The sequence below is a fragment of the Lactuca serriola genome, chromosome 4, assembly GCF_051521515.1.
Source record: "Lactuca serriola cultivar US96UC23 chromosome 4, Lser_US96UC23_V15, whole genome shotgun sequence".
Lineage (NCBI taxonomy): Eukaryota > Viridiplantae > Streptophyta > Magnoliopsida > Asterales > Asteraceae > Lactuca > Lactuca serriola.
In genome coordinates, this window is record NC_136411.1 from 21,235,757 (window position 1) to 21,307,845 (window position 72,089).

Consider the following 72,089-nt stretch of genomic DNA (forward strand, 5'->3'; position numbering starts at 1 on the left):
TTGACATTTTGTCATCGTAGTCATCTAGGATAAGGGCTTCCCACAACTTGGGCCATGATTTTCGGATTAATGCTTCTTTGGCCCACTTTATTTATCTAAACACAAATACAAATCAATAGTTGATTATTGTTTTGATCCAGAACATAAACATGACACAGGATGAAACCTGAAAACATTTACCCATGCTTCGTAGATGCGAAGCCGCTTTCTGACAACTGATCCAATGTCATCAACACAGGTAACGAGCTTCGATGTTGAAGAAGCAGAGCCGTGGTGATATTTGGATGACCGTTAGGATCTTAGAAACCTTGGGATCATTTATGAGAGGCGATGGAGAATAAGAAGAATCGGGACATTAATCATCACAATCACAATGATCTGTCATAAAGTTATAAATGCAAAACTACCACAAAGAAAACCAACGCGATAAATGACGATGGTGTTGGATTTGTCAATGCTCATAACTAAATTGGTATATTCTTATAATTAAAATCAAATTCCTTTTTGAATTGTCTTCATAACCAGAAATATCTAGAAATAACATTAGGAGATAAGGATAATTTATTAGATTATTATATGATTAATAAACTAATCGTAAATCATGGAAAATAATTTGTTAATATATTATATGATTAATATAATAATTGAAATATATAACTGGTTTGTTAATTTATTATGTGATTAATAAATTAATAGCACATCAATGGTTAAATAATTGATTTGTTAATTTATATAGTTAATAAATTAATAAGAAATCAATAAGAATTAATTAATTATTAATAATATATAATTTGGGATTAATTGAAATTAATTAAAGGTGCAAGAGGTAAATTGTAATTGTTCAATAGTTGAACAAAATAAGCAATTGTAGAAACCTCCATGGTATGGATGGTTTTGGAGGGATTCCTAACTACATGTAAGAAAATGATTTGAACTTAGATTAAATCTATTACATAATCAATTCAAATATGGTTTTTCCTGCAATTTATCTAAACTATAAATAGGACCTATGGGGAACCAAAATTCATACACAACCTTTCTAAGAGGCTTATAAGAAATTACCTCTACTCCCTATCTTTCCTTTTCATTCTAGAGTTTCTAGGTTTTTAGGTGTGAGCCATTAGAGACATCATACTTTCGGTGCTAGCTTTTTCAAGAACAAAAGAAATGAATCCATAGAATTATTTTCCATAATAATTCTAAGGTATGTAAACTCTAAATCTTGTATTTTTTATTATACTAGGGTTTCAATATGGTTCTTGACATTCATAGTATGTTGCTTTTAATTGTGAAGACATAGATTCATATAAGTTGCATGTGCCCTTAAGTGTTAAGTGATTTTTTCGTATTCACATGCAGTTTTATAAACTATAAAACTCATCAATGGTATTAGAGCCTTGGTCTCATAATTAATTGTACATGAGGTGAATTGCTCTAGCTAGGGTTTATCAGAAATAAACCCTTGCCTCTTGCAAATTTCGATAATTGTTAAGGTTTCTTGACACCATAACTTCTTTCCCTATTTTCAAAAATACCTATAGTTTTCTTAGGGTTTCTAGTTCCTTATTTGTTATTTTAAATGTCTCTAACCCTAATTTCGAAATTTAGAGGGATTATGATTAAATTTGAATTATTAATGATAATTATTTAATTCCTAAATGATTTAATTTATTTAATTAGTTTATTACTTAAAAGAAAATATGAAATCATATTAGGTTTAAATTTATTAATTAATTATATGATTAATTTAGATAACTAATGTTTAAACCTTGTGTTTTAAACAGTTTTAAAAATCACCTTATATATATAAACGTTTAATACTATATGTATAAGAAAAGTCATTCGAATCAATAGTAGGCCTCGTTCATGAAGTCATACTATAAGAAGGGTATAAGGAAATGACATATAAAATGATCGTTGAATATGTGTCCTTTTCACCCATCTCTCATTTGTGTGGTGGAGGGTCATTAGCCAAACGGGTTTGATAGTACATAATCTCATTACAAGTATAATGATATAAATTACTAGAACCTTATTTTAAAATCCCACTCTAGTTACTTTAGGAAAACTGTGAAATGTATGTTAATCCATGAAAACGGACATCATTTCTTCAAAACGTCGTTATTGGAGCATGTGTGGTTAACCGACATACTAATTTGAAATTGAAATGATGGAACAACTCGAAAATTATCATTGTTAATGGAGCGTGTGTGGTTTACCGACACATCAATTTGAAATGATAAATGACATCGAGGTTGTCAAGTGGGTTTGCATGGTTATTCACATCTTAATTGAGATTCTCGACATCCCAATCACAATTGGTAAGAGCATAATTCGTGATTAAACATGTCCTTGATGTTTCAATGAAAATCTTAAAAAGATATAAGAGTTTCATGTGACTGAAATTGGTGAAATATTTTTGCCTACCTAAAATAGTTTCGTGATATGACTATGACATCCCTCTTCATAGTACAAAATGAAAATATGGGTCCTAGCCTTAATTTAATTGTTGGGGTAATAACTAAGGATTAAAATCAACTAACTTGAATTCTATTTTTCCCCACTTTTGGATGTCTAATGAAGTTACAAATGGTCTTCCTCGTTCTTTTGGAAATGTTTTTCCTCGTTCTTCTGGAGATGGTCTTCCATATTTTGATCAAGGTAAAAATGTCTTCCATTCTTTAGTTAATGGTGGAACTAGACATTGTCTCTCCTCACCTCTTCCACACCCTCCGCTTATGACTCTCCCAACGTCACGTTTACCTCAAGTTGAAAGATATGAAACTACACAAGTCTTATTGACATGTAACACAAAGATGGAGACTCTATATGTACGCATGTTATGAAAATGAAATCATACATTGACAAGCTGATGGATGTCATATTCCCGAAGGAGCAAGCCAATGATTTGGTTCTTATGTCGCTTCCAAAGTTATATGGTCAGTTTGTTGAGAACTTTCATATGAGGAATCCCGATGTGACCCTAATGGATCTGAATCAATGTTGATATTTGTTGAAGCATAAATGCTTAAGAACTCACTAAAGCAAAAATAAGTATAGGGTCTAATACCAAGAGTTTCATGGACATTAACAGTGGTAACATTGGTGATCAACAAAAGATTTCTCTTCCCAATCGAACGAGATTGGCCAAGGTCAAATTGTTTTATCATATGGTAAAGAAAAAGGCTCATTCTAAGATCATTCCATATGTTTAACCTAATGAGCCGATCTATTTCTATTGCCAATTGAAGGGACATTGGAAGCGAAGCTGCCCAAAATATCAGAAGGATCTTAAAGATAGTAAAGTTAAGTCGTGTGACTCTACTTCAGCTACATCCATTATCTAATTCCATAAATTCATATTTGTAGACACTTAATAAATAATGTGATGATCACATTTTTATGGTATTTTTGGATCTAAAAGAAAGAAGGAAGCTTGAGCAAAGTGAGTTGACTCTGATTGTAGGAAATAGACTTTAGTCGCATAGTTCGACGGTTAGAATTTGGAGCTACTACTAAGGAGTGAGGATAATTTTAATAGATTGTTGTTACTCTTTGGAGATGTCTAGAAATATAGTTTCTCATTTTATGCATCGGAAGGACAAGTTCCAATTTTATCTTTAGTCAATAAAATTGAAGTTTTGGTTTATCTGGTTTCCTTATTTTATATTTCATTGTAGTGACATCAATGAGTGTGTTTCTAATAATAGCAATATTAATTGTGGATTTGATGCTTATAATAACGCGCTTGTGGTATAGTCATAACTTACCAGGTGAAAAAATCACATCACCAATTAGACATATACTTGGAGTCGTACAATCCAAATTATATGTGAGACTCTTGTTTATTGAAAACTTTTGACTGAGTCATTGTTCACATGTTTATGTGAGGCATGTGAAGGACTAATGGATATAGTACATGTTAATATGGACTCTTCATATCCACTACAAAGGAAGATAACTATATTTGTCATGATCTACTGATGCTTCAGTGAATATGATTGTGTTTGTAAGATTAAACATAATTCTAAAGGATTCAAAGACTAGTACAAAGAAGAAAATCATCTATTAGTATAACATCCTGATGAGGATGTATTTTCAATTCTAACCCTATGTATGAATGAATATTGCATTTTGACCCTTGAGCTTGAGAAAGATTGCAAAAATGGCCTATAGTGGCATTTTGGTCATTTTGGCCAAAGTCTTAGTAAGTTGGGTGTATGTTTTGTACGCTGAGCGTACTTGGGCGGAACTTAGTACGCTAAGCGTTAACCACATATGTCGGGCATATGTGAAGGATCCTCAAACCCTAATTTTTAGGGTTTGGTCCATATATAAGCATCATTATCACCCCATTTCTCATTCCATCATCATCCTCCACCTACGAAAACGTCCCTCTAGCTAACCCTAAGTGAGAAGAGTGCATCTTGAGCTCATCTTTGTGTTTTGGTGATATTATTGAAGGAGAAGAAGGTCGTGGGAAGACCTTGGAGCTTGGAAGCAACTTAGATATGAGATTGTCTCCTTGCTAGCGACCTCCATGAGGTAAAAAGATCCTTGCTTGATCATCTTATCTTGTACATCTAGCCATTTCTTCATTTAGGGCATTTTTGGTCCCAACTATGATGATTATTGAGCATGGCATGCTCTTAATCGAATAAGTCATCCTTTCAGACCTAGTGAGTGGTCTTGATTCATAAAAATGTGGTCTTGATGCTTCGTTTTTCACCATGCAGGCTCTAGAAGGTCTTAAGGTGTTAAGAAGTTAGGATTTTGTGTATTAAGAGCTTATTAGGCATGCAAAGTCATAAAGTTAAAAACTTTATGTCTCTTAGTGGTATTTTGGCCTTGGATCTGAAATTGGGACATAACAGCTTAATGCTCTTATTGAGGAAAATAGGATACTGTACGTATGTCGTGTGTAACCTAGAATACGCCGCATGTACGAAGTCAACCGCCCGATTCTGGTCAAAACCAGAGTATACCCCGCGTACTCAACTGAGTGGACCAAGTTGACCCGTTGACCTTGACTTTGACCAGGGTTGACCAAGTTTGACTTAAATGTGTTTTGGGTAAACATCCCTCTAGCTAATCCTAATTAAGAAGAGTGCATCTTGAGCTCATATTTGTGTTTTGGTGATATTCTTGAAGGAGAAGAAGGTGGTAGGAAGACCTTGGACCTTGGAAGCAATTTATATACGGGATTGTCTCCTTGCTAGCGACCTCTAGGAGGTAAAAAGCTCCTTGCTTGATCATCTTATCTTGTAGATCTAGCTATTTCTTCATTTACGACATTTTTGGTCCAAAATATGATGATTCTTGATCATGGCATGCTCTTAATCGAATAAGTCATCCTTTCAGACCTACTGAGGGGTCTTGAGTCATAAAAATGTGGTCTTGATGCTTAGTTTTCCCCCATGCATGCTCTAGAAGGTCTTAAGGTGTTAAGAAGTTGGGATGTTGTGTATTAAGCACTTCTTAGGCATGAAAAGTCATAAAGTTGGAAAATTAATGACTCTTAGTGGTATTTTGGCCTTGGAACTGAAATTGGGATGTAAGAGCTTAATGCATTAAGCTCTTATTGAGGAAAATGGGATACTATGTGTACGCCATGTGTAACCTAGCGTACGTTGCGCGTACAAAGTCAACCGCCCGAATACGGTCAAAGCCAGAGTACGCCCAACGTAGGAGCTGAGTATGCCTTGTGTACTCAGCTAAGTGGACCGAGTTGACCTGTTGACCTTGATCGTTGACTTTGAATTTGACCAGGCTTGACCAAGTTTGACTTAAGGGTGTGTTGGGTATTTTAAGCTATAGTTAAGCCTTGGTCTCTATCTATTGAATTGGTGACCTGTAGAGCCGGTATTTGGAGCAGTGTATTGTTCAACTATTGTCAAACTGTGAGGTGAGTTTCTTCTCATTGTACCGTGGGTCAAAAGCACCAATGTCAGCCCACTAGATTATTTATCCAGTTAGGATAGTATTATGCTAGTTTGTGGTTGATTAGTATATCTACATGATTATCTGTATTTGCTGGTTCTATGCGTATGTTTATCTGTTACATATGTCGACATATTAGGTTAGGTTGAGGTTGTACTGCTTTGTGATGTTACCAAAAAACCCGTGAGCATTACAGATATGAGCCGAGGGCCCGAATGGCATTCCAGACTCATATTGAGGGCTCAAGAGCATTCCAGATATGAGCTGAGGGCCTGAATGGAAAGCTAAACTCATACCGAGGGCTCGAGGGTAATCTAATCTTTCTAGCTGTGGACCCACTATATGCTGTTATATGTGTGTGTGTGTGTGCTGGTACTTTCGGGGAACTCACTAAGCTTTGGCTTACAGTTTTTAGTTTATCGTTTCAGGTACTTCAGAGGATCGTGGAAAGGAAAAGGCGTGATCGTACACAACTTCCTGTTTATATCACTATGTCTTGGGGAAAACTCTAAATTGGAATAATATTTTTGAAACAATGACTATTTTAGTAAACAGTGATGATGAATGTATGATTTTGAAAAATTTAAATTATTGTGAGTTTTGAGTGTTACAAGTTGGTATCAAAGTCTTGGTTTGAGAGAATTGGATGTGCATTTGTGTGAATCTAATCAAATTAGGGAACTACAAGATTTTTTAAACCGATTTTCAAAAATTGTGTTTAAAAGTAAACAAGGAAGGATGTGATGTGTACGATAAACTGGTGCAAGAAAGTTTACCCCAAGTTACCCACACTGTTATTCAATATTATGTTTATGTTAGAATGACATGCTAGTGATTGGTCAAGGATCTTCAAGAATCGCATCATATAATTGCCTGATAGCCTAGGGTTTCTTTCTTTTATGGAATTGACATCATCACTATAGTTGCTTAGTGTATGCATCATAGTTGTACATAACTAAGATTCTATAGCCTGAGAATGTTTGGTTTAGCCTTATTTCCTGTTCTTGTTTGATGAATGGATTATGTTAGAATCAAGTATTCGACTGTCTACAGGATCTAGTGTTATGTATGATTAGCATATGTGAGTGCTGCAAGGTTGGTGGAAGTTTCATGGATGGGTTATGTGACAATATTCGGCTAGTTAAGGAATGTATAGCCTTTCTCTAGGAAGCGAGAATACGATGTATACGTATTCTAGTGTGTGCTGTTAGGGGTGTTGTGATGATCTTCTGAGACAAATACGGGTAGGTGTAGAAGGTAGTATGGGCCCGTACTACTGGAAGCACAAGATCTGTACGCATAACAGGGAAGTCACAAACCCCAAGGGTTTTGTTGTTTAGAATATCTCATATGGTATGAAAATGTGCCTCATATGATATTTTCTTGTTTATTTTCAGTATGATGGTTATGAGGAGATTCGATTCAGGAGTTGGATCTAGTGGCCAAGATAGGCCATGGTTGACTGAGGAGGAGATTAGGACATTGAGTTCTTTGGAGGTGTTGACTGTTGTCCGTGTACAGATACCGGAGCTATTTGGGTTTATAAAGACCGCCATGATTGAGTACTTTGATAACCATTATGCTTCTCTCATTGAGGTTGCCACTGTTTAGCTACCGTAGCCGTTGTTGTTGCAGGGATTGGCGGGGGAGAGCCTCCCAGTACCGGAACTTCAACAATACGAAGCCCCCCGTGTTTGATGGTGTTCAGGATTTGATCATTTCTATGAAATGGTTATCAGATGTTGAGGGATGTTTCTTTACTTGCATCTGCACTATTGACCAGAAGGTCAAGTGCGCTCTGAACCTTCTTCGGTCTGGAGTGAAGGATTGGTGGAGATTGGCTACTAGCTCTTACACTATGGAGCAGAGGGTTGCTGATTCATGGGAGCAGTTCTCTGAGATGTTCTGAACGAGATGTGTTCCATTGGTTGAGAGGGAGAGACTAGCCCAGGAGTATTTGGATCTGAGGCGGTATTGGTAACTGAGATCACCAATATGTTTACTGAGAGAGCATTGTTTTGCCCTGAGTTTGCTGCTTCTGAGCAAGCTCAGATGACCTGGTACTTGAGCATGCTCAAGACGGAAATTCGCCAGTTTGTGTCTACTCAGCGCTATGGTACACTTGTGGAGTTGCAGGAGGCCTCATGGAGGTGGGAGATTGAGTTGGAGCTCCAGACGAGGGAGCGGATACAAGGCTCCGGTGCAGTCGCAACCTACAACAAAGCGGTTTAAAGCAGCTGATGTGAGATCTGGGAGTCAGAGGGCCCGCACGTGTGGCAAGTGCAACAAGGTTCATGAGGTGCTTTTCGATCTTCGTTTGGGTGCCACAAATGTGGCAATGATGGACATTATGCTAAGGATTATCGCCAGCAGGTTCCCATACCGACACCAGGATATGTTATCACTGTTAGCAGGTTGTCCATGTAAAGGCCAACTATTGCTCACTGCAGGACCGGCGTAGGCTTTAGCACTGGCTACTTTGAGGATCACCGTTAGGCGACAGGGTAGGGCGGAGCCCCTGAGGGCTCGAGGTCGTGCTTTTCAGCTCACGACATAGGAGGCTAGTGCGGAGCCAAACATCATTACTAGTACATTCTTAGTGAATTCTTTTCCTGCTCTTGTGTTATTCAAATCGAGCGTGAGTCGGTCCTTTGTGTCTCTGTCTTTTAGTAGGGATTTTGATCTGACCCTTAGTAAGTTGGAGTGTCCGTTGTGGGTTTCTATCACCAACGAATATGGGATTTCTACATATAGAGTGTATCAGGGTTGTGTATTGGAGAATTTTGGGGTACCTTATCTGATTGATTTGATTTTTATCCCCATGGGGGATGTATTCGTGATAGTGAGGATGGAATGGCTAAGAAGGTTTTGTGTTATGATAGTCTGCGAGGGTCAACGGGTGATAGTTCGAACCCCAAGTGGAGGACAATTGGTCATCTATGGAGAGGGTACCAGGTTTGGGTCAGGGTTTTGTTCGACGTACAGGGATCAACACTACATTTAGCATGGTTGTATGGGTTATCTTGCCTATGTGGTTGATACTCGAGTTGGGGAGCAGGTTTCAGTTTCAGATGTGTCAGTTGGTAGGGAGTTGGCGGATGTATTTCCGGATTGACCTACTACCAGGTATGGATCCGATTGTCAAGGCGTCGTACCGTTTGGCACCGCCCGAGATGTAGGAGTTGTCCTATGAGCTCTAGGAACTGTTAGGAAAGCAGTTCATTAGACCGAGCAGTTCGTTGTGGGGAGCAATGATATTGTTCATCAACAAGAAGGATGGTTCACACCAGATGTGTATTGATTACCGGGAGTTGAACAAGTTGACGGTGAAGAACCGTTATCCCCTTCCGCAGATTGATTAACTCTTTGATCAATTTTAGGGAGCATCTTGGTTCTCCAAGATCGATCTAAGTTCGGGATATCATTAGGTGAGGGTTAGAAAGGAGGACGTGGAGATGACTGCATTTCAGACTCGTTATGGGCACTACGAGTTCGTGGTGATTCCATTTGGGCTTACCAATGCGCCCGCAGTGTTTATGGATTTTATGAATTGAGTGTGCAGGTTGATGCTCGATCGATCAGTTATAGTTTTTATTGATGATATATTGGTGTATTCCAAGACCAGAGAACAACACGATGAGCACCTTCGAGATCTTTTGGGAGTGTTGAGGTGAGAATGGTTGTATGGCAAGTTCTCGAAGTGTGAGTTTTGGTTACGAGAGGTCCAGTTCCTGGGGCATCTCATTAACCATAACAGGATTTTGGCCGATCTGGCCAAGATTGTGGTTGTGATCCAGTGGGAGTTTTCGAAGCCACCCTCAAAGATCAAGAGTTTCTTGGGTTTAACAGGATATTATCAAAGTTTTATCAAGGATTTCTCTAAGATTGTTGTACCCCTCACTCGTCTGAAGAGGAATGATGTGGATATCCGATGGGTCCCTGAGGAGCAAACAGTGTTTGAGACGCTACAACATAGATTATGCGAGGCCCCAGTGTTGACCCTTCCAAAGGGTGTTGAGGATTTTGTTGTATTTTTTGATGCGTCTATCATTGGTTTGGGGGCGGTTCTTATGGACAGGGGCGAGTGATTGTGTATGCTTCTCGACAGTTGAAGCCGCATGAGGTACGATATCCTACTCATGATCTGGAGTTGGGGGGTAGTAGTGTTTGCCCTCAAGATTTGGTGGCACTACTTGTATGGGGTTCGGTGTACTATCTACATGGATCACAAGAGTTTGCGATATCTTATGGACCAACCAAACCTGAACATGAGACAGTGCAGGTGGCTTGACGTGGTCAAGGATTATGACTGCGAGATCCTTTACCATCGGGGTAAAGTGAATGTGGTCATGGATGCTTTGAGCCGCAAGTCGACAGGATATTTGGTTGGGGGTATGTGTATGAGGACATCTATTGATTCTCCACTTTTGGATTTGATCAGAGGGGCCCAGGTAGAAAGATTCAAGAAGGAGAAATGGAAACATGAGAGGATCAAGGGCGAGATTGACATATTTGTCACCGGTAGTCGGGGTTTGTTGACCCGGTATGGTCGAGTATAGGTTATGGTTTCTAGTGGGATCAGACAAATAGTTTTGGAAGACGTACATATATGTTGCTTTTCGATACACCCGAGAGCCACCAAGATGTATCAACATTTGAGATTAAGTTACTTGTGGCCGTGTATGAAGAGGGAGATAGGCTGCTATGTTGAGAGGTGCTTGACATGTGGGATGGTCAAGTTCGAGCATTAGAGGCTGCAACCTTTTGAGGTTCCCATATGGAAGTGGGAACATATCACCATGGATTTTATCACCAAGCTATGAAATATTGTCAAGGGTTGATACTATTTGGGTCATCGTGGATCGTTTGACCAAGAGTGCCCACGTTTTGGCCATTCGGGAGAGCTCCTCAGCTGAGAAATTGGCCGATGTGTATGTTCGGGAGATTGTCACTCGTCATGGGGTTCCGGTTGCCAATGTATCAGACCAAGATGTTCGATTCACTTCCCGATTTTGGCAGAAGTTCCAAAAGGAATTGGGTACGAGGCTACAATTCAACACTGCTTATCATCCGCAGACTGACGACCATAGTGAGCGGACCATCCAGACACCTGAGGATATGTTGTAGGCTTGTGTCATAGATTTTGGTGGGAGTTGGGATTCCTACATACCTCTAGCGGAGTTTTCCTACAACAACAACTATTACTCTAGTATTGGACTATTGGTGTACCTCCCTTCGAGCTTATGTATGGTCGGAGATGGCGTACCCCGGTTTGTTGGGGGGGGGGGAGGTTGGTCAAAGAGTCATGGGGAGGACTGAGGTGGTCTTCCAGACTACAGAGCTTATCTAGCAGACCAGGAAGAGATTGCAGACAACTCAGAGTCGGTAGAAGAGTTATGCCGACTGGCGTCGATCAAATTTGGAGTTCCAGGTCGGTGATATGGTACTATTGAAGGTCTCACCCTGGAAGGTGTGATACACTTCAGGAAGAGGGGAAAATTTGGTCCCTGGTATATTGGATTGTTCCGTGTGACCGCTAGGGTAGGAAAGGTGGCCTACCGTTTGGATTTGCCGAATGAGCTCAGTCAGATCCACAAAACTTCCCATGTTTCACAGTTGCGGAAGTGCGTGTTGGACGATGACCCATTGGTCCATTTGGATGATATTCCGGTCGATAAACGCCTGAATTATATTGAGAGGCTGGTAGCGATACTGGAGAGAAAGATGAGGGTCCTACGCAACAAGGAGATACATTTGGTAAAGGTTTAGTGAAAACATCAGAGAGGCTCCGAGTGGACTTGGGAGTCAGAGGCGGAGATACGGGAGCATTATCCTGAGTTATTCGCAGCAGATGACTTCGAGGACAAAGTCTAGTTCAAGTGGGGGAGAATTCTAACATCTTGATGATGAGGTATTTTCAATTTTAACCCTACATATGAAGGAAAATTGCATTTTGACCCTTGATCTTGAGAAATATTGCAAGAATGGCCCATAATGGCATTTTGGTGATTTTGGCAAAGCCTTAGTTCGCTGGGAATGCGTTGTGTACGTTGATCATACTTCGGCAGACCTTAGTACCCTAAGCGTATGCCGCGTACGCATGGTGTACATGAAGAATCCTCAAACCCTAATTTTTAGGGTTTGGTCCAAATATAAGCATCATTATCACTTCATTTCTCATTCGCTCATCAACCTCCACCTGATAAAACGTGCCTCTAGCTAACCCTAATTGAGAAGGGTGAATCTTGAGCTCATATTTGTGTTTTAGTGATATTCTTGTAGGAGAAGAAGGTGACAGGATAATATTATGCTAGTTTGTGGCTGATTAGTAGACCTTCATGATTATCTGTATTTGTTGGTTCTTTTTTTATGTTTATATGTTACATATGTCGACATATAGGGTTGGGTTGAGATTGTACTACCTTGTGTTGTAGCCAACAAACCCGTGAGCATTCCAGATATGAGTTGAGGGCCCAAATGGAGTGCCAGGCTCATACTGATGGCTCGAGAGCATTCCATATATGAGCTGAGGGCCCGAATGGCATACCAGACTTATATTGAGCGCTTGGGGGTAATCCAATCTTTCTAGTTGTGGAACTAGTATATGTTGTTATAAGTGTGTGTGTGTGTTTGTACTTTAGGGGAACTCTCTAACATTTGGTTTACAGTTTTTAGTTTATTGTTTCAGGTACTTCAGATCGTGGAAAGGCAAAGGCGTGATCGTACAAAGCTTCCTTTTTATGCCACTGGTTCTTGGGGAAAACTCTAAATTGAAATAATACTTTTGAAACAATGACTATTTTGTAAACAATGATGATGAATGGTTGATTTTGAAAATTTTAAATTATTATGAGTTCTGAGTGTTACAATTAGGTAGAAATGTAAAATATTCTCCAATCTAAATGGAAATGATAGTACTTTAGTATCATGTTTTTTTGATCATCTTGGTAATTATGGAATTCTATCACAATAGATCCTCAAAGAACATCTCAGTGCAATTGTATGACTAAGAAGAGGAATCGAACATTGTTGGAGATGGTTCGATAATAGATGAATCATACTTTGTTCTAATCAAGTTTTAGAGTTATGCTCTAGTAACTCTAAATCATGTCTTGAAACTCATTTCAAACTAAGAAGAATGATAACACCTCATAATATATGTGGAGTAATAGTTCTTTCCTTACTCTAGCACATTTTGAATTGGAGTTTTGATGTTTTCATTGACCGAGAAACAAAAGATAAACTGAGTCCAATTATGTGAAGTGCTTTCTTATCAGGAATCTACACAAACTTTTGAATATTTGTTTTAGCTTGTTAAGTAATTTTCCTTGAGAGAAAGCTCATATGTCAAGAAGTCAGTGGGAGTCGTATTGATCTTGAAAATTGCAAGTGTCAAATAACAACAAACCTTTTAGTTATCACTAGCGCACAACCTAAGGTTGAAAAACTGTTGTGTTTCATTTAACACATTCTTATATATGTGCACTTTCAGTTAAGTTGGAAATGCTTTTGATTTATATGTTTTTCATTTAAATGCAAAAGTAAAGCGCATTGGCCAATGAAAGTACACTGATCAATATGGGTGGGCTGCTAACGATACGGAAGCACTGGTAGACCTTGAGTTGCCAGAAAGCAAGAAATTTAGAATAACAAAGTTCACTCCATGAAGGAAAACTAAATTTGAAATTGGTTTGTACTAAACCTAGTCTTATGACTATAGGTTGAAAAGGAAAGATTTACATGGATGGGAACGTATGCACCTTTGAATCTAAGTGGCAAAAGATTTCACTCTAATTCATGAAAATGATTATGAGGAAACACTTTCGCTAATAGATTTTAAAGATATGATAAAGATCAATATGTATATTAGTTGTGTTAATTGCATTCTTAAATTCACAATATGATTATGACATCCCTCCTCATATTTCGAATTGTGAGGAATGATAAGGAATTGTTTGAACTTTCAATAGATATATCTATCAGTCTTGAAGACTTTAAGAAACAAATACATTATCCAACTAATGCGTATAAGCTTGAAAAGTCTAGTTAGATACTTAATGAAGCATCACATAACAAAAATCTGTATTTCCTTATTAGAGTCAAAGGGTATTGATTTCTAGAAGTCCATTTGATTTTTAGGTACATGTTAAAGCTAGTAGGAGCATAATTGTTATGTTGGTATTGTGTGATGACAACATTTTCATGGGAAACATTGCCTATAGGGAAATGTTTTGCTATGGTAAACCTACGAAGAGGGCATTCATACTTTTTTTTTTCGAAACTAAAGGTTTAGATCGTATAATTTAATAGAACTTAGTTAAAAACATATATGAATATCATGTTGAAATGGTTCAACATAGGAGATTACATATATAGAAATATTGTAGCAAGAAAGTTAAACATATATTAAATCCTTTTGATAATGAGTCGAGTCCCATATGCTTCGGATATAGGATCGATCATATATGCTATAATATTCACGTATTCTAATTTTTCAAATTCCTTTGGCAGTGTTAGAAAAGGATTAGAATTTTCTGTGATTAAAGTTGTTAAACAACTGTCAAGAACATTCTGAGGTTTTACCGAAGATTGGTTGCTTGTGGACAATTGGAAGTATGACATTATGTGGGAAGGACCATAATGACATATTTTAGATTAAGATGATTCTTGGTCAGAATTAAGGGTGATATGGGTATATGGAAACGTTTCCATAATTGGATATGGTTATTAAATCTACATGTGATTTGGGAACTTTAATACAAGAGAAGTGTTCAAGGAGTGTACCTTGAATTTAAGACTTCATAACCATGGGATTTTTCTAGGTAACAAGTTCTAGTGGAACATTCTGTAATATCGAAGGCTCAGTTTCTTTGACATTAGAACCTCGACATCAAAGAAGGTCAATGCATGTAAAGATGAAATTCCACCACATTTTCGACAACGATAAAACTTTGGTATTGTGAAATGAGGAACATTAGAGTAATGTCTAATTGATCTATTCACAAAGGAAGGCCCATTGAGAGGCCTAATATGCATGTTTATAACATGGCATGACTGATGTTATTTGATTCAAGTGATTAGTTGATTACTCAAAACAATATACAATGAATAAATTCGTAATTGTTATTGTGATTAAATAATAGGGATTTATTTATATTAAAGGGGTATGATACCATAGTTAAGTAGCTTATTATTGTGTTTCACTTTGCATGTTTACTTCTCTGAGTAATTTAAATATTATTAAAAAATTCCACAATCATTCATACTTTTGGAAGTAAATAGTGAATTAAGACTGTCATGAATTGTTTGTAGATTGTCCATATAGATGGGACATTGCATACTGATTGTTGCAATATTCACGAGTACTTAGAAATAGGAATTTAAGTATTGGATAAACCCACGCATGGAGATTACTTCATGGATTCAATTACAAGTAATTCTAAGACAATAACATCTTTTATTCTTCAAAATGAGATACATAAGTTGTAATTTGCAAGTCAGTTGTGCATATGTATTATGTAAACGCATTAGAAATTTAATGTTATAAAATGTAGTGCGATGTGTGATTTAATGAGTAAACGATGTAATTATATAGTCAAAGTTTATTCGATCATGTTTGCCTAACAGGAAAAGTGATATCATTGGGCCCATCGGTGATTTGAATTGATCTATAAGAACCATGCCTAGTTTAGACTTAATTGATGTGTTCAGTTTTGTAGTGTGAATATGATCATAAAACCGGATACCAAGAAACAAACAAATGTACATGAGGTTGATCATTTAATCCATGACTTTGTTCATACGATATCTTGTAGAATGAATGAACAACTTATCACTTATCTTAGGGACAATATTTGATTTGAATAAGAGTTCTTCAGTGGCTTTGGAAAACATACTTTGTTGTTTGGTTCAGGGTTATACTTGCAATTGTAGTTATAGACATATCTAAGTGGGAGACTGTTAGATTAAGGTGTCTAAGTTTATAACTAAATTTATATATTCTTGTAATTAAAAACAAAATCATTTTTGGGTTTCCCTCATAACCAGAAATAGCTAGAAATATATTAGGAGATAGAATGATAATTTATTAGATTATTATATGATTAATAAACCAATTAATAATTGTGGGAAAATAATTTGATAATATATTGTATGATTAATATATTAAATGGAAATAGACAATTGGTTTGTTAATTTATTATGTGATTAATAACTTAATATGACATCAATGGTTAAATAGTTGATTTGTTAATTTATAAGGTTAATAAAGTAATAAGAAATCAAAAAATTAATTAATTTTTAATTATAATTAATCTAAAATTAATTTGGGATAAACTGGAATTAGTTATAGGTATAAAGGGTGAATTGTAATTGTTCAATAGTTGAACAAAAAAAAAACACTTCTAGAACCCTCCATGGTATGTACAGTTTTGGAGGTATTCCTAGGGTTTCTGGAAGCCTCATTGTTTCTTATAAGGAAATGACTTGATCTTGGATTAAATCTAATATTTAATCAATTCAAATCTAACTTTGCCTGCAAGTTACCTAAACTATAAATAGGACCCCTTAGGATCCAAACTTCATGCACAACATTTCTAAGAGGCTTATAAACGAAAATTACCTCTACTCCCTCTCTCTCCTCTTCGTTCTATATTTTCCTGGTTTTTAGGTGTAAGCCATTACAGATGTCATACTTTTGGTGCTAGCTTTTTGAAGAACAAAAAAAATGAATCAATAGAATTATTTGCTATAATAATTCTAAGGTATGTAAACCGTAACTCTTGTATTTTTTTTTATTATACTAGGGTTTCAATATGGTTCTTGATATTCATAGTATGTTGCTATTAATTGTGAAGACATGGATCCCTATATGTTGCATGTGCCCTTAACTGTTAAATGATTTTTACGTATTCACATGTAATTTTATAACATATAAAACCCATCAGATGCTTGGAATGCAAAAAATGAACACAACGAACAATGTAACACCACGATATAAAATGGAAACAAAAAAAACACACTATAAAACGGCCACTACTTATTGAACGATTACATTGCTGATAAAATTCCAAGGAAAAGGAGGAGAAAGAAGATGTATAAAAGAATAAAACAAGGCATCCAAATGGCTTTATATAATAGCCTTACAAAGTGTTTTGAAACAATACGTCTAGATGACTTTATATAATAGTCTTATAAGGTTTTAATGGGCAGTACCCCTGACGACGAGGTCTAAGGGTAGCGATCCTAGCAAGGCCCAAGGGGGCATAGTTTTTATAAATGAAATAAACCCATAAAAGGATTTTCCTTATAACTACCATCAACCACTATTATTAGTTGGCGACAATTTTGTTTTGTAACCACCATCTTCCATATATAAAATGAAGATGGAAGTCGTATGCAAAGGTTAAAAGTTACATTAATCGAAATTTTTTTCTCTGCAACTTTCTGTTTCTCTAAAAAACACAATAATCAAAGTATATTTTGTGTTTCAGATTTGGAAGAAGTCTGAATTCCAAATCGATTATCCCAAATTAGATTATGTGATACCTTAGACAATAGGGTCGAAATCACAGATTTTGGAAAGTGTATATAAAACACGATCCTTGAATTATCTAAGTTATTATTGATATTCTTAAACCCAAAATCTAACAAAAGTCTATAAGGACTAAATTCTTTTAAACTGACATAGATGAGAAAAATGGTGATATAAAATCATTTAAACACCACTGGATACGAACCTTCAAGATCATCGCAAATACTTTAAAAATACATTTAAAGCATTATGCATCAAAAATTTTAACAATGTCAAACCATTTGTGCCAAAATGAACTTTATACCGTAGCATATAACATGCCTATGAATGCACATGCAAAGTAAAACTGGTACTTTGCTTAGATAAGCTCTATCCAAAATTACAAATGAGATATTAAAAAAAATTAAAACTTCAAACCGAATGTCGTGCGATATAAAAGTCTTTCGACCAAAATACCCTTTGGTATCATAATACTTGAAAAAATACTCTTCAGTTATGAGTCTTGAAAATATTTTATGGTATTAAATTCTTGAAAAACATCAAGATATTAAATTCTTGAATAAACGGTCTTCAATTTTCTTTTCTTCAACGATCGATTGATGAGGATCCCAACACCACAAACGCGAAATCCTCTATAAGTCAACAACAAAATTGATAATAACCTGAAACTCCAAAAGAGTTCAAACCACACAAAGAAAATCAAAATTAGTTATGGATGATTCTAAACATATATTTTCTCCAAAATAATTGAACACGTCATCATAATCGGAATCAGGTTGAACCATAAACTCTATCATCTTCACTAGCAAAAAGTATACCATAATGCCACGATCCATAACCATAACTTTATATTTGAATTTAGCTATGAAAAAAGCAATTTTAAATAACCTCTAAAAAGGCTAAAGAAAAATCGATTTATAAGGGGAACAAAAATCAATCGTTAGAAAAATTGATTTAAATGGGTTCCAAAAATCAATTTAAGAGGTTACAGAAGGGAAATTGATTTATGAAGGCCAGGATTTTTTTTTCTTGTATAGCCTAGCTTAAAGAAAACTACTAGAAAACACTTTTGGGCTGATTAAAGGGCTTGAATAATTGATAATGGGCTTTAAAACGTGGCTGAAAATTTCTTTGAAAATATTGATAAATAGGATGATATTAGGCTAAAAAACAACGAATATACAGCGCCTTATTTTGGGTTGCAAATATTGGGCATAATAGAAATGGTTGGTATAACCAGGTTTCAAGAATGTCGAAATCAAGGTTTTAAAAACCGGGTCGAATTATGTATCAAACTGGTTGGATTGGAATTTGGGAAAGAAAATAGTTCCACTTGCACCAATTTTAAGCCTACTTAAGGGCTAGAACAAACCGTCCGATTTTTATAAAAAACGTTATTGAACCGGTTTTGATGAGAAAATAACAATGTTTTTTTTATGAGGATGAAGTTGATAATGAATTTCATTTACTAAACAATCATGAGTTTGGTACATTTAACACTCCAATGTCTCAAAATTCATGGTTTAATTTGATTTTGATAGATTTGTATTCATCTAAAACTATATTTTGTTTTAGTATTATAACTTATGTTTCTTTTTGATGTATTTGGATTGATGTAGTCTTATGATTAGGGCTATTAACTGTTTAGATAAAACCGAATTATCCAATTGGACTATTTGGATTTGACTATTTGGTTCATATATTCAGATTTTTGGATGGATTTCGGATTGATTTTGATTTATAAAATAAGAACCGAATAGTCCAATAACCGAATAATAATTTATTATTTATTTACTTTAATATATATTTTCAATTATTTATTAATTTTTTTAAATAGATTTAAAAAGTTTCACTTAATAATAAAGAACCCTAATATGTATTTTTTTCTCAAAACTTTTTTATCTACAAATATTTAACTTATATAAATTTTTTAGTAGCCACTTACAAAATTTAGATCGCAACCAACACACACACACACACACACACACACACATATATATATATATATATATATATATATATATATATATATATATATATATTATAAAGTTTGGATAATATTCTAATTATGCGTGTTTTAAAATATTCCGATTTTTGAAAACCGCATTATAAAAACTGATTTAACCGAATTGCAATTTGATTGGATCGGATTGGTTTTGAATTTAATTTGAACTATTTTGATCTATGTTTTGAAAACCGAAATCAATTTGGATTCATTTAATTGGATCAGATCAAACCGATCCATCCAAACGAATACCCCTACTTATGATTATGTGTTTTTTTAATGTATTTTGATTTATATACTATTTGTTATTATGTGTATTTTTAATGTTTGAACCTATGACGTTATATACTTGCTTTTACATATGTATATATGATGAAAATTCTGAAAACTGATTAGACTCGACAGTCGATCCGGATACTAGTTATCAGTTACCAGTTACCAGTTACCAGGCCGGTTCAACTAAAAACTTATTTTTACCAACATTGGCTGAAGTGAACTCGATGATATAAGGCTTTTAAAATGTCAATGTTTTGGGCTATCAGCTTTCTCCAAAAAATAATGAAGATAAAACGATAACGGAGAATCAATCAAGCAACATGTTATTTTGGCCTTAAGTGAGGTGATGATGAGCTGGTAGAATGCCGCCAAGAAAGAACCAATAATATGCCCATAGAGAAACAACGCTGATGTTGGCCAAGAAAGGAGAAGTTGCTTATGTTTGCTTCAAGAACGTTGATGATGCAGGTTGGCTTTTAACATTTGAAGAAAGATCGAAACAACCAAAACATCGGCTAACCAATACTTGCCAAGAAATTCGATCCGTAAGGCAAGGATGATTGACCAAGAAACGATCAAGCAACAAACTCTTTTAGGGTTAAAAAAACCGCAAATAGCTATGATCTTCAAATAACTACAGTTCGTAAGAAAACATAAATAACAAATTGTCTTTATGTAACGCCCGCAGATTCGGGCTAGTCAACTTAGAGAGAATGAGCGTTAAAAATGAATTTTTGATAGAAGATTATTTAGAATAAATAATCTTAACCAAAATATAGTATATGTCACAAGGATTCCGTACATATAAAAAATGCTGAAATCCGACTTCTAATGAAGAAGTTATGACCCGTCGAAGTATTGCGACAAAACCGCCAGGCTCTACGTAACGTAAAAAGTGATTTTTTGACAAAATACTTTTTAGCCTTAGCAATCTAAATGAAAGTCGTAGTATATGTTAAACCGGAAGAACGTACATAAAAAGAACGTCTAAATCTAACTTTGTTTGAGAAAATTATGATTTTTCTAAGATTTAGCGTAGCAGTACACAACCCGAAAATCAAATTTTAGATCGATAGATTTTAGCCGACACTACCTAAATGAGAATTGCAGATTTCATTAATAAGAACTCAACGATATAAAGACAGTTGAAATCGGACGTCGGATGACAAAGTTATAAAATTTTAACAGATTTTAACTGTCTAAGTCTGTTAATATATAACTTCAAAAATAAAGTCAAAATTAGCCGACAGAGTCTAAATGAAAGTTGTAGATCCTGTCGATACCTACGCATGGATATAAAGAACGTCAAAAACGAAGCTCGTATGCGAAAGTTACGAATTTTAGAAGATAATTAGTTTTTAGAGTAATATGTGAGTGACATGTGGCGCGATTTGAGCCACTGCTTCCTCACCACGGATTGCCACCAGATGGTGACACGTGGCATGGGAACACCCAACGTTCAACAAGGGAACGCTCATCATTCGTCCATCAGACAACCTATAAATAGAGTCGCAAATCACTTCATTTCTCCACACATTTCTAACCTTTCTCTCCCAAATACCCCCAAACCCTCTATGCTTTTCCCTAGCACCTCCTAGGTGTTAGAAACGAGTCCCGAAGTGCCGGAAATCCCCGAGGAAGAGCTTTTGGCTCAAAAGTTCTGCCCGCATAAAGCCCGACTCCTTGCTAAACTCCCTGTAAGTGAGTTATGCTTACCCTACTTTAAGTATAACTTATGTTTAAGGTCATCATCGTTATTATGAACTTATAAACAAGATTTATTAGTGATTCCAAGTCATTATACTGATTGATCTACTTACGGGGATGATGTCTAGGTTGTGATTTAGTGAGGTGTTTAAAGTGGGATTTCCAAAGAGTATACTTCGTATACCAAACAGATCCTACCTCCAATATGATCCTACCTAGTTGTTCCTTACTTGATAGATCTGAAGGGTTTTGAGCATCCTAACACTCCTAAGGTGTAAATGCAACCCTAGAAACCTTGGATCTATGTTTTACTAACATACATGCAAATTTGATTTTCCAAGGTTCTTAACCAAACTAGCATGACATGGGGAACTTTGAAACATAAAAGCTAGTAGAAGAACGTACATTTCTTGTTGCTTGGATTCCTTGAGAACCTTGTGAGCCTAGCACCTCAAATGTGATGCCTCGAATGTTTCACACAACACCACAACTCTTGGAATAACTTTAAGAGAAGTACACTATCACTCAAAATCGGCTAGCCCTCTTGTTGTACATATAGTCCGATTTTGGTAGCTCATGGGGTCCTTTTATAGTTGTGTCACAAGTAGGGTTACAACATGTAAACCCTAATTGACATGGCTTTTCATATTCCATGATCCATGGGTTTATAACCTCCATGGACTATCCATGATGCACCTTATGGGTTTTTGCCCAATTCAATAAACCATGGATCATTAGCCCACTATAAAAGAATGGATGATTTACACAATCAACCCCATATATTTAATTAGTCTCCTTTTGATCACAAAATTAATTCTAAATTAATTCTTGATCAATACTAATTAAATAATGTTATTAATATATTAGAACTTATAATATATTAATAAACCTTAAGTATCCTTTCTCTCATTTAGTCTATCCAAGTGTTGCAATGCCATGCAACCCAAATGGACCATGCCAAACGGGTCAAGTAAATCCCAGAAATAGTTATGAACTTAGACACCTAATGCAACAGTCTCCCACTTCGATAAGTCTAATAACTATAACTGCAAGAATAACTTCAGGTACCGATCGACAATTGTAGCTCTTTCAAAGTCTTGCGGAACTGAGATGATGATGATACGTTGTTTAAGATAAGTGATCGTATAATCCTCTGTTCTAGATATCAGCCGAACAAAGATAAGTGATCATATAATCCTCTGTTCTAGATATTAGCCGAACAAATACATGGAACAATGTCTTTCTTATTGTCCAACAGTTTGTTTCCTGATTTCCGATTTGTTTGACATAGAACTTAATCGAACACATCAATTTAGTTTTGACCGGGCCCGGTACATAGGTCAAAACAAAATCATTGAGGGGACCAGTTATTGCTTCTAATCCAAGAAGGAACAGATAAACTTCGACTCATATGCTTGTTCTACTACTTGTTGAATCATACACAGAGGCACGTTTTATAACATCGAGTTACTAATGCGTTTTTGTACAATCAATGTATAACCAACTCATAGTCAACAACTCATATATCTAGGTTTGAAGACTTATATGATATTACCATCTCACGATCACTCGAGATAAATTCCATGAAGTGATACAAGTGAGTGTGGGTTGAATCCAATACTCAGAACTTATGAGCACACATGAGTGTTGTAACAACTCTTGCTATGTCCAACACCTTAGACATCTACAAGCCAACTTTATGACAGTCTGGATTCATATCTACTTCCAACATATGACCGACTGTGGAGAATATGAATAATATGATATACCATAACATAATTATTCTGGAAGTCAAAACATGCAAAATGAAATGATAGTAAACGACTGATAGAAGATAGCAACACTTTACTTATAAATAAACAACAACTTTTATTTATCATCAAATGTCAATTACACTTTACAAATTTCAAAGCTATCTAATTTCTAAAACTAATACCATCCTTTAGCCCTCTGTGCCTCGCATGCTGAAGATGCTTAATAGTTAACCCTACCCAGTCCCTTCGTGAGGGGATCTGCTGGGTTCTCATCCGATGATACCCTCTTTGCCACGAGGAGTCCTTTTCTACTCGATGTCTGATGAAATGGTATTTTTTGTCGATGTGTCTGGATCTTCCGTGATCCCTTGGTTCCTTGTCTAAGGCAACTGCACTTTCACTATCATAGAAAATCTCCATAGGCTCCTTTATAGATGGTACAACTCCAAGGTCTCCAATGAATTTCTTTAGCCATATAGCCTCTTTTGCTGCCTCGCTTGCTGCTATATACTCTGATTCGCAAGTTGAATCAGCTACTGTCTCCTGCTTGGAACTTTTCCAAGTAATTGCTCTTTTGTTTAAGGTAAAGACCCAGCCTGACTGAGAGCGAAAATTATCCCTATCAGTCTGGAAGCTAGCATCACTATACCCTACTACTCTCAAGTCATCACTCCCACCGAGGGTAAGGACCCAATCCTTAGTCCTCCGCAGGTACTTGAGAATGTTTTTTACCGCAGTCCAGTGAGCATTGCCAGGATTCCCTTGATATCTGTTGACCATGCTCAACGCAAATGCCACATCAGGACGAGTACAAGTCAAAGCATACATAATCGAGCCTACCAAAGAAACATACGGTACTCGACTCATCTCTGCTATCTCAGCCTCTGTACTCGAGCTCTGAGTCTTACTCAATCTGGCATTACTCAGGATCGGTAATTCTCCTTTCTTGGAATTCTGCATGCTGAACCTATTCAGCACCTTATCCAAGTATGTACTTTAACTAAATCCAATTAGTCTCTTACCCCTGTCTTTCAAAATCCTTATCCTTAGGATATAGGCAGCTTCACAAAGGTCCTTCATAGCGAAACACTTCCCAAGCCAGGACTTCACTTCCTGTAGAGTTGGGATGTCATTTCCTATGAGTAGTATGTCATCCACATACAATTCCAAAAAGCTAACTCTACTCCCACTAGCCTTGACATATACACAAGATTGATCTTCGCTCCTCGAAAAGCCAAATTCTTTGACTTTCTTATCGAAACAAAGATTCCATCTGCGAGGTTCTTGTTTCAATCCATAGATGGATTTCTCAAGCTTACACACTCTATTAGGGTACTCTGTACTGACAAAACCCTATGGCTGACTCATGTAAACATCATCAGCCAACCTTCCATTAAGGAAAGCGGTTTTGACATCCATTTGCCATATTTCATAATCACGAAATACAGCAATGGCTAACATAACCCTAATAGAGTTAATCTTTGCTATTGGTGAAAAGGTCTCATCATAATCAACTCCCAGAGTTTGAGAAAAGCCCTTTACAACCAATCGTGCCTTATAAGTGTGTACATTACCATCCATGTCGGTCTTCTTCTTGAAGATCCATTTGCACCTGACTGTCTTACGACCTTGTACATTATCAACCAAGTTCCAAACTTGATTGTCATACATGAACTGTATCTCGCTGTCCATAGCCTCTTTCCATTTAGCAGACTCAGGGCCTGTCATGGCTTCCGTGTAGCTGTTAGGTTCATCCAAACTTACCAGTGTATTATCACTGATAAGTGTATCACCTTCCGCAATAATATGGAAACCATAGTAATGCTCAGGTGCATTCCTAACTCTTGTGGAATGCCTCAGAGGTACGGACTCGTCGGTCGGATCAACATGAGTTTCCTCCTCAGGTTGATTGCTAGGGTTTGAGGTTCCTTCACCACTTGACTCTTGAATTTCTTCAAGGTCAATGTGCCTCCCACTGTTTCCTTGGCTTATGAACTTTCTCTCTCTCTCTCTCTCTCTCTCAAAAGACTCTTCTCCTTGCTACAAAGAGCACATTATCACTGGGTTTGTAGAAAAGGTAACCAAAGGATTTCTGTGGGTAGCCGATGAAAATACACCTCTCACTTCGATGTTCGAGCTTATTGTTAGTCTTGCACCTCACAAAAGCCTCGCAACCCCAAATCTTGATGTGGTCCAGATTGGGAACTTTTTCAGTCCACATCTCGTGAGGTGTTTTGACAACCTTCTTTTTAGGGACTAGATTAATAATATGGGCGACAGTCTCTAAGGCATACCCCAAAATGATATTGGTAGCGAAGCTTGACTCATCATCGAACGAACCATATCCAACAAGGTTCGATTACGCCTCCCAGCCACACCATTAAGCTGTGGTGTCCTGGGAGGTGTCAATTGTGAGACAATCCCACATTCTTTAAGATAGTCAAGGAACTCTGTACTAAGATACTCACCAATTCAATCGGATTGAAGCATCTTATTTTTCCTGTCCAACTGATTCTCCACTTCCTGTTTAAACTCCTTGAACTTTTCAAAGGTTTCTAACTTATGCTTGATTAAGTAGACATATCCATATCTACTATAACCATTAGTAAAAGTGACATAGAAGCGGTTAGCATCCCCTGTGGCGGTTCTGAAGGGTCTACACACATCAATAGGTATGAGGTCCAACAAACCCTCACCCCTAGCACAAGTACCAATGAATGGTGACTTTGTCATTTTCCCAAGTAAGCAAGATTCACAACTATCATCCAACTTTAGGTCAAATGACTCCAAGACTCCATCCTTTTAGAGTTGGCCTATGCGTTTCTTGCTTACATGTCCAAGACGACAATGCCATAATGATGCTTTATCCAAGTTAGTGGAAGAATCAATACACAACACATTATTTCCTAGGTTATCTACAACTAACACAGTTTCATACACACCATCACAAGGTAATGCTTTAAAATAGAGAACATTATTAAAGAAAACATTAATAACACCACATACATTATCAAAAGAAAAGTAAAACCCTTGTTTGTACAAACCATGAAAGGAAATAATATTTCTCGCCATTTCAGATGAGTAACAACATTTATTCAAATCTAATGTTAACCCACTACAATAAAATCCAATCTTGGTGACAATTGAAGCTTTCCTATTCCCCATGATTAAGTTTATCTTCCCATGCTCCACATTATCATTTCATCTTAGTCCCTGCAAATCAAAACATATGTGAATACCACAACTAGTATCAAGGACCCAAGAATTAGGATGGGGTGAGTTATTAGTCAATATAGTGTAAACACCTGCATGGTTGGGTTTCATCTTCCCATCCTTAACATGTTGCAGGTACTTTGGGAAGTTGCGCTTCTAGTGCAACTTTTCATGGAAATAGAAGCATTCAACCTCTTTAGGGTTGGCAGAAGGAGTGACAGAACCTCTTTTGGTTCCACTCAAAGAGGAGCCATCAAGGGAATTTCCATTGGTACCCTTCGAAGGGATCTTCCTCTTCTTCCCTTTACTTTGCCCGATTGCCATGATAGGGGCCGCAGTAGGAGTAGGAGTGGTAACAACCGGTTTACCTTTAAGACCACTTTCAGCGGTCGTCAGAAGTCCTTGAAGTTTGCTGAGTGTACATGCAACCCTAGAAACCTTGGATCTATGTTTTACTAAGATACATGCAAATTTGATTTTCCAAGGTTGTTAACCTAACTAGCATGACATGGGGAACTTTGAAACGTAAAATCTAGTAGAAGAACATACATTTCTTGTTTCTTGGATTCCTTGAGAACCTTGTGAGCCTAGCACCTCAAATGTGATGCCTAAAATGTTTCACACTACACCACAACTCTTGGAATAACTTTGAGAGAAGTAATCTATCACTAAAAATCGGTTAGCCCTCTTGTTCTACATATAGTCCGATTTTGGTAGCCCATGGGGTTGTTTTATAGTTGTGTCATAAGTAGGGTTACAACATGTAAACCCTAATTGACATGGCTTTTCATATTCTAGGATCCATGGGTTTATAACCTCCATGGACTATCCATGGAGCACCTTATGGGTTTTAGCCCAATTCAATAAACCATGGATCATTAGCCCACTATAAAAGAATGGATGATTTACACAATCAACCCCATATATTTAATTAGTCCACTTTTGATCACCAAATTAATTTTAAATTGATTCTTGATCAATACTAATTAAATAATATTATTAATATATTAGAACTTATAACATATTAATAAACCTTAAGTGTCCTTTCTCTCATTTAGTCTATCCAAGTATTGCAATGCCATGCAACCCAAATAGACCATGTCAATCGGGTCAAGTAAATCCCAGAAATAGTGACGAACTTAGACACCTAATCCAACAAGATCTTGAAGTAGACTTTAAGTTAATGATGAATCTAGACTAATAATTAGTCGCAATAAATATTAGACTAAAACGTAGTGATAAGAATACTAGGTTTCGTCAAAGGAAAAGACAGTTGCAAGAAGCGAAGCGCTGTCCGAATTTCAAGTCATCACTTTAGCAAGTGAGTGCATAGTTACTTTCATCTTACACATAGATATGAAGTATCTAGATAATTACATTCTTATGTGCTTAGTATATGTGTTAAGAACATTATATGTTTGATAAGATATTCTGAGATGATGCTTAACTGATTTAACAATATAAGTATTATATACTTATAAATATGTATTAGGTAGCGACGGGTGATGAGAGATAGGTGATGATAGAAAGGTAATGATAGATAGGTGATGCGAGATGAGAGGAGATGCCATAACCTTGACCTGGGATGTTATGATGTGGTCATTTACTAGAGTATAGATAGCGACTGCTAACTAATCTAAACAAGTCATGTGGAAACACCGACAGGCTCATAACCTGTAGGTGATGAATTACGGGTTCAGGCGATGTAGTAACTACATATTCATGCGATGATACTCTAACCCTTACTGGACACGTATTGGGGGAGTAATCCCTGAATAAGTACTGTCTGTGCAATGTAGGCGATGACCCTTAGGAAAAGTCCTTAGGAACAAACATATAAGGAAATGCGATGTAAGGCGATGAGAGGTAAATGTGATGTAGGAGATGACGCTTAGGATAAATCTTTATGGAAGAATAAATAAAGAAAATGGGGATGGGTAATCAGGTTAATTGTTTGACATGAAATTAGTAAAGAAACAAATTAACTATATTATTGTGGGCTGAAAACCCTATGTACTCACCAGGTTTCCCAACCTGAACCACTCAGTTTATTTGTATTACAGGTGTTGATACGAAGATACATTATACTGAGAGATTAAAGGAGATGTAAATCATTAGTGTAAATAAATGTAAGGTCTGTTTATGCTTATGTTTCTGTATTGACGATGACATCCGCATGTTTTAATATAAATAAAAATACATTTATTTGGAAATGTTTTGATAATATATTTATCATGTTTTCTGGGAACAAATTCTGCAATATTATTCTTTAAAATGGATATTCTGATTTTTAAATAAGCATAAATAAATTTTTTAAAATGACCATGAAAATGGGGATGTCACACTTTAAGGTTCCAGAAGTGCTACCAAACAACAAGTATGCTTTCAGATCTTTGTGTATGATATCAAATCTTTGAATGCTCATGATACCACATGTTATAAAATAATCAATGTTAATGCTGAAAAGTGCAATCGAACAACCACACAAACATCACGATACAAAGTGGAAAGAAAAACCACTATGAAACGACACTTTTTTTATTAAAAGGGTTACCTGAGAGAGAGAGAGAGAGAGAGAGAGAGAGAGAGAGAGAGAGAGAAAGAGAGCGCCCTAACTTAGGTTACACATATTCCAATAATGCATGGTGTAATTTAGATAGGAAAAACACATATGATAGAGGTATTTAGTTTATGTTGTTGCTTAGGGCATCTCCAACTCACCTGTAGTGACAAAGAACATTGTTTGGCATGCGGAATTAAAGCTTGCACAATTGAACATGGTGATTTGGGTGTTTAAGAGATATATTGAATGTATATGGTGTTACAAAAAAATGATCTAGATCTAGACTACATAAATAACACACACTTACACACTCACTTTTACATCTCTCAAGCACACCTCTACAAGTGGACAAACCCACTATTTATAGAGATGTTTACATGTCTCTCTCTCACTCTCTAACAAATGGGTCTAAAGGCTAAAGCACCACATGCAAGTGGGTTTTACAAAAGTCAAACATTTACAAAGTCATGAATGAATAACTTTGCACCCCAACATTCTCCCCCTCAAAGTTAGGAATGAATGACCCACTTCAAATTTTCCAAAATCAAGCATTACGCGGTTCGAGCCTCAAAGGCGACACATGTCGAAACGAACTTCAATCTTCAATTCTTCCATGACTCTTCAATTTGGGATCTAGGATGTGAGACCATACAATCCGAGCAGCAACGAATGATCAAGAGTATTCAATTCTTCCATGACTCTTCATTTTTGATCGATTGTCAAGGATCAATTATGCGAAGTAAAAGCTTGAAGGCGAACTTTGGATCGATGGTTTGGAATCTGTAGATGATGAAGGCTAGATTGAAGAATCTAAGATGCGAATGTTTCAGGTTAATATCGATGCTTGGGAAGTCGATGTTTGGAGTCGATTTCTTGCCTGTATGTTGTATGTGAGTTCATTCGCATCTATAGGAATGGAAATTTTGGTTCGCATCTATGGCTTGTGTTCGATGGGTACTGAAATTTTTTTGGTTCGCATATAAAATCAAATTCGCATCTGGGTTTCAAACATGAGTTCGAATTTTGTTCAATTTTGGAGTTAAGATGCGAAGTATTTTCTTATCCATGGTTCGCATATTGGAAGTTGTTCATTCGCATTTGGTTCATTTGATTAATTGGGTGAAAGATGCGAAGGGTGTGTGAATGAAAATGCGAAGCATTCCCTGTTAATCGTTCAATGAAGAAGAAAACAAATATGTTCACATTTGGTCCATGATCTTTTCACGAAATTACACAATTGGTCCAACTTCGCAAATGGGGTCATAAAATGATGAAATTGCAGAATTTTCAAATCTGGTCCCTGCAGTTTGTGCGAATTTACATATTTTACCCAGTTTCGCAAATAGGAGTGTGTTTCGCATATTTGGCTGTTTTTGGCGCAACGGGTCACTGCAGAATTTTGAAATTGACAATTTCTACCCATTTTTGAGAAATTTTGTCAAAGGCGATCCGTGAACGAAGCTAAAAATTCAATATTTTTGGATTTTCCGGATTGAAGCACAAAGTTTATGCCGCATGTTAAGGGGGAGTTTTGACATGAAAAATTCTGAATAGAGCACGTTCTTTTTCCTTTGGAGTTTTATAATCAAATTTCGATTATAAAAAGGGGGAGAAGTTTTATATGGAAATTCGAACTTGAATTTTTCATATTACGCGGATTTGAAGACCGAAGTGATCTTGAAGTTTTGAAGATTACGAGATGATGCATTTGGATGTTCGGAAGTGATATATTCAAAATGGGTTTGGTTTATTGAAGATTTTTGGGGTATGTTTTTATGCGCAACTTTTGGGTGATTATTTGGAGGTTGGGATACTCTTGATCATTCGTTGCTGCTTGGTTTGTATGGTCTCACATCCTATAGCTCAAATTGAAGAATCATGGAAGAATTGAAGATTGAAGTTCGTTTCGACATGTGCCACCTTTGAGGCTCGAACCGCGTAGTGCTTGATTTTGGAAGATTTGAAGTGGGTCATTCATTCCTAACTTTGAGGGGGAGAATGTTGGGGTGCAAAGTTATTCATTCATGACTTTGTAAATGTTTGACTTTTGTAAAACCCACTTGCATGTGGTGCTTTAGCCTTTAGACCCATTTGTTAGAGAGTGAGAGAGAGACATGTAAACACCTCTATAAATAGTGGGTTTGTCCACTTGTAGAGGTGTGCTTGAGAGATGTAAAAGTAAGTGTGTAAGTGTGTGTTATTTATGTAGTCTAGATCTAGATCATTTTTTTGTAACACCATATACATTCAATATATCTCTTAAACACCCAAATCACCATGTTCAATTGTGCAAACTTAAATTCCGCATGCCAAACAATGTTCTTTGTCACTTCAACACCCCTAAACTCCATTTTTCCCCTATTCTCCTCCAACCTTACCTCATTTCCATTTCCATTTTGGAGATATGAATAGTATTCCCTCATATTTGGGGGAATACTATTTATATATCCAAAAATGGAGTTGAAGTTTCGGTTGCCAATTTTAGTCCATCTCATTTTTATTTTTACACATTTCTAGTTTATTTTTATTTACTAATTACAATTTAAATGCAATATTTAATATTTGTAATATCATGTTATATACTAATTTATATTAATTAATCATAAATATAGAGTTTAATATTTATTTATCGAATTCATATAAAAGAAATTAAATATATACTAAAGACTTGAAACATGGTAACATAATTTATAAAATATAGTAATTAAATATGATCGTGATCTTGATATATTTATTATAAATATAATCTTATTTATTTAATAATTATTTATAATAAAGCAATAATTAATTTAAATTTATTATATGTAAACATTTTATTTATGATAATATAATTTGTAATGAAAAAAATATTATATATATTTGTTAAAATCTAATTAGTAAATGAGTGTATTTGACAATATATATAAGTTATAAAAATGAAATATTCTAGAAATATACTTTTTATGGTAAAAATGAGATAAAAAATGAAGTAGGCTTGAAGATGAAACACTATTTATCTTATTTTTTACTCCATTTATAAGGAAAAAATGAAGATGAGTTGGAGATAGTCTTAGTTATAATAGATTACATCTTTGATTACCACACTTCTTTTACCACTAGTTTGTTTACTTATATTTCCACCCTCATTATGGATTCATAATCTTGGAGCTCCTAAGTTTCATTCACCAAACGTTGTTTTTTAACATGCTATTGGAGTCTAGTGGTTGATGTGTGAAATTCAACATAGCAGATTCAAAGTTTAAACATTTGCACGCCTAAAATATTGCTAATGTTCCATGATTGATTTTCCATATGGGTAATGAGACCGGTTAACATGTGCCACTTAGTTTGTGTGATTTTACCATTTCTTTTGATAAATATTAGGGCCACTTATTTTGCACTCTTGCTGCGAAACTAGTATTTCATCATAGCACACAATACCTTTAGTATGATTTAAATTTATATTTGTTACATTGTGTTGTCTTGGATTCTTCGGTTCATGTTCATTGTGTACATAGACGCTACTTCTCAGATTGTCAACATCTTGACGAAGGGATTATATTTTATACATTTTGCTTATCATCGCTCCAAGCTTCATGTTGCACCCAACATTTTTCTTTCATGGGTATATTGAATGACATAGTGCAAGAGTTTGTTATGGTCCTGCATATTCTTTATTTTTTTAGTTTTCATCAAGAACTCAGATTTAGAAAACTGTATTTAAAAAAATATATATTTTATTTTCGGCTTTTTTATATAGATTTTCAAATGATAATTCCTATCATTCAAACTATCAATTAAGAATATTATCAAACAGCTATTACGAAATAATTCATAGGGTATACAAGGATGACCTTATATATAGATGGTTATATTTTTGGAAGATTTCTCAAAAGCTTAAAGCTCAAAACCAACGATACATTTTTAGTAACCTCGATATAAACTATAATAAAATACATGTATATTATTCAATATGTATATATTTTTTGATGGAGTAGATGGCAAGAAGGGTTTGACAAGGTCTCGTTCTTTATCGATCAACCATTTTATATGTGATCCTCTATATTTTTAAATTTAGCAACAATTAATAAACCTAAATTGGGCAACTTCTACCATTTTTGATAAACATATGGGAAGAAAATTAAGAACAAAATTATAGAGATTGAATGGAAGAAGTAAAGGGAATCTTGAGGCTAACAGTGAACAAAGGGACAAATCTGGCTGTTCGCGATAGGGCCAGTGGTACAAGTGATCCTTACGTTGTTGCAACATTGGACCATCAGGTTAATTTTTTTAATTATTTTTAATAGAAAATAAATGAAAAATTAAAATCACTTTGATATAGGTGATTTAGATTATTGTTTATATGTGTAATTTTAATGCAGAAAACAAAGACCAAAGTGGTTAAGGACGATTGCAATCCTATTTGGAATGATGTTTTAACACTAGCAATTAAGGATCCTAAGGAACCAATCAAACTTGTAAGATTTTATAATGTCTAATTTGGGTTTTTCTAACATTTAATAACCCTAATGTTAATGAATGAAAGCATGTTGTTATGTTTCAGACAGTGTATGATAAAGACACATTTAGTGAAGATGATAACCTAGGGACATCAAATGTAGATGTAAATCCTTATCTTGAGTGCCTTGAAATGCGTACAGATTTGAATGATCTTGCCATTGGTACTAAACTTGAGACAGTTGAACCAGATGAGCATAATCACCTAGCAGAAGAGAGCTTTATTGTATGGAATAAAGATTCAATCACACAAGATATGATTCTACGATTGAGAAATGTGGAAACTGGTGAAATTGAGGTGCAAATAGAGATCACTCCTGTTAAGGATCCACATTTAATCGTTTAGGGTTTTATGTAGATTTTGAACTTGTAAGAGTATAAATTAAGTTTGTAAGTATGGAGTATATATTTAGTCAAATCAAACATAAACTTTTTTTCCATATCGTTTAATTTTACATCGTATTAGCCTTAAATAAATTAGGCCATTGAAGTTGTCAAAATCAAAGGAACTTTAAGGTGGAAACAATCGTTGAGGAATATTGTCGAACACTTGGTATTCAATTAAATAAAGAAGCGTATACGTAGATGTATCCGAATACGTAAATATACATACATATCATATTGAAAAGAAGCATTCAATGCCTTGGTTGAAATAGAACAACACAACGGACAATAGTTTTAATTTGATTTGGGTTGAAAACCTGCATTTTTCTAAATTTCAAACTATTTAGAGTCTTGGTTTTTCTTTCCATTTGGGTCCAGAAAATAGTTAAAAAGACAAATATGTATATCTTTTGATTCCCATTTATTCCATTCCCCGTCTTCAAACAAAACTCGAGGAATTCTTTTCACTTCTTTCTCTAAAAAACTGAACGAACACACATTTCTTTTTCCTTTCCTTATTAAATAAACTCAAGAACGAGAGTTCTTTGTCTATAGTTGTTTATTATTTTGTGTGCGATTTGTTTTCCCGTATTATTTTTTATTGTAATCGTTATTGCAACAAGTGTGTTGCTCTCTTCCTCGGAGTCGATTTGCTCCAATAGCCCATGCCTGGACAAAAAAGTCTCGGTCGTCAATTTGCTCCCACCAACATTGTTGTTTTGAGAAATTAACAGTTTATTTCTATTCGTTACCATATCAAATGACTTTGTTGAGAAATAGATTAAAATATTATTAATTTTTTTAAAAGGTGTTATTAAATGTGACAAATGATATGTTAACAAGATGAATAAAAATAAAATGTTGGATAATATTTATTCTCTTGTTTATGTGACTTCCACACCCACCAAACCTTAAACCCCAATTTAAATATAGTCGTTAGGGGTGTTTGAGACAATTTTTTGAACTCTTAAAGTGCTTATTTGCTTATAACCGTGGTAAACTGAGTTTTTTAAAAAGTGTTTGGATAAAATTTTATAGTGAAAAAGCTGATAAGTCAATAAGTTAAAAAGTGTTTGGCTTAAAAAGTGATTTTTGAAGTTATTTTGGTTGAAAAGCCAAGTTTTACATGCTTACTAAAAAGTGCTTTTTGAAGCTTAAGGAAAAGCTATTATGAAAAGTGCTTATGAGTTTGCAAAATATTTTTTTTGACTTATTAGCTTTTCAAAAATCCAGTAAGCCAATAAGCTCTTTTGAAAAGCAATCCCAAATACCTCTGTTGTTATTTTTTAGAAGGTATCTATTATGGACACCTTATTAAGCATCTCTAAAATCCTTCAATATTTTAATAAAAACATATACCATATTTAGAGGGTGTTTGTGATTACTTTTCAAACTTACTGGACTTTTGATTTTTTCAAAAAGCCAAAAGTTTAAAAAGAGGTTTGGCAATTCCAAAAGTCATTTTCAAACTAACTTATTGAACTCTAAGTTAAATTGTGACTCATGTTCTATCAATAAAAGTCATAAACTTCCATTTAATTACACCTCATTTGTGACTACAAAACCTTTGTAATTCATATGTACAAATGTTTGGGGAGCAACACAAAAGTCTGTTGATGGTTTCGAATATTACGTAATATTTGACTTTTACATTAAATGTGTTGCTTTATCCCATGTTTCATATATCAAACGTCTCTATAATATTTCCTCGCCTCAAAATCTTAGTTGGGCACTATTTTCAAACACTTCTCATATCCATTTTCTCGGATAACCTGGGGGGGGGGGGATACCAAGCCCTTATTCCTATTTTCCAATTTCTTGGTATCTCTCACTTCACCACACTGCCTCACACAGTCCGAACAAAATAGCACCGCCGAAAGATGTCACTGATATGTACTGGAAACAAGGCTACCCTCCTACACTATGCCGATCTACCTTTACGTTTCTGGTCACATGCGTTTCAAATGACAGTTTACTTAACTAACCAATTCCCCACACCCATCCTTAACTACAAAGCTCCTTATGAAAAGTTGTATCAACAACCACTAAACTTAGAATGTTCGGTTGCCTTTGTTATTCGTGGCTCAAACCCTATTCCCCATTTAAACTTCATCTAAAATCTTCCCGGTGTGTCTTTCTTGGCTACTTCACCTCTAAGTCCACCTACAAATGTCTCAACATCGTAACCAAACGCCTTTATTATTCCCGTCACGTTCAATTTGTGACTCACATCTTCCTTTGTGTGACCCACATGTCACTACCAACACACCCATTAAAATTAATGATTTTTCCTCCATAAAAATATATCATTCACCCACTATCCACACCCCTTACACTACCTCTACTACAATTCCCGTCCAAAACACCACTATCCATACAACATCTATTACATAAACTATTACCAACCCATCTCCTCCCTTCACCACCCCTTCATTTCCATACATATCTGCCGCATCAACTCACACCGCCACCCCCACCGTCTTAAATCCCACACAATAATTATGATCACCCTACTATACCAACGTATGTCACTCCTTCATCACCTCGACCTCTCATACCTCCCCTATCATCATGCCATCACCTATCAACCTAACTCCACCTCTTCCCCAACAAACCTAAAAACCCAACTCGAAATATTATGGCGACAAATATATCAACCACACCACTATATTGATGGGTTTTGAGCATTCTAACACTTCCTAAGTGTACATGCAACCCTAATAACTTTGAATCTATGTTTGTCTAATTATCATGCAAAGTTGAATTCCAAGGTTATATATTCCTATCTAGCATACATGGGGAACATTTTTATCATGAATGAAAGATAGAATAACTTACCTTGTTGTTGATTATGATCCTTGAAACCTTGTGAGCCTAGCACTCCAAGTGTGATGCCTCAAATGCTTCACACAACACCAAATGCAAATGAGTAAAGTTTGAGAGAATCTTACACTTGCAAAAACGGCTCTAGCCCTCTTTTTTTTAAGCGTAGCCGATTTTGGTGGAGGAGATGGTCTTTATATAGTGTGACACATCTAGGGTTACACCATGTAAAACCTAATGTGTCATGGCTCTTCATTTCCATGACCCATGGGTTTGTAACTCCCATGGAGCATCCTATGGGTTTAACCCAACTTGATAATCCATGGAGCCTCTTAGCCCACTATACAAGTTATGGATGATTTACATAATCAACCCATATATTTAATTAGCTATCTTTTGATAACTTAATTAATTTTAAATTAATTCTTGATCAAACTAATTAAATAATACTATTAATATATTAGAACTTATAATATATTAATAAACCACAAGTGTTATTTCTCTCATTTAGTCTATCCAATTGCATGATGCCATGCAACCCAAATGGACCATGCCGGGTCGGGTCAAGTACATAACAGAAATAGTTATGGACTTAGACACCTTATCCAACAGTCTCCCACTTGGATAAGTCTAATAACTATAACTGCAAGTATGACTTTAGGAACCGATCAACAATCGTAGCTCTTTCAAGGTCTCTCGGAACTGAGAAGATGATGATACGCCATTTAAGATAAGTGATCATATAATCCTCTGTTCTAGATATCAGCCGGAAAAATACATGGAACAATGTCTTACTTATTGTTCAGCAGTTTATTTCCCGATTTTTGATTTGTTTGACAAAGAACTTAATTGAACACATCAACTTAGTTCTGACCGGGCTCGGTACATAGGTCAAAACAAAATCGTCGAGGGGCCTAGATATCAGCTTCTAATCCAAGAAGGAACAGATAAACTTCGACTCATAATTTTGTTCTACTACTCATTGAATTATACACAAGAGCATGTTTTATAACATCGAGTTACCAATGCGTTTTCGTATAATCAATGCATAATCAACTCATAAGTAACAAATCATATCACTAGGTTTGAAGACTTATATGATGTTACCGTCTCACGATCACTCGAGATAAATTCCATGAAGTGATTCCAGTGAGCGTGGGTTGAGTCTAATGCTTAGAACTTATGAGCACTCATGAGTGTTGTAGCCATGTCCAACAACTTAGACCTCTGTAACCAATCATGACAGTCTTGATTCATACCTACTTCCGACATATGACCGACTGTGGAGGTTCGAATAATACGATATACCAAACATAATTATTCTGGAAGTCAAAACATGCAAAAGAAATATAGTAAACGATCGATAAGAGATAGCAACACTTTACTCATAAATAAAACACCTTTTATTCATCATCTAATGTCAATTACACTTTACAAATTTAGAGGTTATCTAACTACTAAATCTAATATCATCCTTCAGCACTATGCTCCGAGCATGCTGGAGATGCTTAACCCGAGTCAGTCCCTTCGTGAGGGGATCTGCTGGATTCTCATCCGATGATACCCTCTTTGCCACGAGGAGTCCTTCTTCTATTCGATGTCTGATGAAATGATATTTTATGTCGATGTGTCTGGATCTCCCGTGATCCCTTGGTTCCTTGGCTAAGGCAACTGCACTTTCACTATCACAGAAAATTTCCATTGGCTCTTTAATAGCTGGTACAACTCCAAGGTCTCCAATGAAGTTCTTCAGCCATATCGCCTCCTTTGCTGCCTCGCTAGCTGCTAGATACTCTGATTCGCAAGTTGAATCAGCCACTGTCTCTTGCTTGGAACTCTTCCAAGAAATTGCTCCTCCGTTTAAGGTAAAGACCCAGCCAAAATGAGAGCAGAAATTATCCTAACAGTCTGAAAACTAGCATCACTATACCCTACAACTCTCAACTCATCACTCCCACCGAGGGTAAGGACCCAGTTCTTAATCCTCCGTAGGTACTTGAGGATATTCTTTACCGCAGTCTAGTGTGCCTTGCCAGGGTTCCCCTGATACCTGCTAACCATGCTCAAAGCAAATGCTACATCAGGTCGAGTACACGTCATATCATACATGATCGATCCTACAGCCGAAGCATAAGGTATTCGACTCATTTCTGCTATCTCAGCCTCAGTACTAGGGCTTTGTGTCTTACTCAATCTGGCGTTACTCTGGATGGGTAACTCTCCTTTCTTGGAGTCTTGCATGCCGAATCTCTTCAGCACCTTATCCAAGTAGGTACTCTGACTAAGTCCAATTAGTCTTTTACTCCGGTCTCTCAAGATCCTTATCCCTAGAATATAGGCAGCTTCTCCTAGGTCCTTCATAGAGAAACACTTCCCAAGCCAGGACTTAACTTCCTGCAGAGTTGGGATGTCATTTCCTATGAGTAGTATGTCATCCACATACAATACCAAAAAACTAACTATACTCCCACTAGCCTTGACATATACACAAGATTCATCTTCACTGCTAGAAAAGCCAAATTCTTTGACTTTATCATCAAAGCAAAGATTCCATCTGCGAGGTGCTTGCTTTAATCCATAAATGGATTTCTCAAGCTTACACACTCTATTAGGGTACTCTGTCTTGACAAAACCCTCTGGCTGACTCATGTAAACATCCCCAGCCAACTTTCCATTAAGGAAAGCGGTTTTGACATCCATTTGCCATATTTCATAGTCATGAAATGCGGATATGGCTAACAGAACCCTAATAGACTTAATCTTGGCCACTGGAGAAAAGGTCTCATCATAGTCAACTCCCGGAGTTTGTGAGAAACCCTTTGCAACCAGTCGTGCCTTATAAGTGTGTAAATTACCATCCATGTCGGTCTTCTTCTTGAAGATCCATTTGCACCCTATAGTCTTACGACCTGGTACATTCTCAACCAAGTTCCAAACTTAATTGTCATACATGAACTGTATCTCGCTGTCCATTGCCTCTTTCCACTTGGCTGACTTAGGGCCTGCCATGGCTTCCGCGTAACTGTTAGGTTCATCCAAACCTATCAGTGTCTCATCACTGATAAGTGTATCACCTTCCGCAGTAATATGGAATCCATAGTAATACTCAGGTGCATTCCTAACCCTTGTGGAACGCCTCAGAGGTACAGACTTGTCAATTGGATCAACAGGAGTTTCCTCCTCAAGTTGAGTGCTAGGGTTTGAAGTTCCTTCACCACTTGACTCTTGAATTTCTTCAAGGTCAACTTGCCTCCCACTGTTTCCTTGGCTTATGAACCCTCACTCTCGAAAGACAACCCTCCTAGCTACAAATACCACATTTTCACTAGGTCTGTAGAAGAGGTAACCAAAGGATTTCTGTAGGTAGCCGATGAAAATACACCTCTCGCTTCGGGGTTCTAGCTTATCATGAGTCTCGCGTCTCACGAAAGCCTCGCAACCCCAAGTCTTGATGTGGTATAGTTTGGGTACTTTACCAGTCCACATCTCATGAGGAGTTTTGGCAACTTTCTTTGTAGGGACTAGATTAAGGATATGGACGATAGTCTCTAAGGCATACCCCCAAAATGAGATTGGTAGCGAAGCTCGACTCATCATGGAACGAACCATATCCAACAAGGTTCAATTACGCCTCTCAGCTACACCATTAAACTGAGGTGTCCTGGGAGGTGTCAATTGTGAGACAATCCCACATTCCCTAAGATAGTCAAGGAACTCTGAACTAAGATACTCACCACCTCGATCGAATCGAAGCATCTTAATGTTCCTTCCCAATTGATTCTCGACTTCCTGTTTAAATTCTTTAAACCTTTCAAAAGTCTCTGACTTATGCTGGATTAAGTAGACATATCCATATCTACTGTAATCATCAGTAAAAGTCAAATAATAACGATTAGCATCCCTTGTGGCATGTTTGAAGGGTCCACACACATCCGTGTGTACAAGATCCAACAAACCTTCACCTCTCTCACTGATGGGTTTTGAGCATTCTAACACTTCCTAAGTGTACATGCAACCCTAATAACCTTAGATCTATGTTTGTCTAATTCTCATGCAAAGTTTATTTCCAAGGTTATGATCCTATCTAGCATACATGGGGAACAATTTTAACTTAAATGAAAGATAGAACTACATACCTTGTTGTTGATTTTGATCCTTGAAACCTTGTGAGCCTAGCACCCCAAGTGTGATGCCTCAAATTCTTCACACAACACCAAATGCTATGGATTAAACTTGGAGAGAAAGTGTAACACTCAAAAATCGGCTCTAGCCCTCAAACATGCATGTCATAGCCGATTTTGGGAGAAACATGAGCTTTATATAGTGTTGACACATTTAGGGTTACACCATGTAAACCCTAATGTGTCATGACTCTTCATTTCCATGACCCATGGGTTTGTAACTCCCATGGAGCCTCCATGGAGCATCCAATGGGTTCAACCCAACTTGATTATCCATGGAGCCTCTTAGCCCACAATATAAGTTATGGATGATTTACATAATCAACCCATATATTTAATTAGTTATCTTTTTGATCACTTAATTAATTCTAAATTAATTCTTGATCAAAATAATTAAATAATATTATTAATCTATTAGTGTTGGAATAGTGTTTAAGGCTGTAACTATATTTGGCAAGTATTTGACCCGGTTGTGCATGGTCCTTTTGGGTTGCCTTCACCATGGCAACTTGACAGGATGATTTATAATGAGAGAAGAAATATTATTAATATATTATGAGAATAATATAAGGAATAATAATATTGTTATTTGATTAATATAAGTCATAAATTAATTAGGAAGTAATTTGGTGACTTAAAGAGATTAATTAAATAAAGGGGCATAAACTGTCAATTGTATGATAGTTGTATTTTGGGTTGTGATTCCTTATAAATCAGAGGGTGGACGATTTTAGGGTTTGGAAGAGCCTAGAAATCGTCCAAGGCTTATCAATAAGGATATTGGATTGCTTAGGGCCTAAGTTATCCAATTAGGGTTTTAAGGGTGAAACCCTAGGAAGCTCACTAGTATGTATAGACCCTTTGGGTGGAGGAAATCGGAACTCTTGCATCTCAAGAAACCCTGGCCGATTTCTCACCCTTCTCTCTCTCTCTCTCTCTCTCATCATCCTCTTGCTAGTTGGTGTTTGTAAGCCATCAGATGAGTGACAATTGTGACTCTAAGCTCCAAGGACTAGAAGATTCAAGCAAGCAATTCAAGGTATTCCTTTAGATCTGATTCTATATGTTATTAATTGAATGTTTACATTAGATCTATCAATAAAAGTCTTGGATACATTGCATGTTCAATTAGAGAAACCTAGATCCAAGCATTAGGGTTTACATGTGCAGATAGGAAAGTTCTTATGGCTCAAACCCATCAGTGGTATCAGAGCCTTGATTGGTTTCTATTGAATTGATGCATTGGTTGCTTGATTGTTGATTGTAAAAATCGTTTTTTGTCCTTCTGCCTGATGAACTCGGCGAGTACCACAGTGTACTCGGCGAGTCCATTGTGGTACTCGGCGAGTTCGAGCGTCAGAAGGAGCTAGTTTCGGGATTTCTTGTTGTTTTTCTTATGGAAACTTGCCTTAATCTTCATGGGTCAATAAAATCTGATTTTAAACATCTATGTAAGTATATCCTTGACCTAACAAAAGATATTTACCAATTAATTGAAAAATAATTTCCTTGTATGATATTAATTGATTATTTTAATTAAATTGGTGAATTGTTTTGCAAGAAACATTTAAATAAATCAGATATGGATAATTATGAGAATTAAATGGTTAATTTAAATTATTTGTTATTTGATCCCTTATGCTTTGAAAAGTTTAAAACTTGTCCTCAAGTTTTGAAATTTATGGTTTGTGATTAAAAGTTTAATTTAGACAATTTAAATTTGAAACCCTAGAATTTTACAAGTTTAAAATTCAACCCTATACTAATATAATGTTATAAGACTAATATATATATATATATATATATATATATATATATATATATATATATATATATATATATATATATATATATATATATATATATATATATAATTAAAATGCTAGTCTTACTGTTAGTAGGCCTCGTTCACGAAGCCGATCTATAAGGTGGGCATAAGGTTGCTGCCTATAAAATGGCGCTTAATGGGTGTACACTCACACCCACCACTTGCTTGATCGGTGGAGGGTCGTTAGCCGAACGGGTAGGATAGGGAAACCCTATCTCCTCATTGAAAGTATAATGTTAAATACAAAGTAACTACATGTTTTTCAAATTCCGAATCCTAGTTACTTTAGGAAAAGTGAATTGATGCAATCCCATGAAATTACACTTTGCACCCTTGCTAAGAAGTTAGTGGAGCGTGTGTGGTTTACCGGCACACTAATTGGTTCTAAGCAAAGGTGGCAAAGGGTGATTCATTGTTTGTCATAGTTCGGTGGAGCCTGTGTGGTTTACCGGCACATCGAATAGGTGATTGTAACAATGAAGGCACCGTGTAGATTTGCATGGTTATTCACTCCCACTTTGTGATCCTCGGCATCCCAGTCACAAACGAGAGGGGCATATCGAGGTTTAAACATGCCATTGAAAAGTTCAATGAATCTCATCGAAACCTAGGAATTCTCAATACATTTAGAACTTAAGGTTATGTTTTCATGGTGGAGAATTAGTGAATCGTCATTCACTTACCTTCAAATTTTTTGCATGTTGGATTACGACATCCCTTTTTTAATGTGTAAATAATGTTGTTGGATCCTAGCCCTAATTTTTCATATTGGGTGATAATTAGGGATTCAATTCTAATCAAACTTTGTCCTTTATATTTGTAGATGTCGAACGCAAACAACGCTGCTGCTAGCTCATTCACGCTAATGAGCCTTTACCAAAAAGTGACTTTCGATGGAACGAACTTTAGCGAATGGATAAGATACATTCGCACGATTGCTCGCTACGAGGACAAGGAGTATGTCCTTGACGAGAAGCTCGAGAAGATCAATCCAGAAATCGCTACTCCGGCTGAAATGGCTGCTTTCGAGACTCATGAACGTGATGCAAAGAAGGTTCATTGCATCATGATAGCCAAAATGAACGCCGAATTCCAAAAGTCCTATGAGGACATGTATCCGTACGAGATGCACCAAGACTTATTGGAGAGATACCATCAAAACGCGAGGTAGGAACGTTACGAGATCTTCACTAACATGATCACCACTAAAATGGGACATGGAGATTCTCTAACCGTACACTTGAAAAAGATTCAAAGGTATATCGATCGTCTGCGCAAGTTGAATGTCGACTTTGGGGAAGATTTGGCAATCGACATGGTACTTCATTCCTTACCTCCGTGCTACAACCAATTTAGGATGACCTACCACATGAACAAGGAAGAGGTCACCCTAAGTAAACTCCAAGGTCTCCTAAGGGTTGCTGAGAGCAACCTCAAGGACAAGTCTGTTGCACCAACTCCCAATCCACCCGCTGCTCTTGTTTTGGCTATTGGGCAGGGAAGGGGCAAGAAGAGCAAGGCTCCGTCTAAGAGCCACTGCAAGGGAAAGTCCCGAGATGGTTCCTCTTCTAGTGGGACCAAGGTTGATCCTGCTAAACCCAACCCTAACCCGAAGGAGGCAGGGTGCCACCATTGCCACAAAATAGGGCATTGGAAGAGAAGTTGTGACATCCCCTAATTTCTCGGCCAGAAAAGACCGATTTAATTTATGCTTTTTAAAATAAAATTAGAGAAATCTTTTTAAAAGATGTTGCGGAATTGGTCCCCAAACAAAATATGATAAAAGTTTATCAAAACCCTTCATTAAGAAGGTATATGTTTTCCATATATATATCAAAACCTCGGGATGTCATGTTCCGATACAGATCAAAAGCATAAACAAGACATTATAAGCCTTTCAACAGTTATTTACAACTACTGGCCTATAATCCAAAAATCTCTCGTTGTCCTCCGACTATGCTCGGGGTCCACTACCTGTAACATAAAAAGCTGAGTGGGTCAGGCTTGGGAGCCTGGTGAGCATATAGGGTTTTCAACCCACAATAATAATAAACTTACTAAGGTCATCAATCAACAATAACCCTGATTACCCATTCCCGTTATCCTCACTTTATGTCCTAAACACTTATCACAAGGGACCTAGTCTAAAGAATATCATCGGGATGGACACTACTGCTAAGGGGTTTCCTCATCCATACATGTCCTAAAGGCAACCATGAGGGGGATGGAGTACAGCGAATGAACACTCTTAGTTCATTAACACCTACAGGTTGCGGACCTGCTAATGTTTCCCACTGGACTGTCTAGAAAGTCCGTGGTCGTCATCCAAACTCCGCTAGATGACTGGATCTCAAAACACATCGAGGCCTCTCATCAATTTTATTTTATCACACATCACAATCTACCCATGTTCTACCCAACATATTTGTAGATAAAAATACTTATACAGTTTAAAACTTGTATAAAACATCAACACAACAATTACCTCAAATAAATAATTAATATATTTACACATAGCACGTATTATAAGGTAAATACTTCATATCTATGTGTAAAATGAAGGTGACTATACACTCACATGACTTGATGATAATCGGGCAGCAATTCGTTTCCTAAAACGATCGTTTCTAATAAAACCGGGAGTTTTATTGAGAAACTGGGCTTTGTAAAAGTCGGGCTTCGAAACTAAAAAAATAAATTTTCCGGGCTTCTCAGGCACTTCGTGGCGTATTCCGGGCTTTACAATCGATACCGGGGCTTTGCGGGATGTTAATATGAAGAAAATATGGGTTTAGGGGCTAAATATGGCAAAATTCCAAAAATACCCGGGAGGTCTCGCACCCTTCTATTTATAGGGGCGAGGCTTTTGATCGGACGGTCAGGAGGTCTTCTGATCCGACGGCTGAGAAGGCTCGCAGGGGGGGAGGCTCGCATGAGGTCTGCGCGTGCGAAGGAGCTACTGGCGGCCTGTGATTGGACCGAAGTCCGGATCCGATGAGGGAAGCACGTGGCTTCTGCGAGGGCTCGGACACGAGGGAGAAGGCACGCGCCAGATCTTCACTGGAACACTTCGGATAGGGCCATGTGCTCGGATGACTCAGCAGCTGCGGTGACTCAGCAGCCTGGTGACTTAGCAGGACACGTGGCGCATGCGAGGCGAGGGTGACGTGGCAAAGTGTGACTATGCGAAATTTCTCGGTTTTCACGCCAAAACTTCTAAAATCCATAACTTTCGCATACGAGCTCCGTTTTTGACGTTCTTTATATGCACGCGTAGCTAAAATTACGATCTACAACTTCCGTTTAGACTTCGTCGGCTAATTTTGACTTTAAATTTTATATTATTATTTTTAACAGACCGGGACAGGAAATCCGTTAAAAATTCATAACTTCTTCATCTGACGTCCGTTTTCGTCAGACTTTTTACCGTTGTGCTCCTAATGACGAGACCTTCAATTCTCGTTTAGGTTGTGTCGGCTAAAAATCGCTCGATCTAAAATTCGAGTTTTTAGCTGTCTACTGCTACGCTGAAACTTTGAAAAATCATAACTTCCTCATACGAAGTCAGATTTGGGCGTTCTTTTTATCGAACTTCTCGGTTTAACGAATACTACGACTTTCGTTTAGATTACTAAGGCTAAAAAGTAGTTTATCAAAAACTCACTTTTTACGACATTTAGCACCGTGTCGGTTTTGTCGCGAAACTTCGACAGGTCATAACTTCTTCGTTATAACTCGGATTTTGGTATTCTTTATATCCCCGAAATCCTTGTTTCGACCACTACAAATTTATGTAAAGATATCGGGATTATCTCACACTTTAATTTTGACGCTTATTTTTATTCTTAATTAATTAAGCCATAATAATTAAGCATAAAACACATAATTCACATAATATTCACATAATTCCTTTTCATTTCTTCAAAATGAGTTACAAAGATTAACCTAGACTATTAAATCAATATAAATGCCTAGGCTAGAAACACGAGTGTTACAATTCTCTCCCCCTTAGGATGATTCTGTCCCCGGAATCATATATCACCAAACAAATGCGGGTAGCGACTCATCATGTCACTCTCCGTTTCCCAAGTGAGATTTGGTACATTTGTATGTTTCCAGCACACAAGCACTAAATCGACCATCTTGCGTCGTAACTTCATAGTCTTACGGTCAACGATTGCCTTAGGTTCCTCGATCAACCTCTTGTTTTCATCCAACCTTAACTCAGAAATCGGAATTATGTCGGGCACATCTCCTGTGAACTTTCTCAAATAACACACATGAAAGGTGTTATGAATACCCTCTAGTTCTTCCGGTAACTCTAGCTTGTAAGCTTGATTCCCGATTCTCTGAAGAACTTTAAATGGTCCAATAAACCTTGGACTCAACTTCCCTCTCTTACCAAATCTTATAAGTCCCTTCCACAGCGAGACTTTAAGTAAAACCGAATCTCCAACATCGAAGGATATCAGTTGTCTTTTCTTGTCAGCATAACTCTTTTGTCGATCTTGAGCAGCTAACATCCTTTCCCTTATCACTTTCAACTTTTCAGCAGTCTCATGGACTATTTCAGGTCCCATAAACTGCTTTTCCCCAGCTTCCAGCCAACATGATGGCGTTCGACACTTTTCCCCATACAAAGCGTGATAAGGTGCCATCTTAATGCTTGAGTGGAAACTATTATTATAGGAGAATTCTACTAAAGGTAAGTGTTCATCCCAGTTACCTTGGAATTCTAGGGTACATGCTCTCAGCATATCCTCCAATGTTTGAATCGTTCGCTCGCTCTGACCATCGGTTTGCGGATGGTAAGCTGTACTCAAACATAACTTGGTACCCAATTCCTCTTGTAGACTCCTCCAAAATCTTGAGGTAAAACGGCTATCACGATCGGACACAATCGTTAACGGAACACCGTGAAGCCTCATAATTTCCTTCACGTAAGAATTCACAAGTTTATCCATAGACCATTTCTCTTTGGCCGCTATGAAATGCGCACTCTTAGTGAAGCGATCAACGACCACCCAAATCATGTCGTGACCGTTCCTTGTTCTGGGCAGTTTAGTCACAAATTCCATGGTGATATCTTCCCATTTACCCATGGGTACGGGTAAAGGTTCTAAACTCCCATACGGTTTCTGATGTTGTGCCTTAACCCTAGCACAAGTTACACACTCGGCCACATACTTAGCAACATCGAGCTTCATCGTCGGCCACCAATAATAGGGTTTTAGATCCTTATACATTTTTGTACTGCCGGGATGAATCGAGTACATGGTCTTGTGAGCTTCTTCCATCAGAAGATCTCTGACTCTGCCCATCTTAGGTACCCAAATTCTATCTTGGAATACCCTCAACTCTTGGTTGTTTGTACCGAACACTAACGTTGGCTTCCTTGTCTTGTATGTCGATGACATACTACTCATAGGAAATGACGTCCCAACACTGCAGGAGGTTAAGTCCTGGCTCAGAAAGTGTTTCGCTATGAAGGACCTCGGAGAGGCTTCCTATATCTTGGGAATAAGGATAGTGAGAGAACGAAGTAAGAGACTAATAGGACTTAGTCAGAACAATTACTTGGATAAAGTACTAAAACGTTTTAGTATGGAAAATTCGAAGAAGGGAGAATTACCGATACAAAGTAATGCCAAGTTGAGTAAGACTCAAAGTCCGAGTACCGAAGCCGAGATAGAAGAAATGAGCCGAGTACCATACGCTTCCACATTTGGCTCAATCATGTATGCTATGACTTGTACTCGCCTTGATGTAGCCTTTGCTTTGAGCATGGTCTGTAGATATCATGGGAACCCTGGCAGAGCCCATTGGATTGCGGTCAAGAATATACTTAAGTACCTTCAGAGGACCAAGGAATGGTTTTTAGTCCTCGGGGGGAGTGATGAATTAAAGGTGTGAGGGTATAGTGATGCCATCTTCCAGACCGACAGGGACAACTACCGTTCGCAGTCAGGCTGGGTCTTTACTCTTAATAGAGGAGCAGTAACTTGGAAAAGTTCCAAGCAAGAAACCATAGCTGATTCAACGTGCGAATCAGAATACATTGCAGCGAGCGAAGCGTCGAAGGAGGCAATATGGTTGAAGAACTTCATCGGTGATCTTGGAGTTGTACCTGCCATAAAGGAGCCTATGGAAATTTTCTGTGATAATGAAGGAGTGGTTGCCTTGACCAAGGAACCAAGGGATCATGGTAGATCTTGACATATCGACAGAAAATATCACTTTATTAGACATCGAGTACAAGAAGGACACCTCGTGGTTAAGTGGATATCATCAGAAGATAACCCAGCAGATCCGCTTACGAAGGGAATGACTAGGGTTAAGCATTTGCAGCATGCTAGGAGTATTGGGCTGAAGGATGATATTAGTTTAGATTAGATAGTTTTAGAAACTTATAATAGATAAATGTAATTAACATTTGATGATTAAATAAAGGAGTATTATTTATAAGTAAAGTTACTGTCTTATGTTAATTGTTTAACTATTGTTTCACTTTGCATGTTTTGACTTCCTGAATAATTAAGTTATTAAGAATAATCGAATTATTCGAATAGTCCACAATCGTTCATATGTTGGAAGTAGATATGAAAGAAGATTGTCATGAATTGGTATGTAGATTGTCTAAATGGTATTAGACATAGCAAAGGTTTGCTGCAACGTTCATGAGTGCTTATGAACTAGTTTTGAGCATTGGAACAAACCCGCACTTGCTGGAATCACTTTAAGATATATATGTATTGTAAGTGATCGCAAGATGATAATATCATATGGTCTTAAAACCTAGATATATGGTTTGTTATTTGTTAATTGGTTGTACATTGATGATGTGAAACCGCATCAGTAAATTGATGTTATAAAACGCATTGTTGTGTATAATTGATTAGTGAATAAGTAAATGCATATAAGTCGAAGTTTATCTGTTACTTTTATCCTAAGAGGGTAAAAGCGATATCTCGGCCGCTCGATGATTTGATTTAACTTATGTGTCGGGCCCGGTCAGAACTGAATTGATGTGTTCGATTAATTTCTATGTCGAATAAATCTGAGATCGAGAAACTAAACGCTGGACTATGATTGTGTCTACATGATATCTAAACAGAGGACTATATGATTGAATGACCCAAAGATCAAACAACTTATCAAACAATGACAGAAAATAAGAACAATAAAGATTCACAAAGAAAAACGTTTCACTAAGAATGATAATCTCACAAAGAGATTATCGTATGCATAAAGCGGCTATTAGGGTTTTTAAAAGACGTGACATATTACAAAATGATACAAAAGATTATATACTACTATTCTAGACAATCCCTATAAATCAGGGATATGCCAGCTAACTAATTTATGCTAACTATGGAAACAAGATAAATACAAAAACTGTTACAACGAGCTGAATAAAGATATATACTGATCAACTGAGATGCTGATGTTGATGCTGACGCTGAGTCATGCGCTGACGCTGATAGACTAATTTCAAACATCATCATATTTCAAGGTTTGACCTTACAATATCCCCCAATATGATGATGTTCAAAACTAACTAGATTAGAACACCTCTGGACAAGAATTCTTCATACTCAGCTTCAGCTTCTACATTTACTGGCCAGTAGGGACTGTCCAGCAGCTCCTGTCTTCTATTCAGCAACTCCATAGCAATTAGAATATGAAATTCTCCAGAAATATCTTGATGGCTCATGCACATTTGTCTTAAGCCAACGAGATGAGTTGTTGGAGCCCTTGGAATCTCAGCAGTTCGCTGAAAACACATTTTTCTGTTTTTGTCGAGATAGAACATTCCGTGTTCAGGAACAGAGATAAACTGATGTTGAACAGGCTCAACACCAATGGGAAGAGAGTTGTTTAATTCAGTAGCACCAAAATTCAGAACCAACACATCTTCACCATCAACCTGAAACCTGGTTCTCCAGTTTCTTGGAATTGAAGAGCTTGAGCCTTACTGCTGAGGACGTTCTTGGGGAACTAGGTCTAAACGCTGAACTTTCTTAATCAGCAAGTGGAGAGCACAAGTCAATTCTGATGAAAGAGCTGAAGTTTGCTTGGATGCCAGCTCGAGCAATTCCATCCACTCAGAGAGACCATATTTAATCAGCTCATCCCTCTTGACAACTTCAGTGTATGGGTGTTGAGGACCTTGACGAGTGATCAGTAAAGTGAGAACTTTCTCGTTACAAGGCTTTGATGCTTTGACTTTAATGATCTTATCACTGCTCACTCTTCGTTTATGAACATCTTGAAATCTCTTTCGATCAATCCTGTCGAGAACACTATCAGTCTTAGACTTACTGCTGCTAGGAGGAGGCTGAGAAGATTTAGATTTGGACTGATATTCTAAGAATTTCTGCATCTGAGCTTCAAAGGATCCTTTGGCCTGAAGTTTATGCTGAATGAGAGATTCATCAGCTTGAGCAATATTCTTCAGAAGTTGAGCTTTATTGGCTTCATCAAGAATTTGCTTAACTTGATCAGGAGACATGTTCCATTCAGCCGCCAAATTGGATATGCTGACAATAGACTTAGGTTTCTTGCTGGGAGAAGGATTGTCAGCGTGTGAATCATAACATACAGTATCAGCTGCTTTACGCTTTCGAGACAAAGGAAGAAGATCCTCACTAACAACATCGGAGTCTTCACCTTGAACTGGTATTGTGGGATCAATGAAATTCATGTCCAACATATAACACTCATCATCCTGTTCTTCTTCATCATTAGGCTCACTATTTTCAGTAGATTTTTCAGTTTCAGCTTCTATTTGTTTCTCAGACACGTGCACAGGCTGTGGTGGCTCGGTCTGTTTCAGCACATTCCCCTCAGATACATTATTAACAGAATCAGTTTCTCCCCCTTTTTGAGCATCATCATCATTTGGGCCAGGGGTAGGAGTTGACAGAATAACTCCTTTCATTTGTTGAACATCAACTTTAATACGAAGAAGACGCTGACTCATGTCTCGAGTAAGTGTAAGAAGCTCATTAAAGGCTGAGGATGGGATTTGGATGAACTGAGTACCTGAAAGCTTTTGTGATTGATGCTGCTCCCCCTGAGAAGGGTGCTCCCCCTGAGATGGTTGCTCCCCCTGAGCAGATGGCTCCCCATGAGCAGATGGTTTCCCATGAACCGAGTGAAGTTTTTCAGTGATAGAGATGGTATGGTGAGACAGCTGAAGAGATTTGACCATCTCTTGGACTAGGATCATCTGGAATGTCATCATTAGTGTCGTTTATATCATCAGCTCCTTCGTCAATGTCAACGTTCAATGATGGAACTGTATAAGGATGTGCGATCCACTCTCGCATTCGATCAGAAATGCCGATGTCATTGGCTAGAGGATCATCTTGGTACATTCGAACTGAAATTCGTGGACATGGGATGGGGTTTCCAGAGTGTGAGTAATAGGCCTCAGCGAAAAATTTGTCCAGAACAAGAGCAATCCAACGAGGAAATGGAACAAGATCAGCTCTTACATTGGCACGAAGAAGTTGAACAAGCTGATCAAAGAAGAAGGCCTCATAATCAAGACGTTTGTTGAGAAGAAGAGAACATACCACTTGTTGCTCAAAAGCACTCAGTTGATCACCACTACGAGATTTGTGGCCCACGCACTTGCAAAGTGCTCCGGTGAAGAACTTCCATCCCGGAGTCATACACTGACGCAGAATGAGATTTGATCGAGTACCAGCTTTGGAGTGATCGTATCCCAATTGATCGAAAAGGCGTCGATAACGTTCAATGGACGGGAGCTCAGAGAAAGGTTCAAAGATTGGCAACCTGAGAGCAGAACTGAGAATATCAGCAGTGATGAATACTGAGTGATGGCCACACCCAACGGTGCCGAAGATAACGTTGTTGTCGTTATTGACTGATGCAGAGTAGTAGAACTCGCATATTTGTTCTGGAAAGAACTCTGATGGAACCTCACTGATAGCGTATCGAAGTCTGCAGGAGACTAAGAAATTAACAAAATCATCAAGTCTAAGACCTCGATGAACATCTGGAATATCAGGGTTGAAAACTACGTTGGTGGCTTTGATGTATATGGGAGGAGGAGGAGAGTTTTGAGCAGGGATTACTCTTCGTGAAGTGGATGAGAAGGTAAATAGGGTTGCCGCCATTGAAGAAGGTTTGGATTCTAGGGTTTTGAAAAGAAACGAAGGAAATTTGGATAATGGAAGGAAGGTTTGAAAGAGAAGGGAAAGAGGTTTAAATATGGGACAAAACGGGTTTTAAAAGGTAATGATTATCTTCTTTAAAAATAACTACGTATTGTAACAAACTGTCAAATCAAAAAAATAGCCGTTGGGTAAAAGAGCCGTTGAACTGAAGATGAAACGACAATCAGTGTCTGCGGAAGCGCTGAGATCAGTGTTACGAAAGTTTCATGCTGAAAGATGGTTTACCGTCAATTCAAGGTACAACTTGCTTGTTTAAGGTTAGCAAGGTGGTTGGTGCGTGTGATAGATACTAGTTTGATTATCTAACCATCGGCACAGAGTGTTGTGTCTTTATCAGTGAGTGGTTCGTCTTATTGAATCATTAGACACTGAGTGAGAAGAAGGTGAAGAGAGGATTGTTGCGTGTGATAGACCTTGGTGTTTTGGTCTAACCATCGGCAAAGACTGTTAGACTCTCATTAGCGTGTGTTTTGTCACACTGAATCACAGAATCAGTGTAAGATTGGTAAGAAAGGATAGTTGCGTGTGATAGACCTTGGTGCTTTAGTCTAACCATCGACAAAGACTGTTAGACTCTCATCAGTGTGTGTTTTGTCACACTGAATCACAAAATCAGTGTAAGATTGGTAAGAAAGGATAGTTGCGTGTGATAGACCTTGGTGCTTTAGTCTAACCATCGGCAAAGAGTTTCAAGTTGTTATCAGTGTATGGTTTAATACAGTGAATCATTCAACTTTAGTTGAGAAGATTTGTAGAAGAGATAGAGATAAGATTATGTTTGAGCCCCTTTACATATGAGACATTCTGAAACACCACATTTTTGCATTTGATGTGCCCATATCCTTTAGTGAACCCCCTTCTATTGTCTCCGTATGTAACTGCAGGACCACTTTCCTTGACATAGTCTTCCAGGAGAGACTTGGATCCTGTCATATGTCTTGAGCAACCACCGTCTAAGTACCAAAGATGTTCTTGACCCTGCAGTGCTGAGAAACTAGTTAGAACACACTGACCCATTGTAAAATGGGTCATTCACAAAGTTATTCGATAATAAATTATAACACTCTTTAGGAAGACAGTTTAAAGAATTTGACTTAAGAGTCCATTTTTCATTTCTAACTTTGATGTTATCAGCTCTTAAAGATGTTTTTTATCAAATGAGCATTCACTGATCTTATGAGAGGTATCACCACATCTGTAACAAACTCTAGTACCAAAGTTCTTCTTGGTGAGCATATTTCTAGACTTAACACATTTAGATTTGTAAGATCCACCAAGTGAACTTTGAGTCCTTTTGTTTGTCATTGAATTATGACTGAATTCAGTGTCAGATAAATTATGATCAGTGATAGATGAGGAGCTGACATCAGTATCTGATTTGGACTTATTCACAGAAACATTACAATCAGGAAAATGCTTAAGTTGTTCATGAACAGCGTGAAACACTCCATTTGAGATATGGAAGGCAATAATATTCTCAGTGAGAGGAGTTGGTCTCACAAGATGTGCAGGGTAAGAAGTAGGATCAATTCCGGTAATTTCAATATCACACTTAGTGACACCATTAGAATCAGTAACACAATATTCATCAATTAGACTCTGATTAATAAAAGTGTTACTAATAAACTTGTTTTTGCAATTATTTTTCAACTCATTCATGGAATAAAATTCAGATTCTTTTTCTTGAGATTTAAAAACCTTTTCAGCTTCTGCAAAATTACTCCCAAGAATTTTCTCACAAGAGTGTGGTATTTGAGCAGAAATAATATAATTAGCATTTTTGTGAGATTTAGCCCAAATTTGTAGCACAGTTTGTTCTTTGTTCAGGAGATCTTTAACATTATCAATTTCAGCAGACAAAGATGAGTTTGACAAACTAGTGATTCTAAGATTTTCCTGAGTAGAATCAATAATGTTATTTTTCATGGATAATTCAGTTTTAAGAAGATCAATTTGATTTTGCATGTTTCTTATGGTTTGATTCTGCTTAGAATTAAGAACACCCAAATACTCAAACATTTTGATTTTTTCATTCATTGAATATGAAACAAAGTTTTGAACCTGGTACATTGAAGGAGAATCAGTGTTGTGCTTCCTGGAGTTTTCCATTGCATCAGACATATCATCATCAAATGAACTGTTGCTGACATTACATTCATCAGTGTCTTCTATCTTGACCATCATACACTTAACTTCATCATCTGATGACTCCTCATTAGTCTTCCATTTTTCTTCTTCAGCGACAAGAGTATTAAACCTTCTGTTTAGGTCATTTATTTGAGTAGCCTTGACTTCTTCAGTGCCTTCAAAAGATACAGTCAGTGTATCCATCATCTCTCTTGCTGAGATGCAATTCTGAACTAGCCCAAAGATATTGTTTGGCAAAGCGTAGCTGATTGCAGCCCGAGCACGAACATCTAGACCATTTTTTCTTTTGTCATCTGCCCTCCAGTTTTCTCTAGGTGTTTTCTTCATGCCACCATCAGGAACGTTGTTTTTCAGGGGCTGATACATCGAAACATATGGACCCTTATTGACAATGTCCAACATGTCTTCATCTACAGATTCTAAAGCATACAAAGCTTTGATTTTCCACATAGCAAAATTGTTTTCATCAAATGGAGGAATTTTAGTAGAAGAATGATTTGAAGAGTTTATAGAAGATGATGATGAAGCCATTTGTTTGATTAGAGAACACTGCTCTGATACCAATTGAACGAACCAAAGATCAAACAACTTATCAAACAATGACAAAAAATAAGAACAATAAAGATTCACAAAGAAAAACTTTTCACTAAGAATGATAATCTCATAAAGAGATTATCGTATGCACAAAGCGGCTGTTAGGGTTTTTAAAAGACGTGACATATTACAAACTGATACAAAAGATTATATACTACTATTCTAGACAATCCCTATAAATCAGGGATATGCCAGCTAACTAATTTACGCTAACTATGGAAACAAGATAAATACAAAAACTGTTACAACGAGCTGAATAAAGATATATACTGATCAACTGAGATGCTGATGTTGATGCTAACGCTGAGTCATGCGCTGACGCTGATAGACTAATTTCAAACATCATCATATTTCAAGGTTTGACCTTACAATGATCCCTTATCTAAAGGACAGGACTGATGAGATCAGAGTTTGACAACGTCTTTGAGAGCTACGATTGCGAATCGGATTGTGCTTGTATATATAGTTACTAGACTTATCCAAGTAGCAGACTGTTGGAATAGTGTCTAAGGCTGTAACTATATTTGGCAAGTATTTGACCCGGTTGTGCATGGTCCTTTTGGGTTGCCTTCACCATAGCAACTTGACAGGATGATTTATAATGAGAGAAGAAATATTATTAATATATTATGAGAATAATATAAGGAATAATAATATTGTTATTTGATTAATATAAGTCATAAATTAATTAGGAAGTAATTTGGTGACTTAAAGAGATTAATTAAATAAAGGGGCATAAACTGTCAATTGTATGATAGTTGTATTTTGGGCTGTGATTCCCTATGAATAAGAGGGTGGACGATTTTAGGGTTTGGAAGTGCCTAGAAATCGTCCAAGGCTTATCAATAAGGATATTGGATTGCTTAGGGCCTAAGTTATCCAATTAGGGTTTTAAGGGTGAAACCCTAGGAAGCTCACTAGTATATATAGACCCTTTGGGTGGAGGAAATCGGAACTCTTGCATCTCAAGAAACCCTGGCCGATTTCTCACCCTTCTCTCTCTCTCTCTCTTATCATCCTCTTGCTAGTTGGTGTTTGTAAGCCATCAGATGAGTGACAATTGTGACTCTAAGCTCCAAGGACTAGAAGATTCAAGCAAGCAATTCAAGGTATTCCTTTAGATCTGATTCTATATGTTATTAATTGAATGTTTACATTAGATCTATCAATAAAAGTCTTGGAGCTATATACTCTGATTCGCAAGTTGAATCAGCCACTGTCTCTTGCTTGGAACTTTTCCAAGAGATTGCTCCTCCATTTAAGGTAAAGACCCAGCCCGACTGAGAGCGGAAATTATCCCTATCAGTCTGGAAGCTAGCATCACTATACCCTACAACTCTCAAGTCATCACTCCCACCAAGGGTAAGGACCCGGTCCTTAGTCCTTCGTAGGTACTTGAGAATATTCTTTACCGCTGTCTAGTGAGCCTTACTAAGGTTCCCCTGATACCTGCTAACCATGCTTAACGCAAAGGCTACATCAGAACACATATAGGTCATAGCATACATGATCGAGCCTACTGCCGAAGCATAAGGTATATGACTCATTTCAACTATCTCTACCTCAGTACTCGGGCTCTGAGTCTTACTCAGTCTAGTGTTACTCATGATGGGTAACTCTCCTTTCTTGGAATCTTGCATGCAGAATCTCCTCAGCACCTTATCCAAGTATGTACTCTGACTAAGTCCAATTATTCTTTCACTCCGGTCTCTCAATATCTTTATCCCTAGAATATAGGCAGCTTCTCCTAGGTCCTTCATAGCAAAACACTTCCCAAGCCAGAACTTAACTTCCTGCAGGGTTGGGATGTCATTTCCTATGAGTAGTATGTCATCCACATACAATACCAAAAAGCTAACTATACTCCCATTAGCCTTGACATATACACAAGATTCATCTTCACTCCTAGAAAAGCCAAATTCTTTGACTTTCTCATCAAAGCAAAGATTCCATCTGCGAGGTGCTTGCTTTAATCCATAAATGGATTTCTCAAGCTTACACACTCTATTAGAGTACTCTGTGCTGACAAAACCCTTTGGCTGATTCATGTAAACATCCTCAGCCAACTTTCCATTAAGGAAAGTGGTTTTGAGATCCATTTTCCATATTTCATAGTCATGAAATGCAGCTATGGCTAACAATACCCTAATAGACTTAATCTTGGCTACTGGTGAAAAGGTCTCATCATAATCAACTCCTAGAGTTTGAGAAAAGCCCTTTGCAACCAGTCTTGCCTTATAGGTGTGTAAATTACCATCCATGTCGGTCTTCTTCTGGAAGATCCATTTGCACCCAACTGTCTTACGACCTGGTACATTGTCAACCAAGTCCCAGACCTGATTGTCATACATGGACTGTATCTTACTATCCATTTAGCAGATTCGGGGCCTGCCATGGCTTCCGTATAGATGTTAGGTTCATCCAGACCTATCAGTGTCTCATCACTGATAAGTGTATCACCTTCCGAAGTAATATGGAATACATAGTAATGCTCAGGTACATTCCTAACCCTTGTGGAACGCCTCAGAGATACAATTGGAGGTACAACAGGAGTTTCCTCCTCAAGTTGGCTGCTAGGGTTTGAGGTTCCTTCACCAATTGACTCTTGAAGTTCTTCAAGGTCAATTAGCCTCCCACTGTTTCCTTGGCTTATGAACTCTCTCTCTCAAAAGACAGCCCTCCTTGCTAAAAAGATCACATTCTCACTAGGTCTGTAGAAGAGGTAACCAAAGGATTTTTGTGGGTAGCCGATGAAAATACACCTCTCACTTCGAGGTTCGAGCTTGTCATGAGTCTCGCATCTCACGAAAGCCTCACAACCCCAAACCTTGATGTGGGCTAGACTAGGAACTTTTCCAGTCCACATATCATGAGGTGTTTTGGCAACCTTCTTTGTAGGGACCAGATTAAGGATATGGGTGGCAGTCTCTAAGGCAGACTCCCAAAATGAGATTGGTAGCGAAGCTCAACTCATCATTGAACAAACCATATCCAACAAGGTTCGATTACGCCTCTCAGCCACACCATTCAACTGCAGTGTCTTGGGAGGTGTCAATTGTGAGACAATCCCACATTCCCTAAGATAGTCGAGGAACTCGGTACTAAGATACTCACCACCACGATTGGATCGAAGCATCTTGATGTTCCTGCCCAATTGATTCTCGACTTCCTGTTTAAACTCTTTCAACCTTTCAAAAGTCTCTGACTTATGCTTGATTAAGTAGACATATCCATATCTACTGTAATCATCAGTAAAAGTCACATAATAACGATTAACATCTCTTGTGGCATGTTTGAAGGGTCCACACACATCTGTGTGTACAAGATCCAACAAACCTTCACCCCTAGCACAAGAACCTGTGAAGGGTGACTTTTTCATTTTTCCAAGTAAGCATGATTCACAACTATCATCTGACTTTAGGTCAAATGATTCCAAGACTCCATCCTTTTGCAGTTGGCCTATACGTTTCTTGCTTATATGTCCAAGACGACAATGCCATAATGATGCTTTATCCAAGTTATTATCATTAGTAGAATCAATACACAATACATTATTTCCTGGATTATCTACAACAGACACAACTTCATACACACCATCACTAGGTAATGCTTTAAAATAAAACACATTATTAAAGAATTCATTTATTACACTAATTTCATTATCAAAAGAAAAGGTAAAACCTTGTTTATACAACACATGAAAGGAAATAACATTTCTTGCCATTTCTGGCGAATAACAACAATTATTGAAATCTAAAGTAAATCCACTACTAAGCAACAAAGTATAAACTCCAATCTTGGTGACATGTGAAACTTTCCTATTTCCCATGATCAAGTTTATCTTTCCATGCTCCATATTCTTACTTCTTCTTAGTCCCTGTAATTCAGAACAAATATGAATACCGCAACCGGTATCAAGGACCCAAGAGTTAGAATAGAGTGAATTATTAGATGATATAGTGTAAATACCTGCATGGTTGGGTTTCACTTTCCCATCCTTCAAATCTTACTGGTACTTTGGGCAGTTTCGCTTCCAGTGCTATTTTTCATGGAAATAGAAGCATTCAGCCTCTTTGGGATCAGAAGAAGGTGTAACGGAACCTTTCTTGGTTCTGCTAGAAGAGGATCCATCAAGGGTCTTCCCCTTGGTACCCTTCGAGGGGTTCTTCCTCTTCTTCCCTTTCCCTTTCCTTTTCCCGATTGCCAGGACAGTAGAGGAGTTTGGAGTAGGAGTAGGAGTGGTCACAACCAACTTACCTTTAAGACCTGATTCTTCGGTCTTTAGGAGTCTCTGAAGTTTGCTAAGTGTAACTTCCTCCTTATTCATGTGGTATGTCATGCGGAATTGATCATAACATGAAGTTAAGGTGTGCAAAATAATATCTATTGCCAACTCCTCAGGGAAGTTCACATTCAACTTCATCAATTGATACACACACCTTTGCATTTTCTGCATGTGGCTTGTGATGGGTTCACCATCTTTCATTCGGGTTGTGATCATAGAGGAGATGATTTCATATCGCTCTTGACGAGCACTCTGATGGTAGCGGTCCATCAAATCCTGGTGCATCTCAAAAGGATAGTAGTCCTCATAGGACTTTTGGAGCTCGGCTGTCATGGTGGCCATCATGATGCATGCCACTTTTGTAGCATCTCTTTCATGAACCTCATATTCAGCAAGCTCCTCAGGAGTAGCAGTTGGCTCAGGCACCTTTAGCTCCTTGTCAAGAACATATTCCTTGTTCTTGTAACGAGTGACCATCCTGATGTTTCTGATCTAGTCAGTAAAGTTGGATCCATCAAAGATGACTCTCCCACAAAGGTTCATGAGAGAGATGGAGCCAGTAGGGTTTCAGCTAGGAGTAGAATTATTGGAAGACATCTGAAGAGAAGAAAGATAAGTTTAGTTTAGATATAGGGATAGTCGTTAAACACCCATATGTAATATTAAGGCTAGGATCCAATCACAATATATTATAACCTAGAAGACGGATGCCGTAATCCAAGTTATAACATATTTGAAAGGTAGGTGAATGACGATTCACCAATTTCCACCATGAAAACGAAATATAAATTATTAGGTTTTATTTGGTTTATAGAAATTCATAGATTCTTTAAGATTCATTGAACTTTTAATGGCATGTTTCAATCTCGAGTGTGTCCTTCATGTTTTGTGACTGGGATACCGAGGATCACAAAACAAGGTGTGAAGTAACCATGCAAATTACTTGGTACCCTTAATGTTTTTCACTTAATCGTTGTGTCGGTAAACCACACGCGCTCCTTCCGACCTCATGAAAAACCTTAAGTCACCCTTTGCCTCCCTTGTTAAGTCCAAGTTAGTGTGCCGGTAAACCACACACACTCCACCAACGACTTAAACAAGGTGCAAAGTGTAATTTCATGGATTAACACCTTATTCACATTTTTCCTAAAGTAACTAAGATTGGGAATTTATAAAACATTTAGTTACTTTATAATAATCATTATACTTTTAATGTGAATTTTTAAGTCATTGTCCTACCCGTTCGGCTAACGGCCCTCCACCAGTCAAGCAAGCGGTGGGTGAGAGTGGACACCCATTAAGTTGCCATTTTATAGGCAACAACCTTATACCCACCTTATGGACTGGCTTCATGAATGAGGCGTACTAGCGGTAAGACGACTTTGATCTTATATATATATATATATATATATATATATATATATATATATATATATATATATATATATATATATAAACTTATAATATTATAAGTATAAGGGTTTAATTTAACTTTTAAAATTCTAAGGGTTGGAACTAAAGTTTTAATATGACTTTACTTGTTCCAAAACTTGAGGGCAAGTTTTGTAAACTTTCAAAAATTTTCATTTCTCATAACTTATGAATTTAATTGAGTATTAAAATGAAGACTTTTCATTTTTCTAACTCTTGTGTTCTTTTAATGGTTTTAATTCAAGTGTGACTCTTGGTTTTCCATAACTTGAGGATAAGTTATGGACTCCATTAAAACAAATTATGACCAAGAATTAAAATACCAAGTAGGTTACAAGTAATTCCTATGATCATCTAAATTCATAAGATCAAGAACATGAATATCCATATCAAAGTTTGAAGACCATATGAACACATATAATCATGAAAAATTGATATTAGCCATTGTAAATGGATTAGAACAAATATTACACCATCTAAAACAAGTTTAATAACACCAAAACAGTTTAGGGTAACGTTTCTAGTCCATTTCCATCAGCAAAAGTCGAAAATATGCATTCTGAGGCTCCTACTCGTCGAATGCACGAACCTACTCGGAGAGTAGGATGAATATACACATGAACTCGGTGAGCCCCCCATGGACTCGGCGAGTTCATCAGCCAGATTGCACAAAATCAACTTTTTTCAACAATTTTGCATCAAGTATCAAACAAACAAGCCTAGGCTCTGATACCACTGATGGGTTTTGAGCATTCTAACACTTCCTAAATGTACATGCAACCCTAATAACCTTGGATCTATGTTTGTCTAATTCTCATGCAAAGTTGATTTCCAAGGTTATGATCCTATCAAGCATACATGGGGAACAATTTTAACTTAAATGAAAGATAGAACTACATACCTTGTTGTTGATTTTGATCCTTGAAACCTTGTGAGCCTAGCACCCCAAGTGTGATGCCTCAAATGCTTCACACAACACCAAATGCTATGGAGTAAACTTGGAGAGAAAGTGTAACACTCAAAAATCGGCTCTAGCCTTCAAACATGCATGTCATAGCCGATTTTGGGAGAAACATGAGCTTTATATAGTGTTGACACATTTAGGGTTACACCATGTAAACCCTAATGTGTCATGACTCTTCATTTCCATGACCCATGGGTTTGTAACTCCCATGGAGCCTCCATGGAGCATCCAATGGGTTCAACCCAACTTGATTATCCATGGAGCCTCTTAGCCCACTATATAAGTTATGGATGATTTACATAATCAACCCATATATTTAATTAGTTATCCTTTTGATCACATAATTAATTCTAAACTAATTCTTGGATCAAACTAATTAAATAATATTATTAATATATTAGAACTTATAATATATTAATAAACCACAAGTGTTATTTCTCTCATTTAGTCTATCCAATTGCATGGTGCCATGCAACCCAAATGGACCATGTCGGGTCGTGTCAAGTACATACCAGAAATAGTTATGGACTTAGACAGCTTATCCAACACTCACAAGAACCCGTGAAGGGTGACTTTGTAATTTTTCCAAGTAAGCATGACTCGCAACTATCATCTAACTTTAGGTCAAATGACTCCAAGACTCCATCCTTTTGGAGTTGGCCTATGCGTTTCTTGCTTATATGTCCAAGACGACAATGCCATAATGTTGCTTTATCCAAGTTATTATCATTAACAAAATCAATACACAATACATTATTTCCTAAGTTATCAATCACATATACAGGTTCATACACACCATCACAAGGTAATGCTTCAAAATAAAGAACATTATTAAAGAAAGCATTAATCGAACCAACTTCATTATCAAATGAAAAGGTGAAACCTTGTTTATACAATGCATGAAAGGAAATAATATTTCTTGCCATTTTTGGCGAATTACAACATTTATTCAAATCTAAACTAAACCCACTACTTAGCGATAAAGTATAAACTCCGATCTTGGTGACAGGTAAAGCTTTCCTATTCCCCATGATTAAGTTTATTCTTCCATGCTCCACATTCTCACTTCTTCTTAGTCCCTGCAAATCAGAACAAATATGAATACCATAACCGATATCAAGGACCCAAGAGTTAGAATGGGGTGAGTTATTAGATAAGATAGTGTAAATACCTGCATGGTTGGGTTTAACTTTCCCATCCTTCACATCTTGATGGTATTTTGGGCAGTTCTGCTTCCAATGTGATTTTTCATGGCAATAGAAGCATTCAGCCTCTTTTGGGTCAGAAGAAGGAGTGACGAAACCTTTCTTGGTTCCACTTGAAGAAGAGCCATCAAGGGTCCTAGCCTTGGTACCCTTCAAAGAGCTCTTTCCCTTTTTCCTCGACCTTTCCCGATTGCCAAAACTAGGGAGGAGTTTGGAGTAGGAGTGTTAACAACCGACTTACCCTTAAGACTTGTTTCTGCGGTCTTGAGGATTCCCTGAAGTTTGCTGAGTGTGACCTCTTCCTTATTCATGTGATATGTCATGTGGAATTGATCATAGCACGATGGTAAAGAGTGCAAAATGATATCTATTGCAAGCTCCTCAGGGAAGTTCACATTAAGCTTCAGCAATCAATCCACATACCTTTGCATTTTCATCATGTGGCTTGTGACGAATTCCCCGTCCTTCATCATGGTTGTTATCATGGAGCAAAGGATTTCATACCTCTATTGTCGTACACTTTGATGGTATCTTTCCATCAGATCTTGGTGCATTTCAAAAGGATAGAAATCCTCATAGGACTTTTGGAGTTCAGCTATCATGGTAGCCAACATAATGCATGCCACTTTGGTAGCATCCCTTTCATGTGCCCGGAAGTCAGCGATCTCCTGGGGAGTTGTAGTGGTCTTATCAATCTCCTTAAGCTCCTTATCGAGGACATATTCTTTGTCCTCGTAGCGGGTAATCATCCTGATGTTTCTGATCCATTTATTGAAGTTGGATCCATCAAAAGTGACTTTCCCACACAAGTTCATAAGGGTAAAGGAGCCATTAGGATTAGAGCCAAAAGCAGCATTTTTTGAAGACATCTGAAAGAAGAGAACAAGATTAGTTTAGATATTAAGAGAGTACTTAATAAAACACCCAAATGTAGTATTAAGGCTAGGTTCCAATCACAATATATTATAACTTAGAAGAGGTATGCCGTAATCCAAGCTATAACATATTTGAAAGGTAGGTGAATGACGATTCACCAATTTCCACCATGAAAAACGAAATATAGATATTAGGTTTTTAATTGGTTCTTAGAAATTCCTAGATTCTTTTGAGATTCAATGAACTTTCAAAGGCATGTTTCAATCTCAAGTGTGCCCTCCAAGTTTTGTGATTGGGATACCGAGGATCACAAAACGAGGTGTGAAGTAACCATGCAAATCACTTGGTACCCTTAAATTTTATCACTCAATCGATGTGCCGGTAAACCACACACGCTCCACCGATACTATGATAAACCTTAAGTCACCCTTTACCTACCTTGTTAAGTCCAAGTTAGTGTGCCGGTTAGCCACATACGCTCCACCAACAACTTAAACAAAGTGTAAAGTGTAATTTCATGGATTAGCACCTTATTCACATTTTTCCTAAAGTAACTAAGATTAGGAATCTAATAAAACATTTAGTTACTTTATAATATTCATCATACTTTTAATGAGAATTTATAAGTCCTTGTCCTACCCGTTCGGCTAACGACCCTCCACTGATCAAGGAAGCGGTGGGTGAGAGTGGACACCCATTAAGTTGCCATTTTATAGGCAACAACCTTATGCCCCCTTATAGACCGGCTTCGTGAATGAGGCGTACTAGCGGTAAGACGTCTTGATCTTATATATATATATATATATATATATATATATATATATATATATATATATATATATATATATATAAACTTATAATATTATAAAGTATAAGGGTTGAATTTTAACTTTTAAAATTCTAAGGGTTGGAACTAAAGTTTTAATCAAGACTTTATTTGTTCCAAAACTTGAGGGCAAGTTTTGTAAACTTCCAAAACTTTTCATTTCTTATAACTTATGAATTAATTGAGTAATAAAAATGAAGACTCTTCATTTTTTATAACTCTTGTGTTCTTTTAATGTCTTTAATAAAAGTGTGACTTTTGGTTTGCCATAACTTGAGGACAAGTTATGGACTCCATTAAAACACATTATGATCATGAATTAAACTACCATGAAGGTTACAAACAATTCCTATGATCATATAATCTTCATAAGTTCAAGAACATGAATATGAACACTTTCAAGAATCAAAAATTACACTTAAAAACTTGTAATTTTGATAATTGCCATTGTAAATGGATTAGCATAAACATTACACCATCTAAAACAAGTTTTAAAACACCAAAACAGTTTAGGGTAATGTTTCTAGTCCATTTCCCGCAACAAATGTCAAAATTCTGAAAACTGCAGCCTTTACTCGTCGAGTGCAAGAATATACTCGACGAGTATCTTGCATTTGTTCATGGACTCGGCGAGTCCCCCCATGGACTCGGCGAGTTCATACGAGCAGAAAATAGAAAAAAAAAATTCAAGCAGTTTGCACAAAAAGTCAACAAACAAACCTGGCTCTGATACCACTGATGGGTTTTGAGCAATCCAACACTTCCTAAGTGTACATGCAACCCTAATAACCTTGGATCTATGTTTATCTAATTATCATGAAAAGTTGAATGCCAAGGTTATATATTCCTATCTAGCATACATGGGGAACATTTTTATCTTGAATGAAAGATAGAATAACTTACCTTGTTGTTGATTATGATCCTTGAAACCTTGTGAGCCTAGCACCTCAAGTGTGATGCCTAAAATGCTTCACACAACACCATATGCAAAGGAGTAAACTTTGAGAGAATCTTACACTTGCAAAATCGGCTCTAGCCCTCTTTTTTGAAGTGTAGCCGATTTTGGTGGAGGAGATGGTCTTTATATAGTGGGACACATCTAGGGTTACACCATGTAAACCCTAATGTGTCATGGCCCTTCATTTCCATGACCCATGGGTTTGTAACTCCCATGGAGCATCCATGGAGCATCCTATGGGTTTAACCTAACTTGATAATCCATGGAGCCTCTTAGCCCACAATACAAGTTATGGATGATTTACATAATCAACCGATATATTTAATTAGCTATCTTTTGATCACTTAATTAATTCTAAATTAATTCTTGATCAAACTAATTAAATAATACTATTAATATATTAGAACTTATAATATATTAATAAACAACCAGTGTTATTTGTCTCATTTAGTCTATCCAATTGCATGATGCCATGCAACCCAAATGGACCATGCCGGGTCGGGTTAAGTACATACGAGAAATAGTTATGGACTTAGACAACTTATCCAACATATACATCCCTTCATGAATGACTTATCAAACATTTATGAATTTCAGTAGACGATGGACGAATATATAATAAGCTTGAGCTGATCTAGTTCTAGTAGTGAGATTTTTAGCTTTAACAATATTTTCTCCCCTTTTTGACACCAACAGCTAAGGTCGAGTAGAATAGAGTTTCAGCTCATAGTCTAGTAAGATTATGATGTCTCCTGTTAGCATGGGCTTAAACTTCCATTCATTGAAATAATATTTTGAGATCTCATCAGCATGTGGTTTCATACGCTGAATCATAAATCTCTTTTATTAGAAGAAAAAGGACAAGAGTGGATAGGTGCGTCTAATATATCACGGACAATGATATACCCATCGGCACAGGTTTTCAAACTTTCATCAGTATGTAGAGTATCGTAGTGAATTGTTAAGTTTTATTAGGAAGATAAAGGAGAGAATGGCTTGTTTTAGTCACGCTGAAGTGAATCATTAACAATTTAACACATCAACAAGAAGTGGTTTAAGATTCCGTATCATAGAGTAAGTTGCAACCTAAAATAAAAGATTCACCGTTAATTCATAATTGTTGCATGTCATACCTCAAAATAGGAGGTTAGGGACATGAACAACCCTTTGTCATTTAAGGACTTGACATGTATCTCTTACATTGATGAGTATGCCATCAGGGTAAACCATTAGATTTTTGCTTAATGTTTCAGTAGAACATGAGACTTAATGCATACAACAAGCATGCTTCTAGGGACATGGTCAGGTGAGATGTAACGACCGTAGATCCGGGTTAGTCAATTTAGAGGCAATAGGGGTCGAAAACGACTTTTCGACAAAAGATTATTTAGGAAAAATAATCTTAACCAAGTTTTAGTATATGTCACAAGGTTTCCGTACATATAAAGAACGCCAAAATCTGAGTTATAACGAAGAAGTTATGACCCGCCGAAGTTTTACGGCAAAACCGGCACGACACCGGGAGACTCAAATAGTGAATTTACGATGGAGGACTTTTTAGCCTTAGTGATCTAAACTAAATTCACATAATATGTTAAACCGAGAAAATCCATAAAAAGAACGCCCAAATCTGACTTCGTATGAGGAAGTTATGATTTTTCAAAGTTTCGGCTTAGCAGTGTACAGCCCGAAACTCGAATTTTAGTTCGAGCGGTTTTTGGCTTACGCGACCTAAATGAGAATTGAAGATCTCATTAATAGGAACTCAACGGTAAAAGGATGGACGAAAGGGGAGTTCGTATGAAGGAGTTACGAATTCTTTGTGATCATTTAACAGTCTAAACGCCTCCTACCGTTAAATTTGAGATCGGTCGAGAATTAGCCGACAGAGTCTAAAAGAAAGTAGTAGGTATTGATTTTACCTACGCGTAGATATAAAGAGCGTCAAAAACATAGATCTTATGTGAGAGTTATGATTTTTCTAATTTTAAAGGCTGATACGCAATAGGGGTGACGTGGCACCACCAGAATTGGACACGTGGCACCACCAGAAGGTTGCCACATGCACTAAATCGGCGAGTAGGTCCTCCTACTCGGCGAGTAGGTCAGTCAGCACCCTATAAATAGAGGTGTCGGGCATTCCAACTTCCTCACCCCTCAACCCTCTTCTTTCTCTCTCTAAACTCTCTCTCTAAGCCTCCCTAACCCCTCAAAGCCTAGGGTAACTCCCTAGCACGAGGCGGAAGCCCCGGAGCGCCCGATGGCTCCGAGAAAAGAGCCTTTCGGCTCGGGAATGCTGGTCCAACGAAGACCGGTTTTCAAGAAAACCCGCTGTAAGTGAGCTACGCCTAACATATCTTTAGTACAGCTTATGTTTTAATATAGTAATGTTATTAGGACCTTATAATAAGTATTTGGGCTATTATTATGAGTTATACTGAGTGTTATTTAACGCTTATATAATAATAATAATAATAATAATAATAGGTGGACCATTAATTAATCGCGGTTATCGTTAGACCAAACCCTAGTGGTATTGGTATTAGGTTTTATCGAAATGAAATTGTTTTGAGAGTATCGAAGCGCTGTCCGAGTGTTGAGTCACCACCTACTCAGATGAGTGCATGGTCCCTTTCATCTTACACATAAATATGAATTATTTATTATATAATTTACGTGTAGTGAGTGCATGGTCCCTTTCATCTCACACATAAATATGAAGTATTTATTATATAATTTACGTGTAATGAGTGCATAGTCCCTTTCATCTTACACATAGATATGAAGTATTTTAATATAAATTACGTGCTACGTGTGCATATTGTCTGATTACTTGCTGTCTATGCTGGGTGAAAGATTTTATATACATGTTTTAAATGATTTAAATTGTATATGTATTTTATATCTACAAAATGTGTTGAGTAAAACATGGGTAGATGAAATAGTTGTTTTGTGATAACACGATGGAAGACATCAATGTTGTCAGTGATCCGGTCATCTAGTGGAGTATAGATGATGACCATGGACGATACTAGACAGTCCGGTGCTCATTAGGTATTTTGAACTGAGTGTGTTCACTAGGTATCTTTGAACTGAGTGTGTTCACTAGGTATTTTGAAGTAAGTGTGTTCACTAGTTACTTTTGAACTAAGTTTTTACCAGATGTTTTGGACTACGTGTTCACCAGCTGTAATCTATAAGCTTTGGTAACGATGGACTTCGTGCCGATTCCTTAGGATAATCCTTAGGAATGAATGAACGAGAAATAGCTGATTCTTAGGTTAGATCCTTAAGAGTAAAGAATATAATGGGGATGGGTAATTGGGTTTAATTGCTTGAATGTTTAAACATAACAATTATATTATTGTGGGTTGAAAACCCTATGTACTCACCAGGTTTCCCAACCTGACCCATTCAGTTTATTTATATCACAGGTGTTGATATGAAGTCACATTACACTGAGAGATTTAAAGAGATGTAGATCACTAGTGTAAATAAATGTACGTTCTGTTTATGCTTATGTTTCTGTATTAACGATGACATCCCAAATGTTTTAAAACGAATAAAATATGTTTCTTTGAAAATGTTTTAATAACGTATTTATCGTGTTTTTCTGGGAACAAATTCCGCAACATTTTTGTTAAAAGAAGTACTCTGATTTATACAAAGCATAAACAAAATCGGTCTTTTCTGGCCATGAAAATGGGGATGTCACAGTTGGTATCAGAGCATTAGTTTAAGCGAACTAGGAATATGGATTTATTTCTAGACTTAAACTTAGAATGCTAAGCGATGATTGTGAGGTGTGAGCACTAGATTATTTTAGGGATTGTGCCTAAAATGCTTTTATGTGCTAAATGCTTGTGTCTGATATGTTGTTATTTGTTCGGATCTATGGTCTATTGCCGACCGGATCTGGAAATTTTATGTGCTCAGGTTTCTAAACATTTAGTTACGATTTTAGAACTGGCATGTAACTTTTCGGAATAATAAGGAGGATTACACGTCTAAATCTTCTTTATCTATGTTCTCATCTTGATGCACTGAACGCATGCTTCTGTGAACGTAACGTCATGGTGAAGGCTGGTAGCAAATTATGTAAATGGTGGAAATGAAAAGGCTTATGATAGTGAATGATGCCTATCGGAAGATATCATAAGAGAGGCATCTTTCCTTTAGAATACGTCTGATAAAATCAATACGTCTAGAGAAGTACGGTACATCTGAATGTACACATTTGATTGACGGGAGGATGGAACGATTTGTGTAATTCCTAAAGTTTTCCTAGCATCTGGAATTTCCATCACCAACCAAGTTGAAGTAGAATTGATGATTGAAGATATGCATGGAAGAAGTCCTAAGTCTAGGGAAATTTTATTATTATTTGGACACTCGTATGTGTTAAATTGTTTTGTGATTTTATGACTTGGAAAACTACGAGACAATACTTGGGACGAGTATGAGTAGGTGTGAATGGTAGTAGAGGCCTATACTACCGGAAGCACAGGACTCACACTTGGATCAGGGAAAGTCACAAGGTTACCAAGAAGCTAGTAAATGATTTCGTTTTATTCAAGTATGTCGTTACCATTGTTTCGGTAATGACTAAAGAGATTGTTGTTATCCGACCCTAATGGTCATATCATATTGAGTCCGACTACGATGAGTAGGTTACGTGGTTCAGAGAACCAAGTTTGATGTAGCGTCCGACTTAAACCAAACGATTGAAAGCAATCAATAGAAGTATCGCGCTCGTTGTTAAAGAAGTTGGTAGCTAGAAATGCTACGTGTGATTACATCACATTAGACCATGAAGGAAGGCATATTCCATTCCGAAATTTGACTCTAAGAGACCTAAGTCTAAGCGTTGCAACATACGATGATAGGTCATTAGAATATGACACAATGATCCATAGTAGTAATAAAAGAACTTATCTCAAGTTCGTATCCAGTGAGGATCGAGATTGTGACTTGAAGGTCATAATATGGAGTCTAGCCAGAGGTAGAGAGTAGGTGCACGATCGAGTACTGCTTACAGTCAATGAGTCTAAGAGATAGACTTGAAGGAATAAAAAAGTTATGATTATTACCTAGGATGAAGTGATGACGTATGGAGTCATTATACGAGCCCTGTTTCGTTGATGATTCCGGACGTAATCATCCTAAGGGGGAGATAATTGTAACGACCGTAGATCCGGGTTAGTCAATTTAGAGGCAATAGGGGTCGAAAACGACTTTTCGACAAAAGATTATTTATAATAAATAATATTAACCAAGTTTTAGTATATGTCACAAGGTTTCCGTACATATAAAGAATGCCGAAATCTGAGTTATAACGAAGAAGTTATGACCCGCCGAAGTTTTACGGCAAAACCGACACGACACCAGGAGACTTAAATAGTGAATTTACGATGGAGGACTTTTTAGCCTTAGTGATCTAAACGGAATTCATACAATATATTAAACCGAGAAAATCCATAAAAAGAACGCCCAAATCTGACTTCGTATGAGGAAGTTATGATTTTTCAAAGTTTCGGCTTAGCAGTGTACAGCCCGAAACTCGAATTTTAGTTCGAGCGGTTTTTGGCTTACGCGACCTAAATGAGAGTTGAAGATCTCATTAATAGGAACTCAACGGTAAAAAGATGGGCGAAAAGGGAGTTCGTATGAAGGAGTTACGAATTCTTCGTGGTCATTTAACAGTCTAAACGGCTCCTACTGTTAAATTTGAGATCGGTCGAGAATTAGCCGACGGAATCTAAACGAAAGTAGTAGGTCTTGATTTTATCTACGCGTGGATATAAAGAACGTCGAAAACGAAGCTCGTATGCGAGCGTTATGATTTTTCTAATTTTGAAGGCTGATACGAGATAGGGGGTGACGTGGA

At 37.0% G+C, this 72,089-nt stretch overlaps 1 protein-coding gene across 1 annotated transcript; it reads left to right on the plus strand.

Annotated features, from left to right (window-relative positions):
• The first annotated feature begins 33,113 nt into the window (after positions 1-33,113).
• Positions 33,114-33,885, plus strand: LOC145099989 (protein C2-DOMAIN ABA-RELATED 10-like). Its single transcript, XM_079037440.1, has 3 exons — positions 33,114-33,253; positions 33,356-33,451; positions 33,538-33,885. The coding sequence occupies exons 1-3, from the start codon at positions 33,137-33,139 to the stop codon at positions 33,835-33,837; spliced, it is 513 nt and encodes a 170-aa protein (XP_078893566.1). The 5' UTR covers positions 33,114-33,136; the 3' UTR covers positions 33,838-33,885.
• The last annotated feature ends 38,204 nt before the right edge of the window (positions 33,886-72,089 follow it).

Bases quoted from the DNA above. Each gene is read 5' to 3' on its own strand.
- LOC145099989 (XM_079037440.1), top strand. From the start codon at position 33,137: ATGGAAGAAGTAAAGGGAATCTTGAGGCTAACAGTGAACAAAGGGACA. The intron at 33,254-33,355 runs GTTAATTTTTTT...ATTTTAATGCAG, and splicing joins TTGCAACATTGGACCATCAG to AAAACAAAGACCAAAGTGGT. The intron at 33,452-33,537 runs GTAAGATTTTAT...GTTATGTTTCAG, and splicing joins CTAAGGAACCAATCAAACTT to ACAGTGTATGATAAAGACAC.